The sequence below is a fragment of the Phodopus roborovskii genome, unplaced genomic scaffold (assembly GCF_943737965.1).
Source record: "Phodopus roborovskii unplaced genomic scaffold, PHOROB, whole genome shotgun sequence".
Taxonomy (NCBI): Eukaryota; Metazoa; Chordata; class Mammalia; order Rodentia; family Cricetidae; genus Phodopus; species Phodopus roborovskii.
In genome coordinates this window covers 1679212-1740159 of record NW_026125059.1, presented here as the reverse complement: position 1 = coordinate 1740159, position 60948 = coordinate 1679212, and the positions used below count along the sequence as shown (strand labels likewise).

Below are 60948 nucleotides of genomic sequence, written 5' to 3'. Positions count from 1 at the left end.
ATTGAACTTGGGTCCTCATGCTGTGCAGAAAGTATGTGCTGACTGGGCCTTCTCTCCCCAGCATGGCTGGCTTCCCACCCAGACTGGAACTCAATTCGTAGGTCAAGCTGGTCTTGAACTCACAGAGGTCCACCTGCCTCTGCCTCCCAAGTGTTGGGGTTAAAGGTGTGTGCCACCATGCTCGATTCATTGACGTCCTACAAGATTAATGCGGGCAGTGGTGATGCACACCTTTAGTCCCAGCACTCAACCTCTGTGGTTTTACTTTTTCCTTAGGTTGGGGCAGGGCCTCTGCTGGTCAAGTCTACTAGTCCTCACATCAAAATCAGGAACAAAGTAGCCAGGCTAGAATGGATCCACATCTACACTGGCTGCTTTGATGAGACCACTGGTCTCGGGTCACCTCGGGTCACCTGTCAGTCACATTGGATGAGGACCCACTAAGTGCTGAGAGCCGCAGAAGTAGCTGGTGTGAGTGGGCCGGTGTCTGCTGGGCATGGTACTGGTGGCTGTAGCCCAAATACGGCCTCAGCCTCCTCAGAAGGACAAAGCATCATAATACTGAGGAGGCTTATTTATTACTTCAATTACTCTTTTCTTTCCAACTAGAAGTTTGAGCTTTTCTGCTAGTTTTCGTTCTAGCTTTTTGAGACAGGGTCTTACTTCGTAGCCTCAGACCAAACTCTTGACACTCCTACCCAGCTCTGAGTGGTCGTGGTCGTCTTCTCTCGGAGGTTTTGAACAGATTAAACACATTCTATGAAAACCCCATCACAATCTTATCTGCTAATTCTAAACTCTCTCAGTTCTGGGCCAGTTTCCCTTGCTGCTGGATCTGGCAGTCTTTGAGTGGACACCAGAAAATGAACTTTTCCTTTGTTGTGGGCTTCACGCAGCCTCTGAGTTCCATTTTTTGGGGGGTTACTTGGTGATACTTTGACCCTTGCAGGTCCCGTTTTTTATAATGTAAGGTGGCCCTAGGCATTGTTCAGGACTGTTACCAGAGGCTAGACCTTTCTCAACACTCTAGCCAGTGCTATATGCACTAAACTTCCCAACTTTTTCCAGTCCCAGCTCTTTCTAGGACTGCTAAATTTGCTGAGTAGAGCTACTACAGATTTCCGGAGTTCCCCCTTGGCCACTTTCTTCTTACTGGCATTCTGGCTGCGCCATCTCTGGCCACTAAGGAGGCCTTCGGGGTTCAAGTCAACACACGCAGGGGCACCTCTCAAAGCTCTGACATAATCACACCACCCTGTACACAGGCCTCATGGCCTTCCAAGGGGCAATGGCTTGGGTGTTCCCACTTCTGATGCACAGTAAGCGTAACTGCAGACACAGTGACTAGCTTTTCCAGGTGTGAGGAGGGGGCAGCTTCGGTCTCACCAGACCTCATGACTGTCCTGGGAAGGTGATCACCCCGAGGGTGCACGTGGCAGGGAGGGCTCACCCTCCCCAAGATCATTTAACCGGGTATACACACCTGAGGCGCCAGTCCCAGAGAGACAACAGGCGAGACAAGTGGATCCCCACGTAAAGAAATGTAGTGGCAGGAAAGCCAACAGTGTAGACCGAGTCTTGTGTGGGGCTGGTTTGTAGCCTCTTCACCAGGGGGCTGACCGCATTATGGTGAATGTGGGTGGCAACAGTGTACTGTACAGTGTACTGAGATTAGAAGGGGTGCACCCTCCGGCCAGAGGCTCACAACACAGCGCTGACCGAGCAGGAGTGGGCAGAGCCTGGGGAGAGGGCCGGAGCCTGGGTGGATGCCAGGCAGGGAAGCTCGCGGGTGGGGTCCTCCAAGAGAGTGAAAGTGCAGCGTAGGGCCTGCGGCGCCGCTCATTTGTCCCGACCTCAGTTTCCCCTACCTCAAGCATTGGGCTTCCCGTCCCGACGCCTCGCAGGCCTCGGCAGCTCCGACCGAGGCGCTGCAGCTGGGTCGCAGCCCTGCGACACCCGCCCGTCCCCGCCTCCCTCGGCCAGCTCGGCCGTTCCACTCCGAGGCTGGCGGCGGCTGCCCGGGAGCCGACTCCCAGGCGCAGGTCTGGGTGTCGGCGTTCCAGCAGGCGCCCGGCTTCCTCCGACGTCCTCCGGATCCCGGGCGCGTCCTCGCAGGACGCCACGGCCGCCGCGCCCGGCAAAGCATCAGCTGCAGCAGGTGGAGAAGCAGCCGGAGCTGGGAGGGGCGGGGCTGGGAGAGCGCTGAGGGCGGGGCCTGAGGCGGAACCACGCCTTGGAGGGGGTGGAGCCAGGCCCCAGGGCCCGAGCTTTGTGCGGAAGAGCCGGAGCTTCTTTGCACCGGAAGCGGAAAAAAGACACCCAAGCCGGCCTCCGGGGCGGTGGATACGAGCGGCGTGACCCGGAAGCATTCACTAACGCACCGCCCCTCCCGTCCAATAGAGCTGCCTGGGGACGAGCCGCTTCCTTTCTGCGCTCCGCTGGCCTAGAGAGCAGGTAGAGCACGCGGCGGGCTGTGGGCGCGAGCGGGGCCGGGCCGGGCGGGGAGGTCGCGGGCCGGTGGCCCGGGCGCTCGGGAATAGGTCTGCTGGGCTCGCAGTCTCGAGTGCGGGCCCGGCCGACCTCATGGCCCGCGCGATGATCCCGCAGGCGCGGTCTCGACATGCAGAACGACGCCGGCGAGTTCGTGGACCTGTACGTGCCGCGGAAATGGTAAGGGTCTGCCGCGCCCGCGCTCCTCCTTTTCACCCACGTTTTCCTTTCGCGGCCCACCACACGCACTGCTTTCTCCCATCAGCTCCGCGAGCAACCGCATCATTGGTGCCAAGGACCACGCGTCCATCCAGATGAATGTGGCCGAGGTGAGCTGGGAACCCGACGGCGAGGCTTGTTCCGGGGGTGGGAAGGAGGCCCAGCTAGGTCTCAATGCCTGGCTTCGCGCGTTGGTGTTTCCTAATACCCAGGCTAGAGCTAAAGTGTGGGGTGGCGTCGAATCTCCTAATCTTTCCTCCCTGTACAGGTCGACAGGTCCACGGGCCGGTTTAATGGCCAGTTTAAGACCTATGCCATCTGCGGGGCCATTCGCAGGATGGTGAGTTTGTTTTATCACGTAGACTCGTCTTTCGGTACTGTTCACATTTGTGCTGTGATGGTGGTGTCCCTTCCTCGGGAAGAAATGATCGACAGGACAGGTTTGCTCTTTGCCGCCTTAGGCCTCTCAGACCATGGAGGCTTGCTCTAGGAAGACTTAGGTGGTTGGTTTTCTTCCTTGTTCGAGCTCGCTCTATCTCCTTGGTGTGGGTGCAGATTTGGGTATGGCTAGTGCGTGCTCTGACCTGCTGAGCTGGGAACCCTATGGGGATACTCAGGGATTTCTTTTTAACTTTAAGGGGGAGTCAGACGATTCTATTCTCCGATTGGCTAAGGCTGATGGAATTGTCTCAAAGTAAGTGTGTGGTGGTGGTGTGGGGAATCACATTGGGGTTGAGTGGCCTGGAAGTGTCCAAGAGTTATGGCTTTTATTTAATATTATTTTTCTTCCACTGTTAGGAACTTCTGACCAGAAGAGATGGGAGAATATTTGTCATAAATAAAAGTGAGACATTACCAATGTTAGTTGTCTGCTTTTAGCATGTGGGCAGGGCTGAACATGGGCAGCACATTCATCTGAAAGGAGACAAACTAGGGAGTATGTTGCAAAACCAAGTTTTACTTTAACAAAAACATTTTAACACCATCCATGGAAAACCCACGGGACACACATGACATTCTGAGGTCAGATACCCTTTCAAACATTGGTGCCTACTGTTGGGTGCTAAGGGTGCAGCACCGGGTCTGTGGCATTGGGTCACAGTCCAGCTGGACGCCATGGGTACAGCTCCGATTTCTGGGTTTAGCCTGCCATTTGGTTTAAGGTTGGTTTTGTTCCAGCAGCTTGGCATCATACAGCAGCAGCTCTTGGCGTCACTAAAGACGACTGGGAGGGAAGACTAGCAGACAAGCTTGGTAAATAATAAACCTTACAACATAAATATATAAGCTTAAGTTAGTGCTGTCTACCAGCTTTAACACTTAACTATACACCTAGAGGAAGCTGCCTAGGTGTCCTCCAAGGATAGCCTGTAAGTTGGAGCAATGCCTAGGAAGTTGATCTTAAACTAAACTAAATGAGGGAGCCACCTTGAAGATGACATGTTTGCAGGACCGTTGTCTGGCACCCAAGATGCTGTAGGGGTATGGATTTGCTTACACCAGTATAAGCATGGTCAATATAAAAGACAGATTTGTCACTGTTTTGCAGGGTTCCCTTACGCTCAAGCTATTACAGATGCTATGGTCCTAGGTGGTTGGCTAGTACAGGCCTGAGGGACATGAGCATGGCTGGGGATCGGTGAGGCTGTGGAGCCCAGGCTAGTGACTGGTTGTCATGAGAAAGCAAAAGGGCAATGGCACAGCGGATACGTAGGCATGTTAACCTCAATGGCGTCTACGCTGCTGTTTGAGGTGACAGGGTCAGTGCCTTCTTGCCTGAAGATCAGGTGTGGTTACAGAGTTACACCAGTGGACCTTACTGGACCAGCTTCTGGGACCAAATCCCAAATTGCAATGCTTTTTCTCCATCGCAGTATTGCTTAGGAAAGTTGAGAGCCTCAAGTCAGCAGTTGTCTCAAAAGCCCAGTGCTGCAGGGAAGTTTCTGTCAGGTGTGGGGTTGGCCAAGCCTTGCTGTATATGTGACAGATGCACAACAAGGTCCAAAGAGTAAGCAAAAGCAGAGTGGGTCAACATCTGCCTTCCCCTCTACCTTGACGACAACGGCTGTTAGGGTGGAGGCAGGGTCTACACAGCCATTTCCAGAAACAAGCCTGGCTGGCAATCCTAGCACATTAGGTGTGGACACTTGTCCCTCACGGGAACCTCTTAGCTGTGGTAGGTTTCAAGGGCTGGACCTCAGGATCCATCACAGTGTAAACCAGGCTGGTCTCAGGCACTCCAAGAGCAAGCCAAACCCCACACTGTTCATTTCCGCCAGGAAATTCTCACAAGTGCTGTGAGGTGTGGTGCACTTCTGAATGGAAGCAGTGTCTCCTAGGAAACCAACAGTCACCTTGGGCTGTGAGGGGCAAGTGCAGTATTGGAGCAGGGACAGGACACTAGTGTTCTAGCCAAGCTACCTGCCTTCCTACCAGGCAGCCTTCCTGCAGGTGCACTACTCCAGGCTACAACTGCTGGGTGAGGCGTCTGTAGTGAGGTAACACTTGGTTCTCAGGGAGGTACAGGGCCAGTTCCAGGGCCACAAGCACCGTGAACTCAAATCCAATGAGATCTCGTCTGTTAAACCGGAACCGTTCCTCCAGCTTCTGCAGTGAAGGAAGTAAAGGGTCAGCAGGTTAGCCCCGTCTGCGGCCCCCACCTGCGGTTCAATGCCCGGCGCGGGTGCTCGTGGGGTGCCCGTGCACACCTCCACACTCACATCAATGAGCTGCTTGACTTCGCCCTTGCGGAGGTCACTGCTGATCTTGGCAGCCAGCAGAACGCAGGCACCGGCACACAGTTTACGGTTCTGTTTGTTGAGCTTGCCCTGCAGCACGAGCTTCTCAAAGTACACGTAGGCCATGGACACGGTCACAGGTTCCAGGCTGCACTCCTGAGACAGGCTTCGCATCTCCCGCTTTAAACTGTGGGTGGGATGGGGGCCATGTCCCCGGGGCAAATCTATGGTCATGAAGCTATGACGAAGCATCAGCCACCCTTCCATGGCTAGGCCACGTGTTGTGGGCTGTCAGAAAAGACACTATGTTCTCCAAGGAGAAAGCCCAGGGCCAGGTTATATGGCTGGGTAGGGGCATCTGCCTGGCCCTCTCTTACCTCCTAATTTTGCTCAGTGTCAGTTTGATATGAGGGAACTTCTCCCTGAAGGTCTCATTCATGTCCTTTTTGAGGTCTGCAGGCTTCACATACTCTATAACCGTGGTCTATAACAGAAGTAGAGGTGGGTGGAGCCTAGACGTGCCTTCAGAGTGGATGCCCTGCGGCCTGGGTTTACAGACTGCGTATGTGGAACTTCAGAGAGGTACCTGTACTTCTGAGGATAAAATGGCTCAGCTTGTCTGTCCTCTGTAGACACAGGCCCAGGCATCCAGAGCTGACCCCAGAAGCCTGTCCAGCCTGGCCCTTATCTATGGCCCTGTCCCACCTGCTGGTGCTGGATGGGGACAAGGCACCCTACCCTGAAATGGCTGTTTCATGCTTCTGGATGCTGAAGCCTGCTCACTCAGTTTATTCCCCGAACCCTGAACAGTGTAGGGCTGCGGAACTCACCATGTACGAAGCAAAGATAAGCACCCGCTTGTGCTTCCCACATGGCCACTGTGGGTCATCCAAGAGGTTGGGGTTGTATTCTACTGCATCTCCCACATCGTTCCCTGTAAGCAGAGGCAGCTATTGACACCCTAGATCCTGGTCAGAACCCATGCCACCACTTACCCACCATGCCCAAGGGGGAAGCATCACACCATAGCTCCCAGGTTGGAGAGGGACTCCAGGTGAGGGCCAGGGCTTGGGTACAAGTGACACCCGGACAGCGACCCCTTCCCACACCGATCCTTTCCTCTGGAAGCCTCAGTGCAGATGTGGCTCATACTGCTGTCTGTCCATCACTGTCCCTAGCCCAGCCAGTGCTGCTGCCTCCCTGGTGCCATGGTGAAGCACCTGGACTACCTAGTTCTGCGCCAGCTGGTGTTGACTTGGTAGGCACAGCTTTGTGTCTTGAACCTGGTGGAACCCGGGGGACGCTGGACCGAGGCTGGGGCAGCAAGCCATGACTGTCACTCTTGTGTGTCACCAGGGCATTAGTAGGGTACAGGAACTTTGCATAAGACACGACCTGGAAAGGCAATTACATGAGAGGTCAGTCTTGCTTCCCTAGGTCAGAAACTGCAACCAAATTCTGCTTCCCTCCACACCAGCAAGGAGCCTGAGGGCCATGCTGCTGGCTGCTGTCCACTGGGGCAGGTGCTCTTACGGCAGGGTGCTCGTTTCCATCCCTGGGGCCTGCAGCTGTGCAAGTCTCCCCATTTTGGAAGACCCTTGGCCTTGGCCTACTGGTTCAGAAGCAGGGCTAGGTGTGGACAGCCCAGAGGGAGACAGTTGGGTCACCTACAGTTAGCAATAGCCATGTATGGTGTATTCTTAGGCCTTTTCTCGGGGTGGCATGGGCCAGCTAGTGATAGATGAGTGCGTTGTCCCCAATACTGTGTCTTAGATTAATGTGTGAGGCCCCTGTCTAGCTAACTATGATGGCCACTGGCCGGCCACAGGGCTCTTGCCTTTCCGTCTGCTCCCAGCTCAACGCCTTCCAACTCAAAGACCATCTCGGAAGAAACAGAAACGCCGCCGGATGGGTGCCTCTGCTTCTGGCTGTCCACCCTCAGGTCACTGTAATGATAAGGAGAGAAGAAGAGAGGCTGTAGTCCCTCTTCCTGCAATCAGCGGGTGGATGCCTGGCCCACGATGAATGTGTGGCAACCTTGTCTGCTCATCCTCACACAGAACCCCAGCACAGGAAGAGATGTAGATGGGCATGACCTTGGAGGTCAAGACAGGTTTAAGCTGAAGGTCGTCTGTCTCACTCCTGCCCCAGACAGATGTCATCTGTCAAAGCAACAGAAAGCCACCATTCTGGAACATCCCTGAACACTCACCTGTGCTTGGGCTCAGATCTGCTTCCCTGGGTGCCTCTAACCCTTCCTCTGCGGTCATACAGCTCAGCAGCTGGCCCAGGGCCCTGAGAACTGGCTACCACCCACTCTGGACAGGTTTCTCTGTGTTGACTATTTATTGTTCTGTGGGGTCACATACAACACTGCCCCGCCCCAACAGCTGCTTCCTTCTTCCCTGAATTACACTCAGGACATAACTGCCTGGGTTGGTCACAAGGTTTTAAGAGCATATCTGGGGAGGGACAGAAATATCTCAGCCAACCTATACATAGTTTAATCAGAACCTATGGCCCCCAGGGAATAGGAACCTGAAATGTAAGCTCATGGGCTACGGTGGAAGATGGCATGCCGATACCCAATGAGCCTAAGGGCCCAGCCCATACTCAGTGATGGGCTGTGCTGTTGCTGCACTCAGAGCCCAGGACCAGGCTCATCAGTGTATATGGCACGGGCCCTTACCTGATCCGGAGGCCTTCTCCATAGGGCAGGACTGAGAAGGCCGCACACAGGGACCGCTTGGCACAGATGAGCACGATCCTGTGGGAAGCCCAGGTCAGAGCAGGGCCTTAATTCTGTCCTGCCCACACTTGGGTGATGGGAACTGACAGAGCCACAGTGGGGCCTGGGATTTAGGAAGCCAGGCCTGGCATCTTTGCACATGGCCGATTCCCCGAGCTGCTTAGTAAGTAAGCAACTCTCCGTTCCCAGGGGGCAGAGCCTTAGGAGTACCATAGGGCTGCTGGGTAGATCTCCCTTGACCCTGGAACACACAGGGTCAGAGACTTCATGTTTCCTGGGGACACAGGTCACCCAGGAAAGGGCAGACTTCATTTGCACAAAGTCAGGGCGCGGGAAGGTGAGGCCAAAGCTCATTAGCATCAGGCAAGGCCCAATGCTCTAGAGAGCACCCAGATCTAACACAGAGCTCAGTTATCCAGGGGCTTAGGACCCAAGGCTGCAGGCAGTCTTGGAGCTCAGGATCTGCAGAGAGCCACCTTGGCCAGTCCTGTAGCAACATTCCCTGCAGATACTTACCAGGGTGACCTACGGAGGAAAGAGGTTCTGGCTCCTAGAGAGGGTCAGAGTGCCTGTAGTGTGGCACCGAGGGACACAGCCAAAGCCCTGCCTGCACCGGTCCAGAGCCCAGCCCAGCACTGTTTTGGGAGCCAACTACCAGTTTCAGTCCAGCTTCCAAATGTCCCCTGATATACCTGTGTGTCCCCAGTGTGATTTTCTCCTATGTGCTCCCAAGTGTAGCCACGCTTTACCCTGTGTATGCCCCACAGCCGCCCCTGCCAATACAGCACTCCTCTTATCCTGAGCACTTCTGGGGTGGGGAGCACCGTGGGCAGCCCCGCCCCAGGCCAGGCCCCGCCCCAGGCCAGGCCCCGCCCCAGGCCCTGCCCCTTGTGCTCTTACCTGCTGTTCTTTGTATCATACTGCCGCATGCTCTTGATGAAGTGGGTTTTCTTCAGGCCTTTGTGTCTTGGTGACCCAGAGGCGTGCTTGGTTCTGTAAGGTAAAAAGCAGGTCGTTCTTGCCTTTCTTGTGGCCTCAGGGGTCAGAGGCCGTTGGAACTCAGGGCCTTGGAGTAGGGGCATGTGGGGTGCATACCTCTGCACCGAGGCACACCCCACTGCATCTTCCAGAAATTCGAGGGAACAGCGCTGAGATGTGACTCGTCTCCTGTGGGAAGACATCATGGCCTCAGAAGAGCCAGCACTACAGACTCCAGGATCTTTGCAGCCAGGACCCCTGAAGAGAACTGAACTAGCATGGGAATATGCAGGGCAGGGCTATCATGAGGCTGCAGGCTTCAAGAACCTGTGAACCAACACTTGTACGTGGGGGACCCTGTTCCCTGACACAAGGTTGCCAGACTCCCCTCTGTGGGAGCATCTCATGCATGGTGGTTCCAACAGGCCCATCTCTCAGAGTCCGGCTTGTACCAGGCCCCCAACAGCACAGTAAGCTGTCTGAGTTGTGGCCCATGCCAGGAATACAGTATAAGCCCCTGCTTAGGCTGCTATTGCTATTCAAGTCAGAGACGCACGCTTGCTTCCCTCCCAGGAGCTGCTCTGGGATCTAGGATGTTCTTTTCCTCCTGGACCTCCAGAAGGTACTGCAGGAGATGGTGTGGATGGGATTGGCGATGTTGATGGTGGTGGAGTTACTGCTTGGGGTGGTGTGGTACTGTGGTGGCAATGGGCACAAAGTGGCTACTTCAGAGTTAAGAAGCTTCCAAGGGTGTTGAAGGCCAGCAGCCAAAGGCATATCAAACACACAGAGATGAGGTGAGCCTGACATCCAAGGCTTTCTAGGAACCTGGAGAGGAAAGCCCCAGGCTGGCACTGAGCCAGGGGCCCCAGGCAGGAATGCTAACAAGTGACTCAAGACCAGAACCTCTCTACAGCTTCCTTCAGGGTTCTGTGGCTGGCTGGGCACAGAGGGATTCCCAGTGCAGAATGAACCTCTGATGTGCCAAAGGTCCAAATACCCGGGTCAGTCAAACGGTCCAAGGTGCTCGCAGCTCAGAAATGCCTATCCTTATGGACAAGGAAAACCTGCACATCAGGCATAGAGATGTGGAGAGGAAGGGTCGTATGGGCAAGCTGCTAGTACCACACAGAGTAGTGTGCTTCAGCTTGTTACTAGAAACTTGTGAAAGTAAGAGCTCTTGGGACTTTAGTATTGGCACTTGCGATCCGAGCATGTCCCCTAACAGGCTCTTCACACTGGGATGCTAGTGGAATTATGTCCCCTCCAAATTCATATGTTAACCTGGGACTTCAGGACAGGACTGAGCTTTAAGATATGGTTTTAAAGAGATTAACTGGGTGGCCCTTTTGGTGTCCTTAAGATTGGGGCGCAGACACACAGAGGATGGACCATATGATGACAAGGCAGGACAATGGAGAGGCCTCAAAGGGAGCCTGCCATACCTTCCTGGGCCTCTGGATTCTAGAACGTGAGAAATAAAATCTGTTGTTTGAAAGAAAACCTGTTTTAAAAAACAGAAAGTCTTGTTTGGGGCTGAAGAGAAGGCTCAGTGGTTAAGAACTCTGGTTGCTATTCCAGAAGACTCAGATTCAGTATCACCTGTTACTCCAGTTCTAAGGGATCCAACCCTCTATTCTGACCTCTGTGGATACTAAGCACACATATGGTACACAGACAGACATGCAGATAAGACACCATACACATAATTTATCAGCCCACTATCTGCACGGGCTGTGGAGTGGCTGTGGACTCCATTTGCAAGAAGGAGCTCTCAGGGCACTGTGCAGGACTGCTGTGTGCTTACTGCACACAGGTCTGTGGATGATGCCTGACATTTTGGCAGCAACCATTTACTAAGCATGAAGTGCGGAGGTGCATCTGGTGGGTGCCAGGCCCATACTGTCCCTGTAGCATCGTTACCTGAGTTCCCTTCCAGCAGGATAGCTGGTTTACATGAGGTATGGCATGGTCAGGTACCTGCCTGCCAGATAGGGCCACGCCGATCCCCAAGCCACGCCCCTGCCCATGCTTGTCACTGAGGCAGGAGATACAGCCACTACCTCACACCAACACTTCAGAGCCCGTGACACTCAAGTACCGGTGGCATAGAGGCCAGTCTGCCCAAGGTTACACAAATGGTGTTTCAGTTCAGGTCCTGGTAGGCTCCAAGACCGTCACAGTGATCCAAGTGCATGGGTCTCCACTTACATCTTAAATGACAAGAGCCACAGGACTTTGCAGAAACCCAACCAGAACCGGAAAAAGAGTGAACTGACTAAAGCACTTGGTACCTCTGGTGCCACCTCCTGAGGGACCTGCAGCTATCAGCCGTGTCTGTGGTGGGAACAAGACACCTGCAGAGGGGGCCTGGAACAGGAGGGATCGGGACCAGTCAGAAGGGCAGGCTCAGACAACCTTACTGGCTAGCAAGGTGCCATATGCGTGCTCACAGTGTGTTGGGTGTTAGGGGGCAGAATCTGCCTAGAGAGGACTAGCCAAGGGCTGGATGCACAGTCTGGAGCAGAGGAAAGCAGCTGGCCTGATGTGGAGCAGAATGGGAGCCTGAGGGAAGAGTCTGGGTTCTGAGGCCCTCAGGGCCACCTGTCTGGCGTGGCATTCCCTGAGGTAATTATCCAGGCAAGGCCAGATGACTGATCATGGCCCTGGGATCTCAATTTGCAAGTCCACAGAGGCAGTGTGGGACAGCCACTTTACGGTCTCTCTAGGGACGGTGTGCTCCCTCAGGAGCTCCTGAAACGTTCCCGTTTGGTCCAACATCTTGTTCCCTGTGGCTTTCTCCTCCCTCATAAGCATGTTATTTGTAAATCCAATCCTCAGAACTGTACCAGGGAGGCACTACTCTTACTCAGTTTCAGGTAGGGACACTACGGTACAGAGCCATTCAACTTGTCTGAAATCAAACAGCTGGCTGGCCAGAGAGGAGTAGAGGCCCATGCCAACAGCTCAGCTACTCCGAGGATGAGCCAAGTTTTCCTAGTGCAGAGCCTGTGCTCAGTAAACGGGACAGGGTCACGCCCCACTGGGAGTAACAGCTGTGCTGGTCTGCAGAAGGGCACACATGTGGGATGTCTGTGTATATGACACTCAGGTATGACACCCTATGCGACAAAAGGTGTCTTGGTCAGGGGATGGCTGAGGAGGGTTGAGAAAACCTAGGGGCTGTTCTGTGGAGTGAACAGTGGCCATGTATGGTATGGGTGCACAAACATACACAGGGAGCTGCACACTCAGATTCCATGTTCACATACGCCGGGCACCTCAACGTGAAAACGGCTAAAGTGGACAAGTATACAAGGACACTGCAGAATCTGAACTTTGTGTCACTGCTGATACTGCTGCCCAGGCAACTGGGTAAGCCCAAGTTGAGCATACCCGGGCTCAGCGCACACAGGACAGTGTCTACACTAGCTCCATGTGCATGGTGGCATGGCATGTGACCTGGGAAGAAGAGGTCAGGGGTCAGGAGAGAGAGGGAGGCTGCTGAGGGGCCTTACACATTTATCAGTTCTGGCAACTTAACTCAGCTCAGAACTACCCCTTAGCAGCCTTGCTGCCAGGGGAGTCCACCGCTGCTCTTTCCCAGTACCTGGAGCCTGACTATAGACCTTAAAACCAGCTTCTGGCATGTGGTGGCGAGAGGTCTAGGCAGGGCCACCTCCCTGTGGCTGAGTTTCTGTTCCCATTAGGGATCCAAGGAGAGTAAATGGTGTATGCAGGCTTGGGGCAGACTCAGGAGCCCCAGCGAGGGGCCCAGACAGTACTTGCAGCGAGCTCAGGGCCCAGGAGCCTCCACTGCTAAGGGAGCACAGGTGGCAGCTGTCACACTCATCAGGTGCTCCGGGCTCCAGTCCCCTGCCTGAGCAGCATCACAGCCTCCTGAGTCTTAGGCAAAGCAAAGGTGCCTGGTGCCAGCACTCCATGACATAGCAGCCTCACAGACAGAGTGGGGCCTCAGGGCGGGGGCAGGTGCCTGGCTTGTCCTAGAGATCTGACTACTCCAGTGGTTTAGCTGAGCCCCCTGCCCCACAGTGAGCAGATGCTGGGCACAGACTAATGTGCAGATGGTAAGTGGCAGTTGGGGCTGGCCTAGGTTCCTCTTCCAGATCAAAGCAGGGCACAGCCTCCTGCCTCCAGGCTATGCCCAGCCCTCCAATAGTGGGTGCCTTAGGCTGCAATCTGCTAAGTCATTTGTCTGTGGGGACTTTCACTTCCCCTCATTTCTGTGGCAGATACTATGGGATGTTGTGAGTTGAAGTGGTTCCCCAAAAGATCCATCAAAAGCCTAGCATTTGTGAGGGCCTTGTCTAGAGACAGTCTAAGAAGGGGCCAAGGCAAAAGGAGGTCAGGAAAAGTCTGTGAGGACGCAGGTGGAGGAAAGGCAATGAAACCACACAGCATGATCCGCAGGGCACCCCAGGCTGCAGCCTGGCTCCCAGTGCCTGCCATCCAGAGCTACAGGAAGAAAGCGCTGCTGTTGAGAGCTACCAGGTTCCTGTCCTTTGTCACCATGGCTCTGGAGGTGCAGATAGGCTTTCTGGGCAGAAGGCAGCAGTGGGTGAGGTAGCTGGGATGCGCGATTCAAACCTGACCATAGATTCTACAGATGCGCTTACTCTCAGGCATGCAGTAAAAAAAAAAAAAAAAAAAAAAAAATAATAATAAAAATTGCCAAAAGCACCGTGGGGAAAATCTGTGGTGACCCTGTCACTAGTCAGAAGCACTGTCAGGAGCCCCAAGTTGTAACAGCTGTCCCTTTCCTGAGTTCTTAGATCATGTGATCTCAAGGAGAAAGTCTTGATTCATGTCAGCCCATTGCAGAGGGGGAGACTGAGGTCCCAAGAGACCCATTAGGCACTCAAGGTCACAGAGCTTTTGGAGGGCAGAAAGCTGGTCTGCACTCATTGTGACACAGCCTTCAGGAACTCTAGGTGTTTGTGTATTAAAACAGACAACCATCTGTAACTCCAGTTCCAGAGGATCTGACATTCTCACGCAGACAGAACACCAATGTACATAAAATAAAAAACAACCCCCCCAACAGATCAGGGCACTAAATCTGGGAGCCAGTAGCCCCCTTTAACTAGCCACCCACTACTGTCTCTCCTGGCCACAGAATGGGAGCTGAGAGAGGGTAGACAGTCTCTTCCCAAGGGCCTGTGCCCATGAGAGGAAGGATAACAACTCTAGGGCAGTGCTAAGAGCTTGGAAGCCCGAGGAAAAGACGTCGGCCATAGGTAGTTGTAGCTGTGGGCGGTACTGAGGCTATCAGAATGAAGCAAAAAGCAGAACTAGGAAGAGCTAGCGAAGCGTGCCTCACCCACGCAGACTTCACACTCATCTCAGTCCTGCTCTTCACAAGGGGTCCAGCTAACACTCTGGGACAAACTGAATCCTGTCCCCCGTGGAGACGCAGGGCCTAGGTACAACCTGCAGGCTCAGGTGCTGACCACAGAAAGTTCAGATCCTCCTGGCCACACAGACATGTGATGCAGGGTCCTATGTCAGAAAACTTTTCCCCATCACAGCCATGGGAGGCATCTCATCACTGTGAGTCTATAGCTTACCCATGCTAACCGAGCTCCCCACACCTGGGAGCTACCCGGCAGGAGTTTGCCCTACAGTAGGGGGGCCTGCCCAGGAGGGACCATAGCGGCCAGAGCGGCCTCCAACTGTCACTTTTTAGGCGAAGACTGAGACAGTCAGAGGGGACTGAGGAGGCTGAGACCCATACAGTGCCTGGTGACTGTGGATACTGGGACTTGGGCACAGTCGGGGGTGGGGGTGGGGCAGTGGTTAGCAAGAAGAGCTGCCTGGGGTTAGGCTGAGGGGTCCCTAGAAATGACCCAGGCAGGGGAAGAAGTGCAGGGTGCAGTGTGACAGTCCTGAGTCCAGCAGCTGTGGGATGGGAGGAGAAAGGTCTGGCCAGGTATACAAGGCTGAGAAGGGACCCTGGCCCACAACCCAAGGTTGACACACAGCACGTGTGTAAAAATTGTTTGTGACTCCCAGTGCTTAGGATACTGATAGCGTGTCTAAAGTCAGTTAGGCTGAGGGAACTGACCCCATATCCAGGAGCTGACGGCTTAAATGGAACTATTCCCTGTACCTGGAGGCTGATAAGCTTCAGGACACGCAAATCTCCTTTTTGCGACGGAGGCTGACAAGGCTCCAGTTAACCCCAAACTTGTCCCCTGTATTCGGGACTGATGCCGCCAGGTCATCTCAGCCCAAGTCAAGGGCAGATAGGTCTACAATGCGCTCTGACTCACGCATGCTGGGGTGATGGACCCTGAAGTACTGGGCTGGCGGGCTCAGGCCACCCTGACCCTTATGTCCTGTCCTAGACTCACCAGACCTCTGAATGCTAGCCGATGGATGCCAGGTGACCAAACCTGTGTGCTGGTGAATGGATCCACCTCACCCCAACCATGTCCAGGTCTGCCGAGCCTATGACTAACCGGAACTCTTGTGCCCCGTGCTGCCGAGCTCACAGGTCACACACCGGGCGTGCTGGCTAGGCCTCCAGGCCACCCCGGACCCCAGTGTGCAGCAGCTCGCCCCGCCCAGCCCACTCACCTCTGGCGCTGCCCATCCAGGCTGAGGCCGGCGGGCGCCGTCGTGGGGCTGAGTAGGCCCTGGGGCGCGGGCCTGGCTGGCAGCCCCGGGAGGCCTCCGGGTGGAGCGGGCGGCGGCGCGGGCGGCTCGCGGGCCTCGGTGGGCGGTGGTGGCGGCGGCGGGGGCTTCTCCCCGCCAGGACCCAGGCTCGGGGGCCGTCCGTCCAGGGAGATGTTATTGAGGAAGAAGAGAGCGGCCTGGCGGCGCCGGGAGTCCCCGCGCCTCCGCGGCACGGCCGGCGGGTTCCGGGCGGCCGGCGCGGGCCTGGCGGGGCCGGGGGCCGGACCCGGGGCTCCTCCCGCCGCGGCCGCGGCCATGCTCGAGTGCGCCGCCGCGCCGCGCCGCCGCGCTGCTGCCCATTGGCCACGGCGCGCCTGCATGCAAATGTCACTCCGTCACCCCCTCCCATTGGCCCGGGCGCGTCCATATGCAAATATAGTTCCACTGTCCCTGCCCATTGGCCGCAACGCACCTACATGCAAATGAAGCTTCGCTGAGCCCTTCCATTGGCTAGCGAGCTGTACCGTGCTCCGGCGCTCCCCCGGGTCCTAGAGGTGGTCATCATCAGTCAGTTGTAGGTTTGGGGGCGCCACGGGACCGCAAGGTCGGTGGGTGCAAGGCGCCAGTGTCTTATTCTCTTGTCCAGACGCAGTGTGCGGGGCAAGCTGCAGAGAATGGTCATTATGGGCCGCGGACTCGGGATGTGAGCCAGGCCTGGCCACTTGCCCTCCAGGCTCACAGGTTCCTCTGGGTTGGGCATCCACCCTTGGAGCCACCAGAGCCCACAGCTTCCGGGCTGTGCCAGCCAGCGGGCCCACCCGATCGCCCCACTGTCTGCAGAAGAGACCCGTCTATGGTCTGAGGACAGCTGGCACCTTCTTGGGTTGCCTAAGTTTCGGCACTGATGTGGCCTTGAGTCTGCATGGCGCTCGGTCGTCAAAGGCCAGGGCTTGAGTCTGCAGACGTTTTTTGGCTGTGTGCTGTGAGTGTATGTCCGTCCTCAGTGTAGAGAGGCTGTTGAAGCCCCCTTACATCCTGCCACCATAGGCTCTTTCCAGCTCCCAGCCTATGTTCCGGTCTCTGGCCATTGCCTGCTCTCGGGTCCTGTGGCTGCTGCCTCCGGTGCTGGGGTGGAGTTGTTGAGGGACAGGGAACCCTGGGAAGTGGCTTCTTTGCTTGGAGGAGAATCTGTCAGTGCCATGACCCACAGGAGGCCTTACTGCAAGTTCCCTCCCTGCTTTCAAGGTTCCGGCAGGCTGATCCTTCTGACGCCACCCCCTCCACTCCTTGGCAGTCTGCCTCTTTCATCCCCGCATAAGTACGCTCACCCTTACCCTGCCCTCTCCTCTTCTTCCTCGCCTTTTCCAAGCTGGCCTCTGCCAGTAATCAGTGGTAAGGTGGGCAGTTGTCTCTTCTAGTAGAATACAGGGCTTAGTCCAAGTGTGTGGTGGGCCTCCCCAGAGATAGTCATTTCCGTCAGAGGGTAGGACTAAACACCGAAGGGGTCATGGAGTCTGATGACCTGGGTGTGGTACCCTTGACGCTCAGGCTGCTGTTAGCCCCCACTAATGCCAGTGACCATGGGGTGACTCACCTGGGTTTTGGTCCCCAGTAACAATGATGTACTTGTGCGCCTAAGTTGCTTTGGCAGGGGTGAGTGAGACACTGTAGTGTTGGGCCTGTTGTTGTTCTTCTGTTACAGTTATAGGAATAAAATCTGGAGAAGGGGTGGGGGTGGTCCCGGGTGAGGGTCCCAAGTGAGTGGGGTCCCAAGGTAAGGGACCACGTAGGAGAGCACAGCAGGTTGCATAGCCGGTGAGGGTGACCAGGGCGGAGGTGGAGGGAATAACACGCCAGGCAGATAGAGCTTAAATGAGGAGTTTATTTAGAAAGGGGAGTGAGGGGGAAGGGAAGAGACACAGAGGCTCCAGGAACAGAAGAGAGAGAGAGAGAGACGGGAAGAGAAGAAGAGGGGGGTAGCTGGTGGCCAGCCAAAAGCAGGAGAGAGAGAGAGAGAGAGCAAAAGGGAGGAAGAAAGAGAAAGAGGGGGCACACTTGCTTTAAAAGGGAAACTGAGTCCCCTACGCAGCTCCATAATGAGTGATATTGGGATGACATGGCCATGGGGGGGTCTCGCCCCTCGTCAGGGGGCGGGGTCAGCAGACTGCTGGTTTCCAACACCTGTGGTGTGGTGGCTCCGGCTCCTTGATGCCAACGTGCACAATCCTCAATGGGAAAGGGACAACAAACTAATGGCCAACAGAAGCCACTGTCAAATGGAGATGGCAAAGATGTGTGTCCTCAACAGGGTGCCATGGATGTGGGCCTAGCCCTAGAGCTGGACCCCAATGCTGGCAGGCACTGTGGGGTTTGAGGGGCATTTAGGCAGGAATTTGGCTACTTCCTGGGTGTGGTGTTGTGGTGTGTTCCCTCACAGAACAAACTCCAGGAGCTTAGAGTAGAGCATACAGCTTGCGTTTTATTTAATTTTGGAAAAAAAAAAAAAAAACTCAAGAAACCTGTAACAACTGTTTGAACACACACACACACCTACGAATGCACACATGCACACCCTTCCCCTCGGATATCCCTTGGAACTTAGTCCTTCTGGCCTCTCAGGTGGCAGGCCCCACCCAGCCCCAGTGACAGCTTCTCCCGTTCCAGAGGTTTCAGACTTACAGTTGAAACCTTACTCTACAGCACCTCTTTTAAGCTGTCGTTCCTTCTATGTGGCTTGGCCAGCTCGGGCCTTCCTCAGTTATAATCAAGGGAGTTCTGCTTGGCCTTCACTCGGACCTCTCAGCAGGCATCTAATACTCATAAAAGCATGCTAGGGCTGGGTGGTGGTGGTGCACGCCTTTAATCCTAGCACTCGGGAGGCAGAGGCAGGCAAAATTTGTGAGTTTGAGGCCAGCCTGGTTTACAAAGCCACACAGAGAAACCCTGTCTCAAAACAACAACAAATAATCACCCCCAAACAAACGAAAATCATGCTAGGAACTTTGTCTACTTGGCACACTCCTATTCATCCCTCAAAATCCTAATTTAGGTTTTAGATGTCACCTTCCTTGACCTCCCCAAGACCTCTTCTCCCTTTCTTTTCTCTTCCCACACTGGACCCTGCCTCCGTGCTTTTACCCCTTTGCCCACAGATGTCTGTCTGTGTTCTGGAAGTGGAAGCTTTTCAACTTCATACGCGCAGGTTCCCCCGAGTCTCTTCAATACCCCCCCCCCATGACCCAGTGGCTCAGGACTGATCAAACGCAAAGACTCTGACACACCAGCCTCACCAACACAGTGTTGTTAGTGTGCAGCGGCTCTTCAGAACCCAGTGCTACTTTTGCTCTGCCTTCGTGCACTTGGATCCAGTTAGTCCTGGGTCACCTGCATAAAGGGGTTAACGCCTCAGCCCTGCCAGCTGCATATATAATGCCATTCACATTCTTCCCTGAGCTCTGCGGAGGTCACATCTAACTAGGCACCCTCGCCTTTTTCCACTTTGCTGGCTGCATTTGCTCAGACTCCACAAGGGGGCGCCTGAGACCGCTGCCCGAAGCTTCCTTCCTGGCTGGAAAAGTCGGCAGGGTAGATGACCCCCATTTGCACCTGGAGGTGGGGGCGTTTCCTAGAAAAAGCAGGGGGTGGAGCTGTACCGAAGCTCCTCCCATTCCCTGCCCTGCCTCCAGGTGTTGCGCCATCTTCCTACGGTTTGGGAGGAGGAGGAGCTGTCCAGAGACCTGTGATGGGGGTGTGGCTCACCAGCCCCTCTGGAAGTAGGAAGAACCCGGGCCGCATTGACTGTTACAGGCTATCTTCAGGTTGGGTGGTTTGACTTGTGCAAGCGATAGTCTGTGACAGAAAGCCACCTCTGGGCAAGTGTCCCTCAGTCTGATGGGTTAGGACTCCTGGCAGTTGTTAATTGGGGAGGGGCTGGAATCCTCCATGTCCCTCGGGCTCTGGGGGCCATCTGCTGGAGTCAGAGATTCCTTCGGTTTCTTCTTCCCTTGAGATGGTTTCTTGGGGGCTGTGGAAAATACGAAGTTAGAAGAGGTCTTAAATGTGCTCCCTAGATGTTTCTCTGGCTTTCAACTTCTAGGCTCAGGAAAGCTCTACTTGGTGAAGTCAGTTGGCCACTCTTGTTCCTAAGAAGATGTTGAATGGCTGGAGCATGGGGCGGGGGGTGGAGGGGGAGAAGAAGAGAATGGCAAAAGGGCCATTCCTCTCACAGAGCCTGACCCCATAGTCTCTCTCACTGACACAGAGTGCAACGGAGGGGCATCTGGTTCCGGGCACGTCACACCCAGGACCTTCTGAGATGCTGGGTCTATGCAGGAGACTGTGGCTTTGGGCTAACGAACTCATCAAGCCTGAGTTCCCCCACCTGTCAGGCAGTGTCAATTCTATTTGCCAGGCGGGGTTGTAGACCCAAGGCAGAGACGACTACATATACGCCTCCCATTCTGCATGTCTCAGGATAATGCTGGGCCGTGTGGACGCCCTGCCAGGTAAAAAGGACCATGGCGCTTACAAGACTGTGCGTCTGTTCTCGCTGACCACCAGGCAGTGAGGAGTGCCACTCACAGGGAACCCGGTGCCAGCCGTCCGACCCTTGCCCAGTTCTACCTGGGAGGATAAGGGGGGGCTGGCTTGCTCCGTGTGAGAGGTGACACACTGGGTTAACCCCGTGGACCACACCCCACTCATGTTCACACAGCAGGAAGTGCTTGGAAATGACACAGGCACCCTGGCCTCCACTCGGAGCAAACACAGGCTGCGGTCAGTCCCTTTCCGGTAACAATGGCTTATTGTGGTGGCCCCAGCCTGCTCAGCTGTAGCCTGGGCAAACACAGGCCACATGCATATTAGCTTAGGTGTTCAAAGACTCACCATTGTGCTTTGGAGCAGGAAGTGTCCTGATTCTCAAGCTCGGGACCAGGCTGAGATGCCTGCTATCATATCTCGGAAAGCTGAGCTCAAAGGCACCGCCCTGGGCAAACACGTGAGCAACCCTAACCCCAAGGAAAACAGGGCTGGGGGATGTGGCTACCAAAAGGTGTGCCGAGGGTCCGAGGATGTGAGTCTCAAGGTGCTGCTTTCGGGGGGGGGGGACAGTAACAAATGACCTCAGTCCTGGTCTTTGTTTTGTCTTCCCTTTTTTTTTAGACATGGGCTCATAATAGCATAGGCTGGCCTTGAACTTGCTATATAGCTGAAGATGACAATGTGATTTACATCGTTCGATGCGGTTGGGTGTAGTTGTACATGCTTTTAATCCCAGCACTCAGGAGACAGAGACAGGAGGCAGAGCCGGAGGCCTCTCTGGCCCACAGAGTAAATTCTGGGTCAGTTAGGGCTACTTAACTTTGCTGTCTCAAAGCAAAAAAAAAAAAAAAAAAACCTCCAAATATTGAATATTGTCCCCTGTGGGAGATGTGTGTGTGGTGTGTGTGGTGTGTGTGTGTGTGTGTGTTTTGGGGATAGAAACCAGGGCCTCGTGCATGCTAGACAAGCCCTCTACTAGCTGAGAAAGCTCCCCAGCCCTGATAATCTCCACTTTTGTCCCACTCAAGTTTTATGGAGCTCTGGTGTCGGTCCTTTTGAGAGAAGGAAGTTAAGGCCCAGAAGTACTTCCGGGAGGTCATTTGGTCAGGTTTCACAGAGGCCTTTGCTAGGGAGCCTCAGGGTTTAGCTGGTCCCCAGAGGCCATGCACCAAGTGTCTAGGAGGGATTCCTACCGCATACCTTGCTCTGTTTGCCTTTGCAGGAGGAGGGTACCTTTGTCCTGAAGATCTGAGGTCCGCCTCCTCTTCTGTTGTGATCCTCCTTGGTGGTCCCCAGCGTGTCCCTGTCCCGGCATGCTTGGCTCTGCACTGGCCTCAGAGGTCAGGCCCACCTGGGCAGAAGGAGACACTCTCAGGACAATGAACACCCCCTCTCCTGCCTGGGCATCTGCCAGGGCCACATTGAATGAGTGGCTGAGGACTCACCTTGGTGTCTGACTCTTCCAGTTGCTCCAACTCTGGCCTCTGTGCCCTGAGCTTGCTGGACTCTGAAAGACACAATTGGGATCAGCCAGGCTGGTGGCCTTGGGCATGCAGCCCCAGGAGGAGGAAAATAACTCTTCAGATGAGAACATGGAGGGATTGGTGACATGCCCCGGGTCTCTTGTTGGAGATCTGAACCCAGGCCTACCTGCTAGGTACAGCCCTGTGGGTTGGTGTCCTCCCTCCCTCAAAATGGATAGAGCCATGTCTTCTGGGCCTCAGAGCCTCTATCCACAGTGGGAGAGACCCAACTGGAGTCCAGCAGGCGGCCACTCACCTCCCTTCCCTCTGCACTCGTTCTGAGTGCTGACTTTACCTGTGGTCCCATCCGGGTCAGATCTCTGCAGGTGGGGTACTGGTCTGGGCCTTCCTCCAGCCTCCTCCGCTGTCCTTCCAGGAGAGGCCAGGCTGGCATGGATCCCTGGGAGGGGGTGTGAGGTGTCCTGGGAGAGGTGAATTAATAGTTTGAGTCTCTCTCTCTCTCTCCCTCCCCCTCTCTCTCTCTCCCTCCCCCTCTCTCTCTCTCCCTCCCTCTCTCTCTCTCTCTCTGTGTGTGTGTGTGTGTGTGTGTGTGAAGATGAGACAACTCCATCTTCAGGCGGTAGTAGGTGTGCATCCTTTCCTTCCTCATGTGAACAGGGAAGCCACGCTGTACCAACTGATGCGGGAGAGAGAAGGCAGCCCAAGGAGGTGTAAATGCTGTCCTGCAGTGCGGGGGGGGGGGGCATAGAGGGTGAGCACAGGGCTGGGACCCTTACCTGGGGAGCTGGGTGTTCTTCAGGCTCTTGAGCTCTGCTCTGTGTGGTGCTGGGAGTATGGGGGCTACGAGGTACAGGTCTGAACAAGGTGGGCAGCTTGGGGCTGTGAGTGCGGACAACTGAGATGCTGAGTGGCAAAGGTTGACCAGTGGATCTGGGGACGTCCCTACACCTTCCCCGGTCAGACAGGTCCAGAGGCTTGTCTGGGGGGCAGTCCTGAGTGGTCACATGTGTCTCCTCCTTCCCTGTGGGGCTACATTGGCCTTCGGACTGAGGATGCCACCCATCAGGCTGGGCCTGTGTGCTTAGAGCTGTCCTGGGGGTCTCACTCTCAGAATCTGAGCCAGCTGGTGGGGAAGGTGACGCGTCTTCTTGTGCCGATGGGACCCTCAAGCTGGCACTGCCTGCCCGTGCCCGCAGCTGTTGCTGGATCAGCAGCAGCAATACTCCTTCCAGCCGTGGGTCCTGTATGCCCACCGAGGCACCAGGCTCCCATGCCTCGGCCTCTCTAGTCTTCAGGCCCTGGGGCAGGGGGCTATTGGCAGCTGTAGCAGGAGCCAGGGGGCTGCTGTGGGGGCTGTGCAGGTGGCGGTTCAGGAGGCAGAGGCGATCCGTCTGAAGGGAGCGCTTCAGGGTCTCGTAGGCTATGGCTGACGGCTGGCAGGCCCGCAGGAAGCTAGGGAAGAGAAGAGTGATGATACTGGCCCTTGGCCAGCAGTGACTGGCTAAGTGAGCTCCCAGAGGGAGGACAATAGGCAGGTCACTTCATGGATGGTCAAGCAAACCACCTGAGGTCATATGGCCATGGGAGAGAGGGCAGGTTCTCATGCCCTCGTTCTGGAGGCCGCTACGTATAGAAGGTGGCAAATTTGGCTACAGAGGACCCAGAGCCTGCACACTGGGTCCTCTGTCTTCTCCTGTGCCTTAGTTAGGTTTAGCTGTCAACTTGACACAACCTAATGTCACCTGAGAAGACAGTCTCAGTTGAGAGGGCTGCCCAGATCTGATTGGCTGATGTGTGGGGGATTGTTTTAATCATTAACTGATGTAGGAGAGCTCAGTCCAGGGTGGGTGGCACCATCCCCTGGGCAAATGCTCCTTGGCTGTATAAGAGGGCTGGCTGAACGCTAGTGTAAGAGCCAGCTAGCAAGCATCCTCCTCCACGGTGTCTGCTGGCTGTACTTCCTTGGCAGTGAGTTCTCTGATAGAGGTAACACTCAGAGAATAATAGCAAGCAGGCCTGTCTTCAAGTTCCTGCTTGAGTTTCTGCCATGATTTCAATGGTGAACCTCTGCCTGTGAGCTGAAATAACCCTTTCTTTCCTTAAGCTGACTTTGGACAGAGCTTTTGTTTATCACGGACACAGAATGTGAACTAGAACATCTTGGGGACGGGTGGCGTACCAGCTACCGAGAGTGGCCCTCCCATCTATCTTCCACAGCCCCACTGGCTCTGCTGGGCAATGAGACTTGGACTTTACATAGGCCTTCTGAGTGTCCCAGCCAAGGTGTATACCAGTGTCCTGCCTCCACCACGGCCTGGTCACTCAGGAGATGTGAGAACTGCGAATCAACCAGGGTGTCCCGAGACGTCAATTCGGGGACTGAGCAGCACTTCCCCGGCTGCTGGTCCTCTACTATGGGCCACCAGCAGAGAGCTGCTCTCAGTGGTGGGAAGGGCCTCACCTGTCCACAGGGAAGCCACGTTCATATGTTGGGCTGGGTGGGCCGCTTCTGGCGGATGGCGGCGGGGGTGTTCCATTGGCAATGCCACAGTCCGGTGGGCAGGCCCGGGAGCCAGGCCGCACCACGGCTACTGTTGAGTGCAGTTGGTTGGAGATGCACTGAGGGCTCTGTACAGGGTGGGCAGGTCAGCCAGGCAGGGCACCTCACCCAGGGTTGCCTCTCCCACCTCACATGAAGCTCAGTATCCCCGTGCGGCCCGGGGACAGGCCTGCCGGGTGTGAAGCTGGCGCATAGCACCTTGCGCACAGCAGGACTATGGCTGCCAGCCCGCTCGCTCGCCTGGACGGCAGTGAGTGTTGGGGTGCGGGGGGTTAGGACCCATGTCCTCACCATGTCCAGGGCCCTTGGCTCAGGCAGGTTGGCAGCTGGGGAGATTCTGGCCACTGGAGATGCCCTGTGGCTCGGCACCTTATCTGTGGGGGGAAGAGTGACAGGGAGGGAGCTAGGGAGAAGCTGTGGGGTCAGCCAGGCACCCAGTCTCCCAGCTTGCCTACTGTCCCCGTGGACCTGCGCCTGGCGGTTCTTCCTCAGCCTTCTCTGGGCCTCCTGGCGGGTTCTCGGTGGCGCCCTTCCGGTTACCAGGGGAAAGGAGTGGCTTGGGTGATGGGGGCTCCGAAGTGTCCTCCCAGGCCTGGAGTGCAGCCTTGTCTCTGGAGAGGACACAAGGCTGGTGAGGATGATGCAGAAGCTGGAGCCTCCGAGGCAGGCAGGCCGCCACTCTGTGGGGCAGGGTTCTAGGAAGACTGGGCCGGTCCTGCCCCACTCACCCCAGGCTCCGGAGTCTCTTCACTTCTTCCTTCAGGGTCTTGTTTTCCTCCCGCAGTCCATTCATCTCATTGGCTGCAAAGAGTGGCGGCGATTGGAGGCATTGGAGGATGGAGGCAAGGGACTCCCACAATACCAGGGACGCCCTCCTCGTCCGTCTTGCTCTAGCCTGGCACATACGTAGCATGAGGGAAGATGATGATACTGGGTGTGGCATGGTGCTGGGTAAACCTCTGTCTGAGGTGTGCGGAAGGGTGAAGTGGGCACTCCAGCTTGTCCCTAGGGCTCCCCAGGAAGGTCAGTCAGGAGAGTCAGGAATGCCCTGGCCCCGGGAACTGACGTGAGAACAGACAGGCCGCTGGGGGCCCCGTCCCACATGTGTGTCTGGGAACCAGAGTGTCCCTGGGGTACCTGGCCTGTGGGTGTGACTCACTGAGGATGCAGAGGTGCTGCAGGCTCTGTAGGTGTGCACTTTCTAGTTCCAGCTGCTTCTTTTTGGCCAGCTCCTGGGTGACCATGCAGCGATCGCATAAGCCAGCCCGCAGCCTGGGGGCAGAAGTCACACTGAGGCAGATGTTTGGTTCTTTCTGCCAGGTTGCCAGTACACATCCTGCCTTTCCCGGCTGTGTTCCATGGTCCCCCTAGGCCTGTCCCCTGTCAGGGGCTTAGCATCCCATGATTGGGAAGGAATTTTGGAAAGCAGGTTCTCTTAACGGTTCTGCGAAGCCCTGCAGTGGAGACGTCTGTCTGGCTTGGCCTTTGCTAAAAGCGCCCACATTGGCTCCGGAAGGATCCGCCTTACCTGTTCTCCAGCACCCTCAGGTTCTCCTTCAGTGCCTTCTGTTGCTCCCGGAGCTGGTGGTTCTTGGCGAAGAGCTCCTCTACTCTCCGTGCATCCCTGTGTGGCAAACAGCCGAGGTGGGCTGCTGGTCTTGATGCCTACTGTAGTGTGGGTTTGGGAGGATCCTCCCTGGAAGCTCCTTGTGGGGACCTGTCCTGGAGTGTGGCTCTTCAAAGGGGGCTCAGTTCTACCCTTGCGGATAGAGCTGCCTTCATGCTACCTCAGCTATGGCGCATACGGGGACCCTGCTCTGGGCCATTGTTTCTCATCCTGTGGGTCGTGACTCCTTGGGGGTCAAATAACCCTTTTACAAGGGTCACCTAAGACCATCGGAAAACACAGCTCCATAGTAGTATCAAAATTACAGGGATGAAGTAGAAATGAGAATAATTTTAGGATTGGGGTCTGCACAACATGAGGAACTGTGTTGAAGGATAACAGCGTTAGGGAGGTTGAGAACCAGTGGTTTAGTCAGAGATGGGGCATAGGAAGGCGAACTACAGGCCAGCCAGCAGCAACTGAGGCTGGCTGTTGGACCTCACGACAAATACTGTCACGGGTGCTTTGGTCTCCGTCGGTCTCCTTGGGGCTGACATCCCATGGTCCACTCCTGCTCTAGCATGTAAGTAGTATGTCACCTTGGCCTAGAGACTCCCTGCCCCTCTCCCTACCACACTGCTTCCCTTCTTCATTTGGGATGCTGTGTGTGCTGCCTCCTGGATCCTTGGGGGCAGTGTGGGTGGCCATGGCCTGTGGGAGCAACTGTCCCTTCCACCGGCTCAGCTGGGCTGACTCACCGGTACCGCTCCGAGTTCAGTACTAGAAGCTTGTTCTGCAGGCCTGGCAGAGAGAATGGAGAGGTGCAGATCAGGCCCAGCCTCTTCACAGCGCGGGTAGGGCTGAGGCACGAAGGGGAAGCTCCTGCCCTGGTTGTCACATGGGATCCTCTCCAGACTCCTGCTATCTGCCTTGTAAGCGTGTGGGGAGGACATCCCATCTGTACCCGCTGCCCAGATGTTCTGGTTTCCTGAACTGAGGCTTGGGACTCTATCCTGGAAGTGGCTGGCCACTTGGTAGGAGCAGAGAGTGGCTACTTTTTTTTTTTTTAATGGGGCAGCGCTAATGTTAAGCAAGGGAAGCTAGATATGCTCCTAACTTCTGGACCTGCCAATGTCTACTTAGAATGGGATGGGAAGGCTGGCACCTGTCTTTCTCTTCTACTTAGGTTCTACTCAGTCTTCAAAGCAGCAGGATCTCAGGGCGGGGATCTCGGGGCGGGGCCATCTTCTCTCTCAGCGGCTGCAACTTCTTTGCCCCCAGGGTTCAGCAGCCTCTGCCCCACCCTGAGTTCCCGTGTACCCAACTTTAAGTAGGCGAGGGTTGTCTGCCAGCCCAAACCAATTGGCAAAAAAGGTCCACTCCTCTTTAGGGAGTGGCCTGGTCTCCTCTTGGTCAGTGCTGACTCCTCCCCTGTCAAGATGAAACCCTACCAACCCTAGCTTGTATGGCCATGCTTCTAGGACATTTCCAATAACACTAGATGTGCGACCAACTGGCTTTCTGAGCAAGTTCTCGCTGACACACTCCTCTTTGGGATCCAGTGAGGCCGATCCCAGCCTGGGTAGGCCTGGGGGTTCCCAGAAGGACAGACTGGCTTCTTCCCTGAGGCTTGGGGAGTGTCTGGCTGCCTTGACCTTCAGATGGCCCTTTCTGGAAGGCCTCCAAGTACTGAATTGGAACTGCAGTGCTGTAGACGGAGGGCACCCTGAGCAGCGGGGATCTTAGCAGATGGCCTTAGGAGCCTCTAGAGTGGGCAGCCTCTCCTTCTGGGTGAGGAGCCGTTGTACGAGAGCTGCCTGCCAGCCCTCTGAGAGGGCACCGCAGGGACATGCTTGGGGGCTGGATGCAGCTTGTAGTCATGAGGTGTTGACGGTGATCCCCAAATATTTCCTCTCCTGGTATACACCATAGGGTGTAGATATTCTGGATGAGGAAGTACTCGGAACCAAGTCTGGGCCAACACTGGGCATCTGAATGCTTGGCAACTTGTGTCCTTGGGTCAGGATTCTGTCCTCCAACAGACTTACTGAGTACCAGACGGGGTCATTGGAAGCTCCCTAAGCTGCCCAGAACCCCCAAGAGCATTTTCCTTTCTGCTGACCACTCACCCAGGACCTCCCTCTCATGGGCATCCTTCAGTCTGTTCAGTGACTCCATGAAGCTGTCCATGGCTCCTTGTGTGCTGGCCACTCTGCGCTCCTATGAGGAGGGTTGGGACTTTTACAGCCCTTCTGGGTCCAGCCTGCAGAGAGGAGAGTGGGGAGAGGGGTTGATTTAAGTAGGGGACGTGGGCTGAAAAGTAGGTGAACTTTCCATGTTCACTGTGAGGGGCTGCTCAGGGGAAGGGTAGAGAGTAAATGGCCACAGGAGCTCACTGAGCAGACATCTATGGTGTGGGGACAGAAACCAGGAAGGAGGCGAGCTCCCAAACTGCTTACAGAGCCACCCGAGCTCCAGTGGAAGTGATAGCTGGTGGGTCTGTGTTTGGCAGGTGAGGGGTATGGTAATGAAGAACTGGGGGGACCCTCAGCTAGCGGCTGGGAGCTGAGGCCCATCCCAAGGAGGGCTGTCCTTGTGGGTTAACTAACCCCCCCAATGCTGACTGCCAGAGGCTGACTCAGCTGCCTTTTTTTCTTCCTTGAATTCAATACAGGTATCACTTTTATCATCAGAGCCATCCAACCCTCAAGACATCTCCAGGAACTTCATTCCCAGTGGGGGAAACTGAAGTTCAAAGAGGTCTTGCCCTTTCACAGGGGAGGTAGAATTGAACTCCGACCCAGTATGAGCTTGGGATGTTTTCCAGAGAGCCCTTTGCTCATCTGTGTAGGCCTTACCTTGCTAAGGGCTAGGAGGTGGGACCAGCTGGCTGGGACAAACAGGGCTAGGAAGGCACCTGTAATTCCACTCAGACTCGCCCAGCGGGTGGCTCTCTCCAGGCCCCTAGCATCTGCTTTATGGGCTGGGCCAACACCTCTAGAGGAACTGGTCAAGGGATCCTGAGGTGCCTGTAGGCTTGGGCGAGTCCTGTATGGGCTCTGGGTCCATATGCTGTTTTCTTTCTGTATTCTAGCCTGTCACACACACACCACTTGGCTGTTATCCTCAAGGTCCCCAAAGGGAAGTCCTGAATTCTCTGCTGTACGCTGGCTTAGTTCCTTCAGATCTAGATGGTGCATCCTGTCCAGGGACCCAGGGCCATGACAAGACCAAGCTATAGGGATGATGTGGCTTCCCTGGTAGGCAGATGGCAGAGACACATATGACTGAGATAAAGTGAAAGTCAGTTTTCTGGGGCCCTGCCATGCCTAGAGTGTCCCTGTATCCAGCATCTACCATTCTGGAGTTTTGGGGGTCTGGGCAGGGAAAGGAAATTGAGGGGTGGTTAGTCACCTGGGTGCTTTCTGAAGAAAGCCTTGGCATTTTGGTGCAGAAATGGGTGACCATGGGTAGAATGAACTTTTAAAATGGCTTTTTAAAAATACATAGGCCTATGCCCCGAAGCCTTGTGCAACAGGTCAGCAGAGTGGCTGTCCTCAGTAGGGCTGCTCTGTGAGTCTAGGCTTGCTGAAGTTGGCTAGCAACTTGGGAACGCAGGGAACTCTAGGTGGGTGTGGGTCAAGGTTGTATTTTACATCCTGCTGTAGGGAGCTATGAAGTGAGGAGAAGCCTGGAAGAGTAAACCCTGAAGGGTAGAGCCCAGGGGTACGTAAGGGGTGCTTTGGGGCTGTAACCACAGATCGGTGGTGGGGTAGGAAGAGACCTGAGCCCTAAGCCTGAACCTTAGGGGTCCCTAGACAGGGCCCTCACTCCGGAAGGTCTGAGTGGGCCCCGAATCCCTGGGAAGGAGCTGGAAAAGGACAAGGCTACAGAGCAGCCTCTGCTGCGTCTTTTGTTGCTGCCTGGGCGGTTGGGGAGGCAGGCACAAAGTTGGGAGCAGCTGCCACCTACACAGACATTACACACCTTCAGGCCTACTCTGCCTCCCTTTGTCTGTGAAGACACAGGGACAGAGGTGGGGTTTTGTTCGGAATCGAAGCTGGCAAGAGGCAGGAGGCTGCATGCGAGATACGGCTTCTATGTGGACAGGTTGAGCCCTACTCAAACCAACTCTGTGCAGCTCACCAGAACAAATCAGAGCTTGTCGCTTGCTAAACTGGGTCCCTCCCCTGTCAGAGCCTAGGAAAGCACCCTACAGCGAGGAAGCCTGAGGAGCAGCAGAAGCCTTCGGTCACATGTTCTCACTAGGAGGCATACTGTAAACTCTGCCCAACTCCCAGGAAGCCAGCTTGAAGCTCAGCCTCGCTCCCTGTACCCATCCCCCAGTCCCTCACTTGCTCCAAGGATCTCCACTTGCCCCATGGAACCTCTAATTCTCAAGAGTCCCTACTGGCACCTCCAGGTTCCCATTTACATTCTAGGGCACCTATATGCTCTGTGGGAGCCTCTGCTGCCTCAAGCGCCTCTACGACCTTTCCAGGAGCCCCACCTGAACCTCAGACCCCCCCTCCCCGCTCTATAGAGCCATACCTGTTCTGTAGAGCCTCCACCTGCTTCTCAGGACTCCCACATACTCTTCAGGCTCACCTACCTCAGACCAGCTGCCCCTCAATCTCCCCAGAGTGGCCTCTGAGAGGAGGCAGGGGTTCCCCATTGCCAATTACGGCAGGCCAGCAGGCTGGTGTCTCAGAGGAGAGCCACTGCCCCAGCCCGGAGTGCCAGCCCCGACTTTTAAGTACAATTCTTGTCCTTCCTATGTATAGCCTTGGGTAAGTCGCTTTACCCCCTAAGCCCCTGACTCCTCTTCTGGGGGGGTGGGGTAATGACACACCCATGCCCTGTACTGGGTTTCTGTAAGAGTCCCACCAGCGTCACATGTTCCAGGTGAAAGGCAGGTGATGCGTATTCTGTGTGTGGCAGAGAGAACCCTGAACTTCTTATCGCTCGCATGTACAGCCCCCCAGAGGGCTGACAGTGCCCTCCCTCCTTGTGACAGGCCCGAGTCTCACAAACAAAAAGACCTTTTGTAGGAAGAGAAATCCCTCCTCATGTTCAGAGCAGAGGCCTGTTATCAACGGTGGCCACAGAGTGCTCACTAGTCCGTGGTTTTGGTGGCCACAGAGTGCTCACTAGTCCGTGGTTTTGGTGGCCATTCCCAGGGAAGGTGCTATCCGTTCTCTACAGGTGAGGGCTCATGGTCCCAGCTGTAACTCTCAGTAAGACCAGGTGCTTTCTGGCCCAGCGGCAAAGCCCAAGTGGTGGGTCAGTGGCCATACCTGGTCAGTGTTCTATGGGGTCTCCTGTCGCTGGCGGGTGATGGCAGCTGGCTTCCTTCCCTTTCTAGAGTGCTAAATCGGAGTGCTGCACCGAGGCTGTCCTTAATGCCTAGCCCCTTTCTTCTAGTGGGCCTTCATTCTGTTTCTTCGAGGATGAGGGGTTGGTTGGTCCACCCATCCACAGAAAGCAGCCATGGCCACAGCGGTGGTAATGACAGCAGAAGCTCCTGTACACAGCACAGCAGCACCTTGTATGTACCTTGTGAGGGATTTTCTGGCTCAGGGACGTTAACATCTCCCCAGGAAGCCAAGCTATTACCTGGCCTGCTGTCTACCTTGACAGGCCACCCTAGGGCCAGGAACACCACCAGAATGGGATTGGAGTCCATTTGGCTTTGGAGAAAGTACTGAGTACCCCATGCTATGCAATCAGCCTCCAAGACATAAGCAGACAAGAGGCGAGGAGGTGGAGGCTGGATTTGAACCAAAGATGAGCTGCTTCCACCTCCTCTCATTCTGTGTGGGAGACTGCGGTGATGGGCAAAGCATCTCCCATAGTGGTTTTAGCCAAACTACTTGTCTGGGCCTTTGTTTCCCCCTTCGTGAGTCTGGTGGTGGTGACTGGGAGACATGGATCTGATATGTAATGGGATTCCATACCTGATCCAGGGGGCCAGGCAGGGAACGGGGTGCTTCTAATCCCATGTGCTCCCACGTGACCTTCTTAATCACCCACGGCAGCTATTATTTTATACAGATCTGAGACGTTATCTACCTGCAATCATCAGCTCATGAGAGATACAGCCTAGATACAAAGAGGCCCCCTGGCAACCTCGGGTCAGCCTGTGTGGCAAGCTCTTTGCAGAGGTTTTCTTACTTAGGAGGGTGTCTTCTGGTATCTTTTTGACACATAAACCCCCATAGACAGGGTAGCCACCACAGACAGACAGAGCAACATCTCCAGTTGGAGAACCCCACATCTGTGTATACATGCTAAAAGTAAATGCCTTTGCGCAACTTCAGCCCATCCCTTGCCATACACACAACCCTTAGATGGGGCTAGGGAAGGCTGTGTACACACAGGCAGGTGGACACAGACATTTGCATGTCTCCTGCTTGTGTGCACACCGCTTGCCTGGGCACAAGTCAAAGAATAAGGCAGATTTGCAGCTCAGGTAACAGAGGGCCATGCAACCTGACTCCAACCTCCTAGGCTGGGGGCAGGAGACGGAGTAGACTAGTGACTGATCCTACTGTCTCCCACTGCCTGCTGCAATGCTGCAGCAGCTACCGACTCAGTCTCAGGTCCTGGCATGGTCCCCTGCCAAGCTCAAGAGTTGTGGTGGCTGGACCTGGCTGCACAGACACCGAGGAGCTAGGCAGTCAGAGGTCTAGGACACCAGCCTATTCCTAGGCCCTGGAGCCCCCTGTAGAGATTGGGGCCGCCGTGCCAGCATTTGCTGCCCCCAAAGCTCTGCCCGGGAAACCCTTGAGCCTGCCTCTCCTTGCTTGGTCCCCAGGACCAGGCATCAGGCAGTCCTCCATTCCTCCCACAGGAGAAGGCAGGCCAGCCTTCCTGTCCCTGCCTCCCGCCGCCTCCCAGGCCCTCTGCTTCCTGCCTTCTGCCTCCCGGCCTCCTGTTCTGAAGCCTGAGCTGCGTCTCCAGCCCCCAAGGTGAGCACCCAACACTCCAGTCCACCCAGCTCCTGGAAGGGCCCTCCCTGCCTGTTGTAACTCTGTACTCACATGGCCCCTTGGCCGGCCTTGGACCTCCAGGGACCTCGGTCCTGGGTGATCCCCTTCTGGGAGAGATAGGAGCAAGCAGTATGAACTTGCAAGACAGAATTTTGACCAAACCAGCCCGACAGGTTTCCGATTCTCCCAGCCGGGAGCTGCAAGGAGGCAGGGACTGCCCAAAGCCGTCCGACTGGTCCGGCCATCTCAGGGAGAGTGGAAGAACCGGCTGGCCATGTGCATAGAGCTGGGTTGTTTCCCCATAATCCAAGCTGCCTGGGTGCCTTAGCTTGACCATCCCAAGGAGCATCATGTGGGGCCCTGGACAGGAGCACTGGCTAGCCCAGGGGAACAGACAGGGTATGCAGGCATTTGTGAAGGAAGGGGAGATGCTGTTGACCTTGACACTTAGAGGTCAGATTCTAGAGGGTTCTCAGGCTGCTCACATTCAATTTGCCTTGGGCTGACTTTGGGCAGGTGACGTTTTCTTGTCCAACCTTGGTTTCCTGGTCTATGGCCGGGATGACCATGGGTAGGTAAAGTTCCCTTGTCCTGACTCAGTTTCTTAGTCTGTGGCTTGTGAATAAAAAATATAAATAAATAATAAATAAAATCCAGGACCTGTGCACAAAGAGACCTCACTGGTCTGGGGACTGTGTAGTGCCCACTATGCCCTCGCTGAGACAGACAGCTGCCTTCTGCTTGTGGTAGAGTGGGCAGGGGCTGAACCTCTGGTCTGTGGATGTCCCATGGGGGTGGGCATCTCTGGGTTTCGGGCTGGATGCCCCAACCAGATGAATCCTGGGGTGTCAATCCCCTGGGGGGATTGGCTTGGATGAGGGAGCTGGGCTCAGGGTGCTAGAAGGGCCAGGCACTGATGTCATGCCATCTTCTTTCTGAACAGTGACATCATGGCTGCACTCATGCAGGAAGCAGTGTCCTCCGAGGCCATGGATGCCCACATTACTGTCCCTTTCTGTCTTGCTCACTTGGCCATCACCATTCCCTACTTCAGCCTGTCTGGCTCTGCCCAGAAGCAAGGGGCTGCCCTGTTCATGGGGCCACAGAAGGTAGGTAGTGGGGATCCATCAGAGTAACCACGTTGATTAGGAGAGGAGGAAGTACCAGGTCTTGAAGGATAGAAGGCTTCCTCCTGCTGGCTGCTGGCCCTGGGCATCTCTAGATCCAGGATGACCTTGTCTAGGCTCCAGGAAGGGGAAAGTTCTAGGCCACAGAGCACTGTAGACACCTTCTCCTCCCTATCTCCTGGCCGGGCCTTTGTGAGACGTGTTTGCCTGCTCAGTATGTGTGTATCTGTCTGTATGTGCACCACAGGAGGGAGTGGGCATGGTCTGTGTGGGCTCAGTTTGATGTCTGGAGAAAGGGGACTTGCGTGTATGTGGATGGATGCTCTGCTTGCTTTAGGCTCTGTTGACATCTTAACCCCGAGGCGGAGGTTCTAGGGGACTTGGGCAGCAATCATGAGTGTCACCGGTGCTCTTATAGGGAGATCAGAGAGCTCCAGCTCCCTCCACCAGATGAGACAGAGAGAGAAGGTTGTCATCAGATCTGCCCTGGGACTTCCAGCATCCAGGACCACGAGAGGTACGTTTTTGCTTCCCGACAGCCCCAGCCTAAAGCATCTTGTGCAGCAGCCTATGGCGAAGCCAGATGTGGTGTACAAGTATTGGCATCTGAAAGTGGCTGGTTGTAGTCCCCCAGCTTGTGCATGTTTAACAGGTATGTGCGCTATGTACATGGGCTTGTTCTCGTGTGTGAGGCAGGTTCTACATGCTAGAGACTGTATGCGTATGTCTTGAGGCTTTGTGTGCATGTCTAGGCGACTATTTATACAACTCCTGGAGGCATGCCTTGGGACTGTGTATGTGCATACCTGGAGATTGTGTGTACATATCTGGGGTTGTGTGTACACATCTGGTGGGTTCTCTGTGGGGAGGAAGAGTCGAATCCTTCATACCAGCGGTGTAGGTTTGTGTCTGGACCAGAGCTGGAGTTTGGACACTGCAGTTCTGTCCTGCTTCTCTGTCCCCAACTCCTGCCCCAGCCAGGTCACAATCTCTCTGGGCCAGGGCCCTGTCTGCATAGTATCTTTCCTAGGCAACTCAGAAGGAGCCCTGAGGTTGCAGCTGAAGCTTTTGCCGGGGTCAGGTTCTGCCTCAGTGGGTGCTCAGCAGGGAGACCCTTGCTGCTTGGGGCTGGATGTATGGGCAGGCAAGTGGAGCTAGCAGAAAGGTGTTAGTAACTGAGCAGAGGCTGTTTTCTAAGAGATCTGTACACATGGGCCCAGCAGCCCAGCTGACGTCCCAGCAGCTGTATTATTTATAATCACCCCCAACCGGACTGGCCAGTGAATAAACAAAGGAGTCAAGCTCTGAGATGGAAGACTCCTTGCCAACCCAGAGGCAGGGCTCTGGTGTCTACACCTACGCTCCATGTGGGTAGGTGCCTCGTGGTAGCGGAGACCAGGATTTCCACTGACAAGCAGCCCAGGAGCTGACTTCTCGGGTGAGGCACTTGTCAGCCTTTTGGTTGTGGTTGTGTGGGAGGACTCATTTGGGAATATTCACCCTGAACATTAAAGACCGTCAGCTTAGTTTTATGCAACTCTGCCCCATTATGGCTGATTTTTTTTTTTTTTAATGGTGCTGGGGATAGAACTCAGGACCTTATACACACTGGTCCCCCACTGAGCTGCATCACCCCCACCCCCACCCTGGGCTAGGAGTGTATAGCTCAATAGGTAGAGTGTTTGCCTCTCACGCATGAAGTCCTGAGCTCTAACTCTACATAAATCCAAGTATGGTGGTAGAGGCCTCCATGAGTTTGAGGCCAGTCTGGGCTACGTAAGACTGTGACTCAAAAGAAAGTTTTTATTTTTTAAAATTTGAGGCAGGGTGTCACTGTGTAGTTCAGGCTGGTCTTGAACTTTCTGTTCTCCACTGGCTGCCTCCCAAGCAGCTTCAAATGTAGGTGCACCTCCAGGCCTGAGTTAGTCTTCTCCCTCTCTCTCTCCCTCCCTCCCTCCTCTCCCTCCCTTCATTTTTCCTTTCTCCCTCCCTCTCTCCCTCCCTCCCTCCTTTCTCCTTCCCTCTCTCCCTCCCTCCCTCCCTCCCTCCCTCCCTCTCTCTTTCCTTCCTTCATTTTTCCTTTCTCCCTCCCTCCCTCCCTCCCTCCCTCCCTCCCTCCCTCCCTCTCTCTTTCTTTTTTGAGACGTGGCACTGCTATGTGGTCCAAGTTGGTTCTAAACTCCTAGAACAGAGTGATCTTCTTCTCTCTGGCTTCTAAGTAGCCATGACTGCAAGTGTACACCACTATACCAGCCAATAAAACTGGGCTTTACACAATTAGTGAAAATTAGGCTGATGTAGCTCAGTTGGTGGAGTGCTAACCCAGCATGCATGAAACCCTGGGTTTGATTCTCAGCACTGCATAAAAATTGGGTGTGATGGATGCACAAATCTACACACACACACACACACACACACACACACAAACTGGGTGTGATGGATTATGGTTGCAATCTTACTTCTTAGGAAGTAGAGGCAGGAAGATCAGAAATTAAAAATCATCCTTGGTTACATAAAAATTTGAGACCCTAGGACACAGAAAATTCTGTATTGAACAAATTATAAAGCCAAATTTTAAGAGTCATGCTAGGGTCATAGTGAAAGGCACAGGAAGGCACGATCTTTCCCCCTATTCTCCCAACACAGCCTCCTCCACAGCAGACTTCCTCCATCCAGTGGTCCATCGTCACACCTGAGCCAACAATTACTTCCTGAGATATTGTTAGCACTGAAGGAGGAATAGTACTTAGGGACATGACATGGGATTGTTAAAAGTATGTCCAGGTGCTGTCTTAGTTAGGGTTAGTTGCTTAGTTGCTGTGAAGAGACACCATGACCACAGCAACTCCTATAAAGGGAAACATTTAATTGAGGTGGCTGCTTATAGTTCAGAGGTTCAGTCCGTTTTCATCATGGCGGGGAGCATGATGCCGTGCAGGCAGACATGGTGCCGGCTACGTGTTGATCAGAAGGCAACAGGAAGTGAACTGAGACCCTGGGAATAGCTGGAGCATAGGAGACCTCAAAGCCCGCCCCCACAGTGACGCACTTCCTTCAACAAGGCCACACCCACTCCAACGAAGCCACACCTCCTAACAGTGCCGCTCCCCATGAGATTATGGGGGCCAATCATATTCAAACTACCACAGGCGTCCTCTCCACTTACTGGTGACGGCTGCCTGGATCCTAACACCGGCAAGGGATCTTCGATCCATTCTCCCATGGCCCTGGTTGGATGGAGACCGTGTGTCCTCCGTACTTGGGGGCTCTGTTCTCCCCACTTTACTGGAATGTTTTCCACAGTAACAGTGATGCTAACGAGGCCAAGTGCTTTTCCTGCATTGACCTTTTCACTCCTTTTTACAGGTGGGGACACTGCGGCCAGGGAAGTGAAGTTCCTTACCCAAGGACTCTCCCTTGTGAGAGAGGGCCTGGGATTAAGGGCGGAAGTGTCTGCAGGCGCCCCACAGTTCACATGCTGTGCGGTGGAGCCAGACCTCAGGACCCAGCGTCTACTTTTGCTCTCATACTGGAAGGCTTTTTTTTTTTTTTTTTTTTTTTTTCCCAGACGTGCTCCACATTCCCATGGATCTAAGTCTGCCTGGAGCTGCTGGTCTGGGGTCCACCAGAGGCTGTGGATTGGAGCAGATGGTGGGGGCCGGTTCTGTAGCCTCTGAATGGATGAGAGTAGGCGCCGGAAGCCTTGGAGCCGGTAGGAGTACTATTAGTCCCACCAGACATCCTCCCCCTTTTCAGTGACCTGGAAGTATTTAAGCTTCTCTTTGGCACTGCCCTTCAAGGCAGAGGCACTGTGGTACCCATCCCAGATCTGCTACACGTTGGCTCTATGGCTGCTGAGCGGAGGTCTCCAGCATTATGGCTGTCTTAGTCAGGGTTTCTACTGCTGCATCAAAAACACCTGACCCTTCCACGTCACTGCTCATCACTGAAGGAGTCAGGACAGGAGCTCAAACAGGACAGGGACCTGGAGGCAGGAGCCGATGCAGAGACCATGGAAGGGAGTTGCTTACTGGCTTGCTTCACATGGCAGGCCGTTCAGCTTGCTTTCTTATAGAACCCAGGGCCAGCAGCTCAGGGATGGCACCACCCACAATGGGCTGGACCCTTCCCCATCGATAACTAAGAAAATGCCTTACAGCTGGATCTTATGGAGGCATTTTCTCATTTAGGATTCCCTCCACTCAGATAACTCTAGTTGACACAAGATTAGCTAGCACTATATCCTTGTTCAGCCCCTCCTGTGCCTACCTGCAGTCACAACCCTCTCCTAGTGCCCAGGCTACTGGAAGCCCCACCGGTCCTTACACCCTTCCTGGGTGACCTTGAGCAAAGTCTAAAGCCCATCATGAGCTGGAAGATGAAGGTGATGCCAATGTGGGATTAAGAGCTGCAGAAAGCATCTGGGAGGGGCTGGTCCAGGAGGCCACAGTCTGGTCCTCACTGTCCTTGGGACTGAAGTAACTGCTGTTCTGGGAAAGTTACCATGACCTCAAGATGAGTCAGGGGTCAGGATCTTTGGCATTGGAGAGGGTGTGTAGGGACCCCTAACCCATTACTCCTTGTTCCCTTTCTATATTCCAGGCATGCTGGGGCCTCTGGAGACTCTATGGTACCTCCACAAACCCACCCACCCACCCACCCACCCATCCATCCATCCACTATCCATCCATCCATCCATCCACTATCCATCCATCCATCCACCATCCATCCATCCATCCACCATCCATCCATCCATCCATCCATCCAACCGTCATCCACCCATCCATCCTCCACCATCTATTCATCCATCCGCCCATGTTTCAGGGGATGGCTAGGTCCTGGGGTGCAATGTTGGACAGTGTTGGGGCAATGCCTTTGTCCTGTGACAGAGGTCTGACTATACTGCAGATGCTGTATGTAGGGGTGTGTGCACACTCGCTCCCCACTTACCCGTCTGTGCACACTTCATGTACATACACACCCTTAACCCCTGTGTAGTCACATCATGAGCAGAGTCCTAGTTAGTTTAAACTGTCAATGACACAGTCTAGAGTCAACTGAGACTAGACGGGATTAGCCTGTGGGTGGGGGACCATCTTGATTGTTAACTGACAGAGGAAAACCCAGCGTATTAACTGAAAAGGTGGCCCCGGGCCGCATAACTAAAGCTAGCACGAGCTTGTGATGAGACAGCAAGCAGCATCCTTCCGTGGTTTCTGCTTCAAGTTCTTGCCCTGGTTCCCCTCACAGAAGGACTGAGATCGGGAGGTGTAAACTAAGTCAGTCCATGCACATCCCCTTACCCCCGGGGAAGTGGTAAGAAGGGCTATTGGGGGAACAAGGAGCCCCCGACCTCAGGATCGGGGCAGCGCGTGTGAGGTTGGCCCTCACTGAATTCCTCTTTTCCCTCCTTTCTTTTTTCCTTTAGTTAAGACGTATGGACCAGAGAAATGACTCAGCAGTTAGGAATGGAAGGTGCTCTCCCAGAGTACCTGGCTTCAAGTTCCCTCACTCACCTGTAATTCCAGTCCCTCCGCCTCTGAGATTACCAGGCACACATGTGATGTACAAACACACACAGACAAAACATCCATACACGCTAAGAAGGAAAAAGAATAAATAATGAAACCTTGTTATAAAAACTTGCTAACAAATTATATTTTTATTCTATTAATTTTCTGTGGTCCTGGGTATTGAACCCAGAACCTTGTACATCTTATGCAAACATTGAGGCAAGCTCCGAGGCCTTTCTTCATTTTAAGACAGAATCTTGTTATGTTGCCCATGGTGGCCTTATTCATTTAATTTGGTTTTTGTTTCTGGTGGTATTGGGGGCGGACTGTAGGGATTCACACACGTTAGGCAGGTGCTCTACCACTGAGCCACATCTCAGCCCAAGCAGCCTTGAACTTGGTGTCCTTCTGCCTGGCTATCTCTCCTATCAGCTACAGTTAGGAACCAGACACTCAGGGTGTTACAGTAAATGGGTCCTCCAGGAATCCTGCCTCCTTGTGCATCTCAGCAAGAAGCTGGCTGAGAGAGTGCAGGGATGTGGGGTTCGGATCTCGAAAGACTTGGAGGGCTCCGTGGCCTTCCTAGAAGATAAACTGGGTGGGCTGTGGATCCTGGAGGGAAGGGTGATGTGAGTCTTCAGGGACACAGGACAGTCCCGACTACACGTCGGGAGGCCCTGGGTGCACAGATGGGGAAGTCTCCATTCTCCAGGCTGAGAGAGGACGCGACCCATCTCCTCCATGCCTGGCTAGGCCTCAGGGCCCAGGCTTGAACTTGCAGATTAGGATATTGAGGCATGCATCACGGGGGACCTAGGTGAGTGCATTTATAGGCTACCCTCTGTCCTATAGGACCTGCTGGTGTTGGCTGAAGAGACTGCAGTGGTAGGGACCCATTGAGCATGCTCACTGGTAGCTGCTTACACCCTGCTAAGATCTGTGCTGTGTACAGGCTGGGGCAGAGGTGGGGTGCCCTCTGCTGACCGCCCACTGTGTGAAGCCTGGAGGTAAGGAATGGGATGCTATTGCTGAGTGTCAGGTCAGGCAGGCACACACACACACACACACACACACACACACACACATTGAGCGTGCCTTTGGTGGAGTGTGGGGCCGATGACAATCAAAAGGAAGCAGAGAGCAGGAACTGATGTACAGAGGATCAGGAGGTGCTGTGGGGAGACAGGAGGGGGCTGCAAGCCTGCAGTGCGTGGGGTGAGGAGTGGGCAGGTATGAGGAGCCTAGAGAAAGCAGGGAGAGGACCCCCCAACCACCGCTCCTCTGCGCTCCTCTGCTCTGTTGGGTTGATCGATGTCAAACTTCCTCCTTCGCTTTCCTTACCGCCTCTTGTGCTGGAGCCTGAACCCAGGGCGTGCGAGGCTAGCACACTACCTGCTGAGCTACTTCCCGGTCACTCGGAAACCGTGCATGTCCCACAAGGGTTTATTTCTGGCTCTGAATGGCTACAGCACTGGCTTGTGTCTTCGTGTTCAGGAGATTTCTGATGGCCAGGTTCAGCACACAGAAAGTTCAGTGTAAGCTCCAGTTCACTCATCCGTGTTGCTCTTTGCAGGGCTGCGGCGGGGACCTGGAGGTCTTATGTTGACATCCTTCAGTGAGCAGGGCGCTTAGAGTGGGCAGGTGGTCCAAGTTTCGGTGAATGTAGGTGACCCCTGAGCCCAGCGGGGCTAGAGACACCAAGGCTACCCCTGAAGCTCCCGTGGCCCCAGACCTGCTTCCTGAGCCAGTTGGGGGAAAATGCCCAGCCCAGAGGTGAGGCGGCCCTGGGCTTTTATCCCTGAGCAGGGAAGGCTGGAGATAAGGCTTCAAAGACAGCTGCCTGGGAGCACACCTTTAAAAGCTGCCCAGCCACTGATGTTTGTGTTACTGGACTAATAGATAAGGGCATTGGGTGGGTGGTCAGTACCAAGCCAGTCCAGCCCTGCAGCCCTAGCCCCCAGATAAATGTGTCACCTATTAATATGCCCCCCCCCAGGAGGGGTCCTGCAGGGCACGGCTTCTTTCTGTGAAGTTTAGGGTCTCTGTCTCCACCTTCCTGCAGGCAGAGGAAGGGGAAGGGGAGGGGACTTTCTCATGGCAGCTGGCTACATACCTAACATGGGACACAGAGCACTGGGGAGGCCACTGGAGGGGGAGGTACCCCTCATCTGCCCTCCGCATGACCTCTATGTTAGCACACTGCTGTTTTGCAGTTCCTTTTTGATAACACAGAGATTGCAAGGATGAGCCACTTTGCCAAGCATTGGAGCATGCTGAATAAGTTCAAAGTCTCCCTTTTATTGTTTATCGTCTCTCTTATCCCCTCCCCGGGTTCCCTCTGCCTGGGATGAGCCTGCTTCCTTCCAGGACCTTCTCTGGCTAGCATTGCAGCCACCCTAGCTCGAACCATTCAGAGATGTCTCTTTGGCCACAAGTCTACACAACCATGGTGGCGGTCTGATTCTAGAACATCCTCCTCATCCAGAAGAAAACCCTAGGTCTATCTGCAGCCACTATTTTCCCTGACAGTCCACTAGACTTCTGGGCATTTCTTCTAAATAGCCTGGTCTCTCATTGAGCACAGTGGGTTGGCCCTCCTTCCCAGGGCTAAAGACACTGCTGGTACTCTGACTCCATTACCGGTTGTGGGTGTTTTGTTGTCTTCCTCTGCTTGTTGTCAAAAGGGCTGTTATGACTAGGCATTTGGGAAACAGAGGCAGGTAGATCTCCACAAGTTCAAGGCCAGCCTAGTCTTCATAGAGCATCACAGGTCAGCCAGGGTAACAAGATAAGATCTTGTCCCGAAAGACCAAAAAGAGGTTTTTGTGGACATCAGAGGTCAACTGTACAGCTCAGGCTGTCGCTGGGCTCTTGCTTCTGCATTCTGAGGGCTGAAAGTGGCAAGTATGTGCTTGACTTGGGGGCAGGGATGAGTATTTTTGGGTTCTTGGTACAAGCTCATCTATGTGTGCAAGCGATGTATCTTGTTGGCTTTTGAGGAACCATCAAGAGGCTAAATTTCCTTTCTTTTCTTGTGGTACTTTGCTGTGGGATAACCCTTCTGTACACTGTGTGAATATGCGTCACTATGATTGGTTTAATAAACAAGCTGGCTGGCCAATAGCTGAGCAGGATAAAGTTAGGCAGGAAAGCCAAACAGAATGATGGGATGAGGAAGGACAGAGTCAGAGGAGTCAACAGCCAGATGGAGAACAAGTCAGGCGCACAAAATGGGGTAGACGTAAAAGCCAAGAGCCTCACATAGATTAGTAGGAATGGGTTAAGTTGAGAGAGCTAGTTAGTAACAAGCCTGAGCTATCGGCCAAGCATTACAACTAATATAAGCTTCTGTGTGGTAATTTGGAAGTGGCTGTCGGGATGAGAAAACTCCACCTACATTGGCTCAGGCATTGAACACAGGACCTCCCTATGCTAGGCAAGGGCTCTACTACTGAGCTACATACCCAGATCTAAGGATTTTAAAAAAATGTATTGACTTTATTATTTTTAAAAACTATGTATATATGTCTATTTGTGACAGGTTATCTATATTTTAGTGCAGATACCCTCTGAGGCCAGAGGTCTGGTCCTCCTGCAGCTGGGTTTACAGGTGGTTGTGAGCTGTCTGACCTGGGTGCTGGGAACCAAACTCAAATCCTCTGCAAGAACAGTATGAGATCTTAGCTACTATCTCTTAGCCTCTGGGATAACTCTCCAGCTCCCAGGCCTGAGGACTTCAAGGAGTCCTCAGGTGGCTTAATTTTATGGCTGAGAACCATCAGTAGTCTTCAGTAGCCTACGTCAGACCCTTGCCTGGAATGGCCATAGCATTTCTGCCTGTGAGCCCACAATTATCCAAAAAGCATTCAGTTGGAGTAAAAGTTTGAGTATAAGCCTGTAACTTAGTACTCAGGAGGCGGGAGGATGAGGAATTTAAGGCCAGGCTCAGATACACTGTAAGTCTGAGCACAGTCTGGGCTGTGTTTCAAAAATCAAAAGCAGAATGAAAGAAGTAAACATGCTTAAATGGCGGGTACTTTCTTTGGTTCCTAAGGTTTTGGAACCCCAAGTCCTTATTTATCTATTTTGGCTTTCAAGACAGGGTTTCTTTGTGTAGCCCTGGCCATCCCAGAACTCACTCTGTAGACCAGGATGGCTTTGAGTTCAGAAATCTGCCTTCTTCCAGCTCCCGAGTGCTGACATTAGAGGTGTGGGCCACTACATCTGGCTACATCTCCACGTCTCAGCTCTGTAGAGACCTGACCTCTTGCTGGATGTCCCGTTAGGCTGGGCTGACCTTCCTTCCCCGGGGCTCAGGGTCTAGGGTGAACTGTAGCTGCTCCAGTCCCATTTGGCCTCTACAGATTCAGCGGCTAGCAAGGCAGTAGAGGGAGCTGCTGCTGGACTGTATGGGGGTTCCTGGAAGAATGTCCAGGGGCTAGGCCAAGTCCTTCCCTAGCAGCTTGTTTTGTTCCTGACCAGTTGGGGCCTGGTCAGCTGTCTGTTATCTACAGAGGGGAAGGGGGCTGAGGGATGCCACTGTCAGGTAATGCGACAATCCTTCTGGGTAGTTCTGGGCCTTCTTGTGGACTCAACTCTGGGAAGCATGGACTTGTTTCTCTATTCATTTGTCCCCTGGCCTGGGGCTGTGATGGCAGGGCTCCCAGGCTTGTGTGTCTGCCTAGAGTGGCCTCAGCTTCCTGGAGTTGGAGAAACTTAATGAGCTTGTGATGGGAACTGTAAATGGCTGTCGGTCAGGATAACTTGATCTGTGACTTCGGAGGAGGGCAGACAGAGGGGACAAGAGGTGTTGGTGACGAGAGAGCAGATCCTAGGCCTGGGCTGGACTGTCTGCTGGCACGTCACAGATAGTAAAAAATGCATTGCCCTGCCGTGCATGCAGCAGTGGCGTCAGACCCAGATGTTGTAACTAATGCTGCGTGGCCAGGGTCTGGTGTCAGCAGGCTGCGGTCCAGGCACCAAGGATCCCGCGCACATCATAAAGATACATTAATAGTCTGCGTGTCTTTAGAGAAATACTAATGTTGTTTTATGAGGAACAAGAGTTGAAAATATTAAAGTCAGAATTTTATGGCTTAAAAACAGTTAAACAATGAAGACATGGGAAGGGAGAAGATGCCTCTGCCCTTGGGTCTCAGTGCCCTGGATGGGATGTGGGGTGTGGTTCTCCTATCTGATGATCCTCCCTGTGAAGCTTAGGCTCAGCAGGAAATGTCCTCCTGGGGATAGCAAGAGAGCAGAGGCATGGGATGGGCATGGGCGCAGCACAACAGTGTGGCTGGCTGGTTTTAGGGTGCCCTTGAATAGCAGGGTACCTCACAGGACCAGAACCCTTAAAAGCCCGGCACTCTGGGTTCAGAGGGAGACCAGGCTGCCTCTTGCTTTTTCCTGTGGGAAGTTCTATGTTCCATGTGCTCCGTGTCGGAGGAACGTTTATTTTATCTTAAGGACTGGCTTGAGAGACCCGCTGAAAGGGAGCAAATTCATCATGGGAGGCACTATGGTATGAACAGAGTCCCAATGAGAAGCGTGTCCAGAGCCCTGCCTGTCCATAGGACTCGGTGCCCTGCTCCAGGACGGAGGGGTCTTCTTTGCCCTGGGAACGGTTGGCTGCAGGTGCTGGAGCTCCATGTTTCTGCTCTATGTGGAATCTACACACAGAGTGCAGAGTGACCTGGGGTCTGCCCTGAGCTCTCGAGGAACCCAGGGACGCAGGCACATCAGGGTTAGGCACTGCCAAAGCTGGCAAGTCGCTTGATTATGTGTTCTGTGAATATGGGTGTTTTGTGTGCTCTTACATTGCATACCGGAAGACAGCATCAGGTTTCCTGAGTCTACCAACAGTTATAGCAGGTTTGAGCCTCCATGTGGCTGCTGGGAATTGAACTCAGGACCCTAAGCAGAGCAGCCAGTGCTCTTAACTGCTGAGCCGTCTCTCCAGCCCTACAAGTCACTTGAAAGTGAGCAATTCAATGGCATTTAGTACATTCTCCAATTTTGACATTCCTCTGTTTACTTTTAAACACTCCACCGCACCAAAGAGAGATGGGGGGGGACCCTTCAATAGTTGCTCCCCAATCTCTCCTACACCCAGTGTACCTGGCTGGGCACTTCATGTAACCGGAATTGTGCAATGTGCAGTACTGGGGTTTGGATTCTTTCCCCAGGAGTCGTTTCCTGGGGGGGGGTTACACTCCTCTGCCGTGTGGAAAGTGCTGTGACTGTCTACCCCTCTCTGCAAGGGTGAGGCGAACATCTCCACTTTGGCTGGTGTGAGCGTTAGGTACAAGAGTTGCTTGGATACCTGTTTTCCAGTTCTTCTGGTGTTTCAGACAGGATTCCAAATGCCTCTCCCTCTTCCCAGGAGCTCCTGTTGATTAATAATAATCATTGCCTGGTGACAGGCATGGTGTTAATGATTTATGGACTGCCATACCTGGTCCAGAGTGACCAGGTGCAAGTGACAGGCATGTGACCTCTTCTCCCTCTACCCAGATGTGACCATGGCGCAGCCAATTCGGTCTTTTTGGAAAATTCATAGCTGCACACTCTCTGCAGCTTCTTTTTCTTGGTTTCTGATCAGGATGCTGTTGGACGTTGTTTCTGTTTATGGCTGAATAGCATTCCCTCCCATGGGTGAACCATCACTCATCTGCTTACCTGAATCCCTGTGTGGAGGAGCCGGTGCATCACCTGACTGATAATGGATGCACACGTTGTTGCTCTCTGGTCGTTATGAGTGGAGTTGGGATAGACGTCTGTGCACTGTGCTTTTGTGGGCATGTGTTTCCTTTAGAGGGTAAACCTATAACCAGGAGCAGGCTGGCTCCATGGGGGGCCATGGTGAAGTGCTTTTTGGCAGCGATGGCGTCTTCTGCTGCCCTGATACCTTGGGTCGGCTCTTAGCCATTTCTGTGGGTGTTGGTCCAACAAACTCAGAGAGGTGAGGTGAACTAACTGTCCGAGGCTGCACAGCAGCCAGTGTTGGGGCCTGTGTTTCGGAGCCAGGCCATCTATGCAGGCATTGTGCACTGGAATGTGCCTTGTCCATCGCTGCCTCCTGCAACCCCATTGTCCCTGCTGCCCGGCTCTGTGCCTTACTCAGATTCTTCTGCGTTTTCCCTTCTCCAGGGCCTTTGCACATCCTGGCCCTCTGCTCTCTGCTGCCTGCTCTTCCTCACTCTTGAAGTCCAGCACACTTGGCCCATGGGTCCCTTTGGCATTCATGTAGGAAAAAAACAAAACAAAACAAAACAAAAAAAAAAAAAAAAAAAAAAAAAAAAAACTCATTTGAGGTGACAGCAAGGGCCAGAATCTAGCTTTCTGTAAAGCTGGATAGGGCAGATCTAATTGGCCCTGAGGTCTTCCCCAGGGCCCATCTGGTGACATGTGGCACAGCATAGAACTCTTCTTTGATTTTGCCCTCAGCACTCCCTTGTAGGACAGGCAGGAGAGCTAAGAATCCACTCAAACAGAGGCTGTCGCTGGCACTAAAGCCCAAAGGAACTGGACTTGACCTAGCCCAGCAAAACGTTGAAGGTCTGAAACCATGCAACTTTGGTGCCCCCAGGGGAGGGAGGGGACTATCCCATAGCTTTGGGCCAGGCTCTGTGGGTTTTGCAGGACCTAGGATGTGCTTGGGCCTCAGCATCTGCTCCCAGAGCTGGAAAACCTGGGCACACTCCAGGATTCAGCCCCTCCCTGGGCACGGCCAGGCCGGGCCGGGTCTGTGTGGTCTGCAGCATCGATGCTTCTTTCCCAACACGCACGGTTACATAAACGATGATAACACTTCATAAACATTTTTCTAACATGCGGAATGTTTGACATGATTTCAGCTATTTCAGAACTAATAAACAATTGTCAGTGTCATGGCGGGTAGGAGCAGAAACCGAAGAGCTTATGGAAGATCAAAGGCTGGAGAGAGCTCTTAGGAGAGATGGGGACAGGGAAGAAGGCCCTCTCCCTCCTGTCCTGGTGGGCGGGGCCATCAGGGTGAGCTTTGGGCCTGAGGGGGGTGTCGGGGAGGGGGGGAGAATCTTGGCTGGGCCTGGCTGGGCAGTGTCTAGAGCTGCTCCGAGGATAGGCAGGAGGAGGGGGGATATTGTTCAGGCCCTGTGGTGGTCATGTCTGTGCCAACACAGTGAAGGGCGTCCAGGGTGCAGGCCAGGGGTATGTCAGTGCCGGTGAGTGTCTGGCCAGAGATGCCTGTTCTCAGAGGTCACAGCTGGTGCTGGGGCACTGGCAGCCGGGACTGTGCACGTTGTGCACCATGGCACCCTTTTAAAATAGCATGCATGTTCCCTGGAGAGGGACGATGCCCAGCCTGACTGGACATCGGGATGCCCAAGTCAGCTTTCCTGTGGGCTGCTGGGCTCCTAGGCCAGGGCTACCAATCGGGAGTCTTCCAGTCGCCAGGTCACATGGTATCACTGGCACCTGAGACAGAGGGCCTGCTCAGGGAGTGTCCTTTACCCGGGTTGGGGAGGGTCACGGGGAGCTATAAGACTGGAGCAGAGAACTGTGGGGCCTCTGTGGAAAGGCTTCGGTGCTGCTGGTTGGGGAGGTAGTGCCACAGTGGCTGGGCCACTGGCTGGTGACATGGCGGGAGTGTGAGCCTAGACATGCATCCACAGACCAGCTGCACACAGTAGGCTGGTTGGTCATCTGTTCCCCAAAGGCAGAGAGGGAGGGAGCAGGGAACAGGGAGGTAAGGTGCACACTACTGTTCCCCTGGGCTACAGACCACTCCCAGAGACTGGGCTGTGTGTCCCCAGCTGAGGTCCCACTCACTGGCCACCAGCTGTGCTCTGAGCACGTGCTGTGTTCTCAGGGACGAAGGCTGGGGACCCTCCAGGTCACCCCAATGAAGAGCTCATCTCCTGTGGCTTCTTGCTTCCCTGGAGTCCATTGAAATACAGCAGCAGTAGGTGCCGAGGGAGGTCATATCCCTTGCCTTTTCCAAATCCTCTGTGATTGCCTGTGATTGCCGCTTCCCTGGGAGAGAAGGGCCAGCAACCCCTCAGTCCACGCCCCTCACTCTTCCTTGCTACCATTTGTTTCTCCAGTTCTGCCGGTCCCGTCTCACCCCATCTTGTATCCATTTCCTGTCTCATTCATTCCTCATGATATGAGTCCCAGCATGGAAAGGTTGTTTCTGTCACAGTGTTACCTGCATGCCCACAGCGTGACTGGCACACAAGACACGTGACAGTCCTCCCCACCCTCCCCACCCCCCACCCCCGGCACCTAAGAATGTGACCTTATTTGCAAGCAGGGAGGGTCTTTGCAGATAGACTCAAGGTAAGGTGACATCATCATGGGGCCTAATCCAATGTGAGTGTGCCCATGCCTGAGGTCCCACTGTGACAATGGAGGAGGGGATGGGGTGCTATTCCACATATCCGTGAACTAAAAGAGACAGCATGACCCTCCCTGGTGCCATTGCTTGCGGGCAGGATGGCCCTGCCTGAGCGAGGTCCCGCCCACACCTGGATCTGTCTCATCCTCTGAGCCGAGTGAGCGGGTCTGCTGAGGGCTGAGAGTTCTGCAGGCCCTGAGAAAGAAATGTCGTCAGCGAAGCGTTTACTAATTATTCTGTGGTGAATTCCCAAAGGGGAATGAGAATTCCTTTAACGTGCTCCCGACGATGGCAGTTAACCTCCAAATGGCCCGGTACTTCCCAAAACTTATCTGGAAGGCCAGCTCTTGTCCTTGGCCACCTGGAGTCGTGAGCTATGGTCCTGGCCAACTCACCCCCCCTTTCCTCTGCATTTCTTATTCTGCCTGAGCTTCCTCCCTCTGGGATGGATGATGTCTCCATCTCGCCCATGGCTCCCCCTTCCCAGGTACACCTGCAAGCCAGGACCAGCCTGCTGTGGCTGAGAGTGTATAAATCCCCTGTTTTCCACGCCTGGAAGCCTGACACAATATGCTCAGCACTTGACACATTGTTCCCCCCCACCCATCTTCCTTCTCGGGTCTTTGATGAGGTTGAAGACTCTTAATCTCAGGGTTGTGTGTTCGTGTCCCATGTTGGGCACCAGATATGGACATGGAAGTCAGGATGCTTGACCAGTAAGATGAAGTGGAGTTTATCTGGAGAAAATAACTCACACAGGAAACAAGTGACTATGGCATCGCTCCAGCCCCAAGGATGCAGACCCTGCCACCTGATGCTCTCCACGACCCAAAGGGGCTTCTGAGCCCCAACTCAACCCTCCACAACTGTGCTACAGATGCAGGGGGTGAATATCTTATTACATTTCTCCCTCCCTCCCTTTCTCCATCCTCCCTATCACCCCGTGTGTGTGTGAGTGTGTGTGTGTGAGTGTATGTGAGAGTGTATGTGAGAGTGTATGTGAGTGTATGAGTGTGTGTATGTGTGTGTGTGAGTGAGTGCGTGTATGTTTACGTGAGTGTATGTATGTGTGTGAGTGTATGTGTGTATGTATGTGAGTGTATGTATGTGTGTGTGTGTGTGTATGTGTGTATGTGAGTGTATGAGTGTGTGTATGTGTGTGTGAGTGAGTGCGTGTATGTGAGTGTATGTATGTGTGTGAGTGTGTGTGTGTATGTGAGAGTGTATGTATGTGAGTGTATGAGTGTGTGTATGTGTGTGTGTGAGTGAGTGCGTGTATGTGTGTGAGTGTGTATGAGAGAGTGTGTGTTTGAGTGTATGTGAGTGTGTATGTGTGTAAGTGTGTGTATGTGTGAGTGAATGTGTATGCGTGTATATGTGTGTTAGTGTGTGTGCGAGTGTGTGCATGTGTATGTGTGTGAGTGTGTATGTGTGTATATGTGTGTGTGAGAGAGTGTGTATTGAGTGTATGTATGTGTGTGAGTGTGTGTATGTGTGTGAGTGAGTGTTTGAGTGTGTATGTGTGTGAGTGTTTATGTGAGTGTTTATGTGTATATATGTGTGTGTGAGAATGTGTGAATGTGTATGTGTGTATGTGTGAGAGTGTGTGTGAGAGAGTGTGAGTGTATGTGAGTGTATGTATGTGTGTGTGTGTGTGTGTGATGGGAACACTAATGGGCCAGTGTCTGGGAGCTGACTGTGGGAATCTTGATGCAGTGGGGTCCAGTGTAGAAGGCAGGAGGAGTGGGTCTCTCCATGATGTTCAGCCGTAAGCACTCATTTGCTCAGCTGGCATCCACAGGGAAGAAGGGGACACAGAGCAGGGTGGTGCTTGCAGGTTGCAGGGGGCAGTTACTCAGCAAGTGTGAAAGTCAGCTTGACTTTGGTCTGTCAGGGAAAGTTCTGGAAGTGTAGACCCTACTTCCTAGCCCTCAGAAGCTGTTGTTTCTGACTGTGGGACAGAGGCCTGGTGGTCATCACTGGCCGTTTGCAGCTAGTCCTGCTGACTGGCTGGGGGACACCCTGTGCGTCTGACAGCTTCCCCAGTCCTATCCCCTGTGCCAGGCCTCCTGGGATCTCAGAGCACGTGGCATGCTTGTGGGATGTTCATGTACTTCCTGGGATTAATGGAGCCACAGGAGAGGCCAGCCTGGAGGCAGGTCATGTGTGTGCACTGTGATGACCTGGGCCGTTTACATTGTGCTCATCCCCAATTTCCTCCCTGCAGGAGGCATGGAGACCAGGGTCCTGGGTCAGGTTTGCTTGCTCTGGCCCCTAAAGTAACACATAATTATCTGGGACTGAGAGCACATCCTGCTCTTAAAATTGGAATCAGAGGGGGCTACGGTGGTGTTCTGTGGCATTTGCCTGATCGGTCACAGACACAGGGTTTGAGCCCCAAAGTCACACAGCAAATGACAAAAACCTTAATAATTTCAAGACGATCTCTGGGCTGCAGTCTGTCCCAGCACCCCCTCCCCCATCCCTCCCCCTCCCTCCTCCCTCCTCACCCCCACCCCCACAAAGAGGCCTCCATCTCCAGAGCTTCTCATCTGTGCAACATGGCCTGAAGAATGCATGGCTGCCTGGGCTGCTTTGCCTTCTGCAGGGCTGGTGCCCAGGTGCTCCAGGCTCTGCCTGGCGCTTTCTTCTGCTGAAGTGAGCTGGGCTGAGGATCCCGTTCTTCCCACAGCTGTCTCCCACATTTCTTAGGCTGAGGTGCCCCCCCCCCCCCCCCCGTCCATTCTCAGAGCTGTTTTCTGGAGTAGAGGCACAGAGAGGATCAGTGACTTGCCCAAGGCTGCAAAGCACTGCTGGGCAGAGCTGGATCTGGCCTGGGTCCCTGCTCGCAGCTACACTCACTGCACATGCCCTTCTCTGGGCAACCTGGTGTTTGGGGGACCTGAGGGGGTCAAGACCTGGGATTTGTGTCTTCCATTGTTTAGTTCTGGCCAGTGTGCAGGCACTCTGTGGGCTACTCACCAGAGTCCTTGTCAACTGTCTGTGGGGGCAGGGCAGGTCCTTTCCTCAGCAAAGCCTATTCCCTCCCTCCCTCCTCCCCTCCCTCCCTCCCTCCCTCCTTCCCTCCCTCCCTTCCTCCTTCCCTCCCTCCCTTCTCCCCTCCCTCCCTCCCTCCTCCCTCCCTCCCTCCTCCCTCCCTCCCTCCTTCCTCCCTTCCTCCCTCCCTCCCTCCCTTCTTCCCTTCCTCCCTCCCTCCTTCCTCCCTACCTCCTTCCTCCTTCCCTCCCTCCCTCCCTCCTTCCTTCCCTCCCTCCCTCTCTCCCTTTGTGCCTCACTCCTGCCATATAGTCAACATTTGAGTACTTGCTGTGCATGCAGCATGTCTTCAGCAGGGGTGAGGGGTGAGGGGTGAGGGGTGCTGAGAACAGGGTGAAGTCTACACTCTGAGCTGCTGGGTCCTGGCTAGGGTTTCCTCTGTGCATGTGCTCTTTTGCTCCAGGCCAGCCTCCTAATTGGAAAATGTGAGTCGCTCTCCCTGCTCCGGGTGCTGGCCAGGGGCATCGGCAGACAGCTCTGCCTGGCAGCAGAGCCTGGCACGACCCTCAACCTGCCTGGGTGGCCAGAGCATACTGGGGTGCTGGCTAGAAGGCTTCATGGAAAACCCACCCCATCCGTCACTGAGGTGGGGGATTGCTGGGGAGGCCGAATCTTCTTCCCACTTGCTGACTCAGTACTCCATTGTCAGCGGAGGATTGGTAACAGTGTGGCCTGCTGGCCCAGGCTTGGGTGAGAAGAAGGCTCTGTCTCTTGCACCTGAGTTTCAAGGGGGAAACTGAGCGACTGGCTGGCCCCTTCCCTCCTCCACTCCCCAGCCCCTTCCCGGCCTTCTGGTGCAGCCCCTGATCCTGTTCTTTTAGCTGGACCAGCTCCATCATTCCCCCAGGTATAGACCTAGGGGCCCAGCTTGACATGGCATGCTCATTTGTAACTGTCCTTGGTGTGGCTCAGCTTACCTTGTTATTAGTTCTGACCCAAACACAGGGACTGAGAAGGATCTATCCCAGCTGGGTGCTGGCCTCATACAGCACGTGTGGCTGTCTTGGGATGGCTGATCCTGGTGGCTCAGTGTGGACTACATAGTGTATGCGCAGGCCTGAACGAACCAGAAACACTGAATGATGTCGTTTGTCACTTTCTGGTGAGATGGCAGGCTGAGATATTTTGGTGCATTGGGGGTACATCCAAATAACTGAAAGATTGTTTCTTTTTCTTTCTTTCTTTTTTGATGCATGTGTATGTATATGTGTGTATGTATTTATGTCTGCTTTGGATTTCTCCAGCCCCTTAGATGTACAGAAGCATCTGTCTCTCCTCCATGTGGTATTCTTCCTGAGGGTATCCGTGTCCAGTTTCCCTTATATAGCACCAGGACTGACACCAGTCTATCATGATCCTTGACTTACCTTACTGTAACTGCAGTGACCCTGTTTCTAGGGGTGATCCTCAGTTCCTGGGGATTTGGATTTCAACATGCATTTTGGGATATCACTGTTCCCCAGCTGGGGGCGCTGTTTAGGAAGGATGTGGAGCTTTTTAAAGTGGAACTTTGGAGGCTATACCCACTTCAGTCCAGTGGTCTGATTCCTGTGAGGAGCCTCTGTCACGCACTTCTTCCACCAAGAATTCAGCTCTGCCTTCCCCACGGTGATGGACTAAAATCTGGTGAGGCTTGTTTCTCCCAAGTGCTATGATCGTAATGTGATACAAAAGTAACAAACACTGGGATACAATTAGGCTGTAATTCTAGTGCTCACAGAGGCTGAGGCTGGAGGATCACTCTGATTACATAGGAACAGCTTGTCTAGCAGAAAAACAAAAACAAAAATAAAAAACGGCAGGAAGCATTAAAGTCAAGAAGAATTGGGCTGGAGGAAATTGGTATTCCTACAGGCTTATTTCAGCTTCTAGGGATTTGCCAGGGGGTTCTGTGTGAGGTAGAGAGATGCATGGTATTCATCAGGGAGAAACCGGTGGGGGGGGGGCACTGGGTGTTGCCAGGAGTCCCTGGTGCTGGGATCTGCCCAGGTCTGGCAGGGACACCCTAGGACTCTGTTCCAGGGAAGTTGGACATGCAGATGCTACTTGTTATCTACAGGACTCTGCTCTCTCTTGGAACCTGTCTTTTAACTCAGGGTTTCTGCTGCTCATCTTGTATCTTGGTGGGATCTCCTCAAGTACAGAAATGCTCAAGCTAGAGAGGATCGCCTCAGAGATTTGCAGCCCTGACTCCATGCTTGTCCCTCCCTCCTTCACCGTTCCTTCTAGGCCGCAGACCCCTTACTATTGTTCCTGGACAGTCCCAGACCCGTGTGTGTGTGTGTGTGTGTGTGTGTGTGTAATCTCTGATGAATGTGTGTGTATATCTGTATGTGTATATATGTGTGTGTGTGTATCTCTGAGTGTGTATATCTGTGTGTGTGTCTCTGAGTGTATCTCTGAGTGTGTATGTGTGTATATCTCTGTGTGTGTCTCTGTGTGTATCTCTGAGTGTGTATGTGTGTATATCTCTGTGTGTGTGTGTGTCTCTGAGTGTGTGTGTGTGTGTGTGTGTGTGTGTGTGTGTGTATGAACTTTTCCCTGGTTCTGTCATATGGAATGGAGCTCCAGAGTACAAGGTCCATGACTTTATGTGCCAGTGTGATTGTCACTTGAGCAGTTTTTAACTGGTGGCAGAACTTAGAAAGTGCTGGATGCTGAGTGAATTTGTGAAGCACTTTGGACACACTGTCCTGATGTCAATTTATTTTTCAAGACAGGGGTTCTCTGTGTAGCCCTAGTTGTCCTGGAATTCACTCTGTAGACCAGGCTGGTCTTGAACTCAAGAGCTGTGCCTGCCTTCGCCTCTCAAGCATTGGAAGTTAAAGGCACATGCCACTATGCCTCCCTCATTCCTTAATCTTACTGAAGCTCCAGCCCCAAAGGCCAGGGAGGCACCCGGACTCTTCACTGTGAAGTAGCAGAGCTCTGAGGCCGATCTGACTCTGGGGAAATCCTGGCATTCACCCTCATACTGCATAGCAGCCACTCAGGAAACTGCTGTGGAATTAATGGATGGACTCCAGGAGAGGTCAGGGCCCTCTAGACATATGCAGCCTTTGCTGGTCTACCCTCCCTGGGGCAGCCTCCACTGTGAGACTGGGGGTGGGGCAGCTCTCAGCACCAGGGGCCCCTGCACGAGGCGCCACCTGCACCCCGAATCTGCCTCTCAGCAGAATACTGCCCTTTGGTTTATGGCTGTTTCTTTTTTCTCTGGGACCTTTGCACTGGGATCCCCAGGCACCCCACCTACAGCAGATGTCCCCAAGGTCATTAGGCCCGACTTCCCTGTTCAGGAGGCTGGGGCTTGGTCTCTAGGCAGAGCCAGGGGCATGTCTGTTGAACATTCCTCAGGCTGTGTGGACAAAATTCATGGGCTGGGGAAACCAGAATGTGTAGGCACTGCTGCCATGAGCTGCGGTGTCCCACAATCCCCTGTGCTAGGAAAGGGCAGCTTGCTCATCAGGGTTCAGCCTGCGTGGTCTCCTTCGGTGGCTCTGTGATTCACTCCTGGACCAGGCACTGAGTGAGGCCGGGAAGGCCTGTCATGTCTTGGTACCCTCCACCCATGTGTTCTGCTCCCTGTACATACTTCCTGCTCCACCAACCTGCCAGGAGGACTGAGTGCCTGAGTTTGTGTCAGAGGCATGTGTGGGTGGCTTCAAGAGCATAATAGTCAGGGCCAATGGTTCTGAGTCCTGAGGTGCACACAGCTCCCTGGTACCTCGTAGCTGAGATGTTTCTGAGGTGACCTTGTGGTGGGTCTGCTTGTTTGGTTGGTTGCTGTTTCCTAACCCTCTCGGAAGAGTTCTTGGGAGCACACCAGTTCTGGGATATATGAGGGCCTTGCTCTGCCCACCAGGAGTCTAGGAGTAGATGCTTTCATGGCCCACTTTGTCGGAACTGGACACAGGTGAGGTTCAGTATCTGCTGAAGTGCTTTACTCTGTCCCACTAAACCTAGAGTCCCGAAGCCATATGCAATCTTCCCTAAGGCCCTTCTGAGGCTCAGGGAGATTCAGGACCTGCCTGTGTTTCTGCGGCAATCAATGGCAGAGCACCCTTGCCGGCACCTGGGCCTAGGCAGCGCTTTAACCTCATCTGGCTCAAACCACACACGATTGACATCCTCCGTGTTCCTGAGCCTGGCTCCTAGGTTCTAGTTCTTGTGACAAGGGTTTAGGGCGGGGCTGAAAGCTAGGATCATTGGTCATAGTGTAGTCTCCAGGCTACAGCTTCCTCCCAGGATGGGTCAGACACGGGACCTCTAGCTCAGGCTTGGTGACAGAGAAGGAGGCCATAGGAGGCTGTAAGGCCAGTGTAGGGACATATTTGAGTGCAGATAGGACACGGCAGCAACAGGAGCTCTTGTGGCTGGGACACCTCAACTACGGGAAGACTTTTTTCAGCTGGGAGGGCCAGGGAGCTGTTTATGGCCCCTGTTGCTCTCTGGAGGACCGGTTGACTCTTCCCCCTAGCCTGTGATCAGTGGGGCCAACAGGCTACCTGCCTACTACTCCCACACTCTTGGGCCAGGCCGGTGTAGCGGTGACCATGGCCCTCAGGTGGACAGCCCACTACAGGGCTCAGCCAGAGCTGCATTCCCAGGTGCCCTTGATGGCGCACGTGACGTTCTGGGGTGGGGGACCAGATAGCATGTCTCCCAAACAGTGCTCCGTGGAGTGCCTGCTGTATGTCAGCCTTGTACAGACCCTGCAGGGATGACACAGGGGGCTCACATGGGCCCCATCCTCCTGAACTTCAGCCTTGAGGAGAGAGGCTAAAAAGCACTCACACCAATGTCAAGGGGCTGTGAGCAAGATACACTCTAGAGAGTTGGAGTGTTGCCCAGACCAGTCAGGCACTCTCTGCAGCCCAGGGGGATGAGAACCCGCTCGGGTGAAGGACAAGAGACTCCCTGAATGGGTGAGACATGGAGCATGGCCAGAGAATGTGAGGATGAGGGACTGAGAGACAAGATTCTCCGGGATCTGTAAGGCAGCAGCAGGCACAGCCTTCCAGGCTGGGGAGCACGAACCTCCTTTGAGACCTGAAACACTGGGGTCCCAGATGTGCAGAGGGTTGAGAGCATATGTTGGATGGAGTTGGGGGGGCATGAAGGATGCTGTCTGCCATGCCGCTTTGAGGGTGACTTGGACCTGGTGGCCGAGTGGCCAGGGCCAAGAGAAAAGCCAGACCCCCTTGTTGGATAGGCAGGCCTATGAACTAACTGGCCATTTGGGGATATCAGAAGACCTCCTGGTGGTCCTGCTGCCTGTGTGTGGGTTTCTGACTAGAGGGGCATAGTGTCTCGTGGGACTTCTGGCTAGGATAAAGGTGGTCCCACCCTACCAGCCTACTTCCCACCCCTGGCAGTTCCAGGGGAAACCCTGCTTTTTTTTTTTTTTTTTTTTTTGCTTTTCCTTTTCTTGCCAGTAGCTGCATTTAACTATAAAGAGCCATAAATTACAAATCTGGAAAAACATCCCTTGTCCCACAAAGGATGCGCCTGTCCCCAAATGACAAATGACTCTGAATTAACATTATTTCGTATTTATAACTTCCGCAGGACAGAACTTACAGATGTCACGGGCAAGTCCTGCCTGCCTTTGGGGTATTTTTGGAGCCCATTGTCTGGCTGACAGTGCTTCTAATTGCGTCCCTACCCAGGGGGCAGCATGAGCAGTTCTGGAGTGCAGGGCCCAGTCTCCTCAGCAGCAGGACAGAGTGGCCACGGAAGGGCCACTCTGTCCATTCACACATACCACGAAACATACCGGGGCTGGAGTTTACCAAATCCCTGCCTTATGTTCGTCCTTGAGGCAGCAGGGTGGGGGGGATGTCAGGAGTCTCCTGTGCTGGGGAGGAGACAGCTTACGCTAGGGTCTGGGGAAGGCCAGTGGAGGGTTAAGCAGGTCTGAGGTCAGGAGCAGGAGTCACAGAGGACAGCAAGGGTACCCTATTGCCTGTGGGGGTGTCCTAGGATTTGAGAGCGCTACCTTGAGGCTGGAGGGGTCACGTTTCCATGGGAGAGTCCTGTTTTCATCTATTTGCTGTAGCAGCAATGGTGGTCTAAGTTGCTTGGCCTGCCTGCCCCGAGATAACTGAAACTCAGAGGAGAGGAGGAGGAGGGGAAGGCAGTTGGCGGCAGCCGTGGGTGTGCCCTGCCATGTCTGTGGGAACAAAAGTTCAGCATGACTCTTGCACGCCCAAGGCCACGAAGAAGATCACAGTGAGCCGTCGAGGACACTGCCAGGCCTCATGTGGGCCACCACTGCTCTTACAGTAAGTCCACAGCTGTCACCAACAGGTCTGCAGACAGGGATTCCGAGGCACAGAGCGGCTGAGAACTGCCAAAGTCTCCTGCTGGCACCTGAACCTGACCCCAAGGCAGCCTCAAACAGTCCTTAATCTGCCACACTCTGCTGAAGTCCAAGGGGTCTGTGTCTGTCTGTCTGGCGGGGCATTCTGTCTCTCCTTGCCTCGGCGCCAGTTGTATGTGTTCAGAATCTGCCTGCTGTCCTGAATCTCAGGCCTGGCTGTCAATTCTCTGCCGCCCCCCCCCCCCGCCCTGCCCCACTAGTACCACCAGATACGAGTACTGAGTGTCTCTGGACTTGCGCAAAGACGGAGGATTTATTAGAGTATTTCACTTCCTGGCTCATTTGTGAAATGAGCAAGGTGACTTGCCAATCCATCAGGTGGGCTGTGGGCTCATCCAGGCTCTCTGCAGAGTCCTACTTGCAGCAGGGAGCTGTTTTGGCCTTGGCCCAGGGTAGTGCCTTCTCTCTAGGGTAGCTTAGGTGTATGTATGCTTTGCAGGGGATGTTACCTTCTAGGCCAAGGAGGCTGGGAGCCAGGCTCCCTGTGGAGCCACGTGGAAGTCAGCTACTCATCTGTGGCTGGCTTGTGCCTAGCAGGTGCTGCTGCTTTAAGGAGGTTGCCATGGGAAGGATTTTCTGTGCTTAAAGTTTTGGCCCTGGGCTGAGAAACTTAGAAAGTACCGTGGATCTTGGCTTGTGGTGGGACCCACTGTCCCCGCACTCTAACCCAGGGGCCGCGGTAAGCGGGGAGTTGACTGGTCTTTGTTGATGCCGTTTCAGGCGTGGGCAGGTTGACCATCTCTGTGTGGTTGAGGAAATAAAGTGGCCCTGAGTCCTGAGCCAGCATCTTCTCCCTCCTGTGCTCTCCAGCCCCAGAGGTGACAAATGGGCCTTGTATGTACCTTATCCAAGATGATGGGCATCCCGCTCCTCCAAAGGCAGGCTTCCTGGTTGTGGTGGTCCGATCACAGAGCCAAGGCCTGGTGGCTGGCGTTCATTCGTTTCCGCTTCCTCCCTCTCTCTTGTTGCTTTTTCTCCATGTCTCGTTTGCTCTGCCTCCTTCTCCATCTCTCTCTTGTTCACCAGGGAGAACCCTGGTGAGTTCAGCCTCCCAAGTGTCCTCCAGTGCTTCTGAGGCCCAAGGAGAGTTCGGATTCGCCCCCATGAGAAGGGTCTGGGCAAGAGGAATCGCCTCTTTTTGGTTGTCTCCTGTACTGGACTGGTAGAAGACCTCTTGGATCACAGATCTAATAATCCCCACCATGGCAGAGACACTAGCGTGGAATAGGCAGCCAGCCTCTGCAGACAGTTTTCCAGAACCCTCTGTGGGATCAGGCACATGATTGGAGGCCACGTGTACACTCCACAATAACTAGACGCTTCCCTGCCTGACTCATTCAGGACTCCATTAAGACAAATCCTCTTCTGAGCCAGGAGGTGGTGGTGTACATCTTTACCCCAGCACTGGGGAGGCAGAGGCAGGTGGATCTCTGTGAATTCAAGGCCAGCCTGGTCTACAGAGTGAGTTTCAGGACAGCAAGAGCTGTTACACAGAAAAACCCTGTCTTGAAAAAACAAACAAACAAAAAGAAAAAGAGATAGAAAGAAAAAAAGAAAAATGAATTTTAGACTAAGTTGTACTTGTCCCAGGAACTAGTTTGTTGCTGTCTACTCCTTTACATATTAAGAGTAATTGTAACCAGGCCCAGGGAGATGGCTCAGCTGATAAAAAGTGTGTGTCCCACAGCCATGAAGACCGGCGTCTGGATTCCCAGCACCCATGTAAAATCTGGGCAGAGGAGCATGTGTCTGTAACCCCAGTGCTTGGTTGGGTGGTAGGTAGATTCTTAGAGTTCATTGGCTAGCTGGCCTAGCCGAATTGGTGAGTTCCAGATACAGTGAGAGACGTTGTGGAAAAAAAAAATAAGATCGAGAGTAGCTAAGTGTGGTGGCACACACTTTTAATCCCAGCACTTTTGGAAGCAGAGGGTCTCTGTGAGTTTGAGGCCAGCCTGGTCTACATAATGAGTTCCAGGCCAGCTAGGGCTACACAGTGAGAACCTTTCTCAATCAATCAGTCAATCAATAATCAATCAATCAGTCATCAGTCAATCAATCAATAAACAACGCATGAAGAGTGATGGAGGAAGGACACCTGACGTCAATCTCAGGCAACCATGTGCACACATGTTCATGCACATACGTGTATCCACACCACATGTATAACACACGATGAATACATATTTAGTATTTTTTTGTGCACAGAGGTGGTGGTCATATTTTACATATGAGTTGAAATTTTACCTATCTTTTTGGTAGGAAAGCTTAACATACCTTTGTGTTACTAGGAACTCTGGTTTTTAAGGGCTCAGCTACACACAGTCCCTCTAGTAATTATTGGGTTCCCTCTTCTTGCATTGTCTACCACGTTTCCCCCTCCTACGGGTAACCCTGGGATGGCAGGCTATAGATCTGTCTGTCAGAGACCCCAGAGCAGCATTCTTGGAGGGAGGTAGCCTCATGTGACCTTGTTCACAGCAAGAGTGGAAC

General features: G+C 54.0%; 3 protein-coding genes across 3 annotated transcripts; 1 reads left to right on the top strand and 2 right to left on the bottom strand.

Moving 5' to 3' along the window:
• Positions 1-2382: 2382 nt before the first annotated feature.
• Rps21 (ribosomal protein S21) lies at positions 2383-3564 on the top strand. The gene is made up of 6 exons (XM_051185064.1): positions 2383-2454; positions 2608-2670; positions 2756-2819; positions 2978-3049; positions 3348-3403; positions 3508-3564. Exons 2-6 carry the CDS (start codon positions 2621-2623, stop codon positions 3515-3517), a joined length of 252 nt encoding a protein of 83 aa, XP_051041021.1. The 5' UTR covers positions 2383-2454; positions 2608-2620; the 3' UTR covers positions 3518-3564.
• An 83-nt stretch (positions 3565-3647) lies between these two features.
• Cables2 (Cdk5 and Abl enzyme substrate 2) lies at positions 3648-16208 on the bottom strand. Its single transcript, XM_051185118.1, has 10 exons — positions 15775-16208; positions 9292-9363; positions 9097-9189; positions 8137-8214; positions 7285-7393; positions 6677-6842; positions 6278-6381; positions 5825-5931; positions 5430-5634; positions 3648-5316 (listed from the first exon to the last, which is right to left on the bottom strand). Exons 1-10 carry the CDS (start codon positions 16191-16193, stop codon positions 5176-5178), a joined length of 1494 nt encoding a protein of 497 aa, XP_051041075.1. The 5' UTR covers positions 16194-16208; the 3' UTR covers positions 3648-5175.
• A 2858-nt stretch (positions 16209-19066) lies between these two features.
• Rbbp8nl (RBBP8 N-terminal like) lies at positions 19067-28228 on the bottom strand. The gene is made up of 13 exons (XM_051185104.1): positions 28135-28228; positions 26764-26806; positions 25928-26023; positions 25559-25671; positions 25128-25200; positions 24868-25010; positions 24691-24773; positions 24301-24467; positions 22616-23291; positions 22174-22300; positions 21801-21862; positions 21589-21706; positions 19067-19837 (listed from the first exon to the last, which is right to left on the bottom strand). The coding sequence occupies exons 1-13, from the start codon at positions 28193-28195 to the stop codon at positions 19710-19712; spliced, it is 1890 nt and encodes a 629-aa protein (XP_051041061.1). The 5' UTR covers positions 28196-28228; the 3' UTR covers positions 19067-19709.
• Positions 28229-60948: the final 32720 nt, after the last annotated feature.

Excerpts from the sequence above, each read along its gene's own strand:
- Rbbp8nl (XM_051185104.1), bottom strand. The coding sequence starts at position 28,195 with ATGGACAGCTTCATGGAGTCACTGAACAGACTGAAGGATGCCCATGAG. Across the intron at positions 23,292-24,300 it reads CGTGGCTTCCCTGTGGACAG|CTTCCTGCGGGCCTGCCAGC; the intron begins GTGAGGCCCTTC and ends TCTCTTCCCTAG. Across the intron at positions 19,838-21,588 it reads CTCAGATCTTCAGGACAAAG|CCCCCAAGAAACCATCTCAA; the intron begins GTACCCTCCTCC and ends TATTTTCCACAG.
- Rps21 (XM_051185064.1), top strand. The coding sequence starts at position 2,621 with ATGCAGAACGACGCCGGCGAGTTCGTGGACCTGTACGTGCCGCGGAAA. Across the intron at positions 2,820-2,977 it reads TCCAGATGAATGTGGCCGAG|GTCGACAGGTCCACGGGCCG; the intron begins GTGAGCTGGGAA and ends CTCCCTGTACAG. Across the intron at positions 3,050-3,347 it reads GCGGGGCCATTCGCAGGATG|GGGGAGTCAGACGATTCTAT; the intron begins GTGAGTTTGTTT and ends TTTAACTTTAAG.
- Cables2 (XM_051185118.1), bottom strand. The coding sequence starts at position 16,193 with ATGCAGGCGCGCCGTGGCCAATGGGCAGCAGCGCGGCGGCGCGGCGCG. Across the intron at positions 8,215-9,096 it reads TATGATACAAAGAACAGCAG|GATCGTGCTCATCTGTGCCA; the intron begins GTAAGAGCACAA and ends GGCTTCCCACAG. Across the intron at positions 5,932-6,277 it reads TTATCTTTGCTTCGTACATG|ACCACGGTTATAGAGTATGT; the intron begins GTGAGTTCCGCA and ends CTTCTGTTATAG.